This window comes from Schistocerca serialis, chromosome 2, assembly GCF_023864345.2.
Source record: "Schistocerca serialis cubense isolate TAMUIC-IGC-003099 chromosome 2, iqSchSeri2.2, whole genome shotgun sequence".
NCBI classification, from domain to species: Eukaryota; Metazoa; Arthropoda; class Insecta; order Orthoptera; family Acrididae; genus Schistocerca; species Schistocerca serialis.
In genome coordinates, this window is record NC_064639.1 from 708,659,205 (window position 1) to 708,731,293 (window position 72,089).

At 37.5% G+C, this 72,089-nt stretch overlaps 1 protein-coding gene and 1 long non-coding RNA gene across 3 annotated transcripts; both read left to right on the forward strand.

Annotated features, from left to right (window-relative positions):
• The first annotated feature begins 1,275 nt into the window (after positions 1-1,275).
• Positions 1,276-43,525, forward strand: LOC126457878 (uncharacterized). Of its 2 annotated transcripts, XM_050094548.1 has the most exons (3): positions 1,276-1,412; positions 42,405-43,165; positions 43,255-43,525. In XM_050094548.1, the coding sequence occupies exons 2-3, from the start codon at positions 42,702-42,704 to the stop codon at positions 43,523-43,525; spliced, it is 735 nt and encodes a 244-aa protein (XP_049950505.1). In that variant the 5' UTR covers positions 1,276-1,412; positions 42,405-42,701. The 2 variants fall into 2 exon arrangements, with proteins under 2 accessions (XP_049950505.1, XP_049950504.1); XM_050094547.1 differs by lacking the exon at positions 1,276-1,412 and having other exon boundaries at positions 42,145-43,165.
• Positions 43,526-44,787: 1,262 nt separating this feature from the next.
• Positions 44,788-46,721, forward strand: LOC126457879 (uncharacterized). The gene is made up of 2 exons (XR_007585541.1): positions 44,788-44,880; positions 46,163-46,721. It is a non-coding gene; the product is annotated as an uncharacterized LOC126457879 (long non-coding RNA).
• The last annotated feature ends 25,368 nt before the right edge of the window (positions 46,722-72,089 follow it).

Consider the following 72,089-nt stretch of genomic DNA (forward strand, 5'->3'; position numbering starts at 1 on the left):
CTTATCTTTGATGTCATAAAGAAGTGATTTATCTTTAACAATATGCACAGATGCACCTGAGTCTAAAATCCATTCCATATCACGATTACTCATCCCACCAAAAGAATAAAAACATGAGAGTGCCTTATCTTTGTTATTGGTCCTTCTCTCTGGGCTATCAGTAACATACCTCTTTTGCTGAGTGTCTGATCTTGCGCTTACTTTTTCTTTGCACTGAGACGCAATATGTCCCATCTTCTGACATTTATAGCACCTCACCGATTTCTCCTTTTTGTTTTTTGAGTAGAGAGCAGATGCACCTTCCTTCTCCAGTGTACAACAGCTTGGAGCACTCTTTACGTCCTGCAGGATTTTCACCTTGACACTGTCGCCTGTGATTGGTATACCCGAGCTTTCAAGTCCCATAATCATGGGTGCATACCTTTCGGGCAGTCCTGCCAACAGCAATGTTACTATCCATTCGTCAGCGATCTCGAATCTGATGTTTCTCAGTCGGTTCGACGTGGTTATTATTTTGTTAACGTATTCGTCTACACTCTTACATTTGTCCAGACGAGTGGTAATTAACTCGCGTAATAATCCTACTTTTCTCGTAAGACCACCATCCTCGAATGCACTTCGTAAATTGTCCCAGACTTCTTTCGCTGTAGCAGCTTTTTCAACGTGAACATAATTCACCGAATCAATCAGTAATATCAATTTTGATTTTGCTTTCCTATCCTTACTTGAATAATTCTGATCCGTGGATTTCATTGTCCCATCTACCACTTCCCATAGGTCGTCTAAACGTAAATACGCTTCTACTGCGAACTTCCAGGTTGCATAGTTTTCGCGACCTATAAGTCTTTCAATCTGTGGAATTTGTGCCGCACTCATTCTTAACGGTAACTTGCTTTTTATTGCCGTAAAGAACACCGAAAAATAATGCGGAAAAAAATTGCGATCGTTTTGTAAGGATAACTCGCACTTCACGTAAATTGGAACTTTTCCAACACTTTCTCCCTACTATTTTATTGATATACTTATTCCAAATGCAGCCTGAGCCCATAACCTATTGGAATTTGCGCAGCTGAATAAGTATTAAGGAGAAAAAAAGGACATTTTACTAATAACTATATTTGCACATTCAAGAACAAAAAAAAAAAAAAAAAATTTACAGCGAACACAACAGAACAATTAGCACGCACAAAGTGTTAGATAATGCCAAAGAGGTCTATTTTACACAGTGCACTTTTCGCCATCACACACGAAATATATTGTTCACACAATTCCAACAGGGAGATTACATATATTTAACAAATACATTTTGGTGACGTAATTACACTACACATACTAATAATAATACAAGCCACGTAAAATATACAATAGAAAATAATATATAGAAGTATCAAATAAACTACTGGTGTGCTAAGGTAAATACAAAATGGTTTACAGTTAGAAGTAATTTAGTATCTCAGGTCATCCTTATAACAGTTTTTAAATTCTGAAATACTGTAGAAAGTCTTGTTTTCAACCATTTTTCAGTTTTTGTTTTAAAGACATTAAGTTAGACAAGATGCGACAGAAGAGATAAAGTATTAACTAATTTTATACCTAGGTATTTATAGGCGTGGGCATATCTGTGTTTCATTTGCCTAGTTTTGTATTGGTGTATGGCTTCCCTTAAGATGTAGTTATTTAAGTTTCCTTTAATCTTTAGTAGACAAATTTATATAAAAAGTGATGGGACTGTCAATACTCTTAACTCTTTAAAAAGTGGTCTGCAGGAGTTTTAGAGTTCATAACTCCAGAAATAGATCTGATAGCCTTTTGTTGCCAATGAGGGTTTTTTTCCCCCTGCAGACTTAATCAATAAAAGGTTACCATATTGCACATGGCAATGAAAGAAGGCCTAGTTGGAGTTAGGTAACAGAGGTTTTATTACACATGTCTGTAGTTTAGTCAATAAAAGGGTAACACATGAGAGCTTTCAGCATAAGTGGTTTTTTTGTTTGTCCCAAGTTAATTTCGAGTAAAGGTGTATACCAAGTAGCTTAACATTTGAGCTCCCAGTTTCGTTGTTTGATAAACTGAAAATGATGTTCATTGTCTTTTCATAGTTGATGGATAGCTCAGTGGCTTTGAACCATGCATTAGGCAGATAAGGTACTGTTTGTTTTCCATTTTCATCCCAGAGCTAATTAATGTTGTGTCATCAGGACAAAGTACAGATTTACAGGGCATGGTTGGTTCAAATGGCTCTGAGCACTATGGGACTTAACACCTATGGTCATCAGTCCCCTAGAACTTAGAACTACTTAAACCTAACTAACCTAAGGACAGCACACAACACCCAGCCATCACGAGGCAGAGAAAATCCCTGACCCCGCCGGGAATCGAACCCGGGAACCAGGGCATGTTACTGGGAAGATCATCACAAATATTATAAACAGAATAGGGGCCAAGCACGGAACCTTGAAGAATTCCTCGAGTTGCATATAAGTATTGGGACTTAAAGTTATTGTAAACTACAATTCGGTTCCTGTCACTTAGATAGGAGCTTATGGGGAGAGTTCTAAGTCCACAACACCAAAGCTTCTCCAGTACCTAGTATTGTAAGGTTCATTGAATCAAATGCCATGCTTAGATTGACAAGAATGACTTCAACAGATAACTTTGATTCAAATGAGGTTTGTATGAAAGAAACGATGTCTCTGCTTCCACCTTTGATAAATTGGACTGAAAACGATACTGAGAGTGAATCAGAATACTGTTTACAGGTAAATGTCTATAAATATCCTGTTGTACACAGTATTTTATTATTTTGGGGAGAATAACTACTAGTGAAATTGGACAATACTTATTTGTGCATAACTTGTTATTCCTTTTTTGAAGAGGGACAATAAATGTTCTTTTTAGACACTCTGGAAAATGAACACTAGCATGTATCTAGTTTAATTGTGTACAGAGATTGTTCGATATGATATCCACTATTTTTTTTAATCACAAAATTTTATAAACCATAAATGTCCTTAGATTTTGAATTTCCTAGTGTTGTTATTAATTTAACCATGTCACATACTTTTATTTGTGTTCACCCAAAAGCGGGCACAATGTTTGCACAATTTTGAAGAAACTGACTGCCAGAAATGGGGTCTAGATTAGGAGCATATATTGAATTGTAAATATGCCCACCAGAAGTTGAGGTGGTAGTGGGATTTGCTGCCTTGACAGAAAATTGATTAAATTTATCTGCTGTGATACAGACAGCACTTGTGGTTTCTTTACAATTTGTACTTGTACACAACTCTGCTTTTCTAATGCCACTAGCTGCCTTACATCTACTGTTTGGGTTTTCAATGTAATGTTCATTTGTGCTATCCTGGTTTGTGATGTATAATGTCGTTTGAGATTGTTATAAGTGGCTTTGTCCACAACACTGCTTTTTACTTTTTCATAGCAAATAATTACCAAGAGCCTTAAATCCTAGTTCAATTCACTTTTATGTATATTTATTATAAAGTTACCAAGGCAGGATTGAAGCCCAGTAGAACTTTCACTTGTAAAGAAAGATTTATATAATCGTAACATCTTGCTAAGTTAATATTTTTAACTGTATTTTTTTTCTAACATCAGTGTTTAAGTCTGCAAAAATTAGCATGTTGTAGTTGGTATATTTCTGTACACACATAATAAGCTTTTCTAAGCATTCAGTAAATTTCTCTCCACCACTTCGGGGGAATGATACACACAAACAGTTACAAGCTGTATTGTTTGTAGAAGCATAATAGGCTGCTTCAAAAACATTTTTAATACTTAAGTCGTTAATGTCCAAAACAGTACATTTCAGGTCTAAATCGTTACTTACATGCCATATAGCAGAGATACTGAGTCACAGATAGACACAACAAAAAGACGCTCACAAGCAAAGCTTTCAGTCATGGGCCTTTGTCAACAATAGATAAACATACGCACAAACACATTCATACAAACGCAACTCACACACATGACTGCCGTGTATTACACTCCATCCTGGATTTTCCATTGTTTGATCACTACTTGTATGTATAGAGAAACCCCCATAACCTTCATTGGGTCTACAGTAACTTGTAATTGGCTGAAAATCTGGTGGAACATTTTTGTGTCTTCTTCTTTCATCCAACGTTAATTTAAGCGTACTATCATTCTTCTATTATCTTTCACAAGAATACCAAGTTCATCAGTTATATATTTTAGGGACCTGATATTTAAGTGTAAAAATAAAATAGAGCAGTTATTACAATGAGTAAGATTTAGTGTGTTATGAGGCAATTTGGAGGAATGCAGAATTATTTGTAAGTTAGTATGTGATTGGGCTACCTTGAAGCATCCCATAAAAAATCTACACTTCTCTGTGACATTTTTTGGGTCTGCCTGAGACAGTGGTGGATACAGAAAAACATCAAGGAGGGGGCCCTACAGCTACCTTTACTTTTACCACAAGTTTAACATCGTTTTATTTAAACTAATTATACACATATACAAGACAATGCCATCTTATGATATGAAAAAGTTACAATTGTTGTTCTCTTCCTTATATGATGAACTCAGTGCGCTTATTCTTCCTGGCAAACCGGTTAATTACATCGTCAAAAGGACAATCAAAAAACAGTCTAACATAACAGTCGCGACACTTCGCCTCGATTTTGTTGCCTACTGCGCCAGCAGCTCTCCACGCGGCCAATAACTTAAACTGTGAGTTCGACGCGATCATGAAATCGAATAGTGGTTGTTTATTTTTATTTCTACAGTGGTTTTTACAAGCGGGAGAGTTTGTAGCGGAAGAAGACACCACAGCTGTCCTTTTTTAGGTTTCCTAAGGATCATGTTACTAAACTGTATCATCAGGATTCACTTGCAAACTACATGTGTATTAATGATTAATGTTTCGTTTTAGGAGCATAAAATGGCTAGTTAATAGCAGACGAGAAGACCTTATGAAAAAAGACCCACTTTACTTGTATAATAATCTTAGGTTTTGTTCGCTACATTTCGAACAAAACCAGTTCATGAACGCAGACAATAATACACTCGTGTAGAGCGCAGTACCCACATCCCAAAATTGGACAATCCATCTAAAGCTGGAAAACAGTCCTATGACACAGAAGCAGCCAGTTCAACTCTCTATGTATCAGTGCCAGATTCGTGTGAATCGTCAACACAGACCTGCTTTCACGATGAAGTGCTTCGATTTAGTGCAGTTATTCGTGTCTTACAAAAGCGTAATGTTTGGTATGTATTTCATCCATTTCTGTTGTTAGTCACTTTATTTTCCTTGCTTCCTTCGTGTGATGACATTATTTTTTTAGCGCCTTGTTCATTGACAGTTTGAAAATTATTCAAATATTTGGTTGTGCGTGAAATGTAATGTAATCAGCTCATTATAATGTTTTCAACATATTTCTCCCAGTATTTGGCAGTTTCATGTCCAACTTGTCCTTTGCTTGTATTGAAGAATCTCTACCATTAAAATACGATGACGCGAGTGTTACATAGGAAAGTACAACTACTCGATTCAGCCGAGTCGATTGATGAAGAAACGAACGAATAGCGTGCGAGCTCACTTGCAGACGTGCGTCTCGCGGGCCCCGAGGAATCGCTTCATGACGTCATCAGTAAGGCTGAAAGCGTGACAGCGCTGCCTGGTGACTAGACCTGTAAACAACTCTGTTGACGTATGTGACGTCACACGTTGGCCACAGCGTTTGTACAGACTTGCCATCAGCTATTGTTTTGGAACGTCAAATCAATCCAGATTGTTTGAATGAAGCTTCCATTAACAGAATTAAATGTAGAAAGAAGGTTTGAATGCGAATAATCTGGATTATGGTGACATAATAATCCGCAGCGTAGTCAAAGTTACACATTAGAGTCTTACGTGATTGATTGAAGCCAATTGATAACAAATTATTGGTCAAGAGGCAGAGTGATTTATAGCATAACACATATTACGCATTGAGGACAATGTGTATAAATGTTTTTAACGCATTAACTGCAGCTTACCAATGTAGGCTAACTACCACTGAGACGTTTGCAGCACGAATTTGTCTTTGAACCCATACCAGCAGTAGCAAATGCGGAAAAACAAATCAAATATGGTAAAGGATACGTAGTGGAACACCCATTGCATTTTTTCCAGTTTGTGTACGATATCTGTAAATAATATGCATCAAAACACATCGGATGATTGTTCATTTTCTAATATATGTTTTTTGGGGATGACCCAGTAGTTTTATTTTTTTATTGTGAGAAATGCATTAAATGTGGGAAAGTGCATTTAAATAAGCTGCAAACAAATATTAGGCAAAGCCACACGTCTGTCTGTTATCACAACCGTTATTTCTCATTCGCTGTGTTCCACAACTGTCGACGAAATTATCGCTTTTCAACCTAATGTAGACCTCAGACTATGCTACAAATAGTTATTACTCCAGCCAAGGTTTCTAGGGAAAGGGGGGGAAGGGGGCGAAATCCAGTATAGTGCTCTAGCCCAGATATGTGCTCTTGCCCAGTGTGTGTTACCGATATGCTTAAATTTTGATCGCTGTTTTTCTGTAAACAAACAGCTATATGCCAATCACATCTCCCTGTATGTAGTTTCTCAAAAATCCAGTTTATGTGATCTTAAGATAAAAAGAGCTCAATGAGGGAATATTAATAGATCCAAGCAGTAAGCCTACTGACATCTCCAAATTGTAAGACTGCTATAGATGCAAGTGTGTATCAGTGGGACAAAACATTTGAAGTAAATCACAAAGCTTAGGTTAGTTCAACTATTACTTCTTAATGTAGTAGGCAGTCACAATTTTCTTCCGTATTTTGATGTACATACATACTACACAAGCAACCAAATGGTACCTGGTGGAGAGTACCTTGTACCACTACAAATCATTTTCTTTCCTGTTCCACTCGCAAACAGAGAGAGGGAAGAAAGGCTATCTACCATCCGAACCCAGATTTCTCATGCCTTCTAAATTTTCTCAATAGTGTTGTACAAAAAGAACATTATTTTCCCTCCAGGGATTCTCATTATACTCACACACAGTTTGAAACTACTGGTAACCCATATAGCATCCAGACTCTGAGTTGCTTCAATGTGTTGCTTAAATCTGACCTGGATCTCAAACATTGGAGCAGTACTCATGAATGTGTCACATAATTGTTCTATACGGGTGGTGTAAGTGATCTTCCCCTCATTTCCAGTCACAAACTATATTCATCTTCCCAGAGGAAAGAAGTAACAACCCTGAAAGCTAGAAAGGTTTTTTTTTTTTTTTTTTCTTTTAAGTGCTGTTTTTCTCTCATACTTTGTACAAGTCATTTCATAATTTTACAATGAGTACTGTCAGCTGTTCATATAATGGTAACATTAAAATCCTGTTAATTTGAACCTTAGTGTTAACATTAACTAGCAATTGCATTCGTGAGTCGAAACATTATGTTTAATTATAGTTATAGAAGGAGAAGCTAATAAAATATTTTTTTTACTTTGTATTTTTTTATTACCTTAGGATTTTCAGTTTTCTGCCTGATGTCTAGCAGCAACCTGTTAAAGACTTTCAATCAGAATGTGATATTCCATTCTGAATCGTAGGCAGGGATGTATAGCCTACATGGACATAGTTTTTACTTCCAGTATTTTGCAAGTTCATTTCACTGAACAGAGTAAAATTACCCCTATTATGAACAACAAATACTATTAGGGAGTAAATATGTTGACATGTAAGTGAAAGACTCCGAAGGGCTCTGAAAAGACTTCTGTAAGAAGCTGCGCTATCAATTCTACACAATAATTTTACTCACATGGATATAAAGTTTTGTTAACTTGCCACATCAGATTTGAATAAAATCGCAAGCTTTTCATAGCAGCCTCCATCACCGTCACCAGTAATGGTACTGGTGTGCTGTACTGTAGCAGCAAATTAAAAGTGAAACTTCCTGGCAGATTAAAACTGTGTGCCCGACCGAGACTCGAACTCGGGACCTTTGCCTTTCGCGAGCAAGTGCTCTACCATCTGAGCTACCGAAGAACGACTCACGCTCGGTACTCTCAGCTTTACTTCTGCCAGTATCTCGTCTCCTACCTTCCAAACTTTACAGAAGCTCTCCTGCGAACCTTGCAGAACTAGCACTCCTGAAAGAAAGGATATAGCGGAGACATGGCTTAGCCACTGCCTGGGGGATGTTTCTCATTCTGGAAACATTAAAAGTGTTTCAATTGAATTGATTCTGCATTATTTCTCTTGCTCATGTCCTTGACATTAATGCTACCAAGTTGTGTTCTTGTACAGTAATTAGTTTCCATGTTATAACATGTTAAATATAGAAAGTTTAACTGTAACCAAGCAGTAGTTTTCTTTGATGACAATATCAGTTCCAGTGCACAACTGAATTTCAAAATCTGTCTTGTGGGGTGAAAATCCATTACTGCTGCTATCTTGTGCTGACAATGAGATGACTTTCATAGAAATACTGAATTTTTTCATTTGTAATACAGTTTCATAGTTTTTGTAGTTGCTCATGACCTTTACACTTGCATGCAATAGATGTAGCATCAGCATACAGAACTATCCTTGAATTTGAGGAGCAGTATTTTGTCATTTACATAAATCGACAAAAGAAAGTATCCCAGTACAAAGTCCTGGGTACCCTGTATTACATATCAGTAATTTTAGATCAGTGTATGCCACTCGCCATTCTTAAGAGTGAAAACTGATTTGTGTTAGATAAGGTTTTATTAAACTGTGAACAATTATCAGCATTATTACCTAGCCGTTTTCCCAAAGTATTTACTATCTCTCTCTACAAGCAATTGATAGAGATTAGCTTTCCCATCTATAACTTATCGCAGAAAGTTCAATAACACCTTCAACATGTAAGGAATTGAGCACCAACTATTGGCACTTTTGCAATATCACCATAAGGTTTGATATCCCTACTGAAAGACGAGCAGAAATTTTTTGTTAATTGGTGCATAATAAGGTTCTTTTTTGGTATACCAGTGCTCAGTAATAACTGAAACATGTGGTTTATTAAAACATGCTATTATGTCCAAATCATTGTGCTTACTTCCTAGGCACGTAAAGCTTTGGAAGATGATCTTTGTTCACAGGTTGCATTGTCACCACATGTTTTTTCTTTTTTTTGTTTGTAACCATAAATATCCTCATTAAGTAAATCAGATGTACTTGTCAAACTGGGAAGAGGACACAAAAAGGTCACACATGTACAAAATAATAATAAAAGGAAAGATTCAAAACGAGTTTCTTACAGCAAAATGTAAAACTTAATTGTTTTTGGATATATTACTTACTTATATCCTTCATTCAAAAACTTAAGAAGGCTGTTAGTTTAGTGTCTTCAAGGCATAATGCTGTTTCACTGAGCATCGCAACAATCAAGCCTGAGATAGTAGTGTACTATGATACTACCTATGAAGAAATTGATGCACTGGATGTGAAGTGCACTGTTTAGTCTAACCAGCAGGTGTTCCAGAAGATGGCCCTGCACTATTCTATAGCATCATGAATATTTGTGTGGTATATACATTAGTGATACATTCATCACTGACAGAAAATTTAATAATCACATTTTTCCTTCAAGTTTCTGAAGTGGCAGTTGATGAGATCATATCTGAAGAGACAGCTATCAACCCACACTTTCAGCATGAAGTAGGACTACAATTACCAGAACTCTGAAATGTGGATCTAGTAAACCTAGAGTTGCTCTAGGAAAATAAGTAAAATGTGACATGTGTCCCAGATCAAAGATGAGAAAATGAAAGGTTGCTGTATTAGTTATAGCACACAAATATGCAGTTACTAAGAAGTGTGAAATGACTGTGTTCAAAGCTATGTAGACTTGTTTAATTCCTGGTTTAAGTCATTCACATTATTTCATTGCTGTGTTTCCTGCTGCCATCCATTAATATCAGAATGTCAACAACTACTTTGTTACTTTAAAATCTTCAACATGTTCACTGTGGCTGACACAAAGATCAATAAGAGCTACTAGCCATGAGCTTTTAAGTGTCAGCTGCAGTGAATGTGCAAAACAAGAAAATTTTTGCAATTTAATTTAACTCCTATTCGGATTCCTTTTTCAGGCATGTTTATTTTTAAATATTAAAACTGATGAGAGTTTCATTACAAGACCCCTAATTTTGAAATCTGGATGACATCATCCTAGCACTGCAGCAACATATGCACCATACACAACAGGTTCAATGCAATCTCTCCTCTCCACAAATTTGCACCTCAGATGTGTTATATGTCATATATATGTTATACATCATATAATACTACAATTAATTTTCCATATATCTGAGCAAAACGAGTTATTGTGTGTCCATGTTTATCTCATCTAGGCATTGCATCTTTCCCTAACTTCAGTGTGCTTTACAATAAAATTTGTATGAAAAGTTTTCTGTATAAATTACCTATTCTACAGCTAATGCTTGTGTAACCCAGTGTGCCATTCAGGTGGGTTTACTGGTGTGTCAATATAATTGTCAGGTTTGGTTTGAGAGGGGTTCTTGAAATATATTCCCACAAATTTTTATCTATTCTCGGTTCCAAAATATATTACACACTGTCAGTGCCATTTCAATGCAAAGATTTTAAATCATGCTGGGGAATATACCAATAACACAGTTGCAGCATACCTCAGAAATTTAATTTTAGTTGCTTCAACCAATGACAATTACGGACCAAGTCTTGCACTGCCCTGTTTTGTGTATTAACCCGTTGGCTGGCATGAAGGTGCCGGTGGTCACAGCAGGATTGCTCTGCTGGGGCCAGCACTGATGTGGTAACAACCAGGTATCAGCAATTTTACACTTTAATCTTACCGAGGACAAATATTTACTTATATTTGATATCCCTTACCATTTCAAGACAATTTTTCGGTTTGCAGCATTTTTATTTAAATGACTACAGAGTTATTCATGAATTCAGTCTTAGATACATATTTAACATAATATATTTAACTGTGTAAAGGATAATTCCTGAAACAGTAATTAGCATTCTAGCTGTATCTTTTTAGCCAAGGCTGTACAGATGCATATACTTCACACTAGTTCCTAAACGACTGCTTAACACATTGACTACCATGCTGCTGACAGCAGAGCAGCACACTTACTGCTGTATTCCAGACCTAATCAGGTCAGGGCCAAGAAATGCAGAAGATAATCTCTCAGGGAGTAATAGAATCTAATAATGTAAACTTATAACTAAAAAGGCCATTTCCAATTATGTCTACCAAGCAAATTATGCTTTGAGTCAGTGATTTCTTTTGCCATAACTGACCAGTGAACACGCATGCCATAGGATGGTGAATATTTATACTTTGCCTGTGAGAAGCAGCTATGCACATAGTCCAATTTATGTTGAAATTATCACCTGGGTATTTTAATTAAATTTGGTCTACTATAAGCAACATGATAAAGGAATCAAAAGAAAGACACACACAGAATTAATTTCTTTATTAACAATGCTCGGATTTCCACATCACCATAGAGGTACCAAGCTGGATGCGTTACTCGTTTTTTTACATGGCGAGTTTCCCCAGTAGCCCTATAAACCATGAAACAGACAAAAAAGCTATTTCTCGTTGTCTTCTCTTCCTTGGACTTTCACTTCAGAAACTCTGAAACATCCATTACAAAAACACATTACACCACTCACAAACCTGGATTCAGTCACTGCAATTCATATCTATTTTACTGTCAAAAATACTGACTATGATCAATGATTAATTGTGAACATTCAAAAGTTTTCAAATGTGCAGGTTACTGTTAGAATACAGTTACTACACAATTTTTGATCAGGAAAAAGTTACGGTGATTGCAACTTAAATACCGAAGCCATTTGCTATGAGAATACGCCGTTACCACAAATAATCCACATAGATGCATTGAAAGAAACTTTACTGAGTAACAATGCATCAGAACACTATAGGCACAAAGAATGAAATTTCTGTAGATTTACCATACATTTTACTTTTCTTGTGCATGATAACATTACTAACGGAAGTTACGTACCGTCCATTGTCTGGAATATAAACTATCCTTTCTCGTCTGCAAACACGTGCTTTTGCAGCAAGTATTATCAATTTTTTTCCGTGATTGAAAAGCTTTAACGCACACAAATCCCGCCATCATAGACAAATCCACAAGGCATCAGCATGCCATGTTCAAAGAATATCCGTGTTTCGAAAACTACCAGCGATATTGGCTTGCATGAGAGACGACGTCATGCCATGATATGACGTCATGATTCCTCGGGGCCCGCGAGATGCTTCTGGCAGACGTGCGTCTCGCAGACATGCGTCTCGCGGGCCCCGAGGAATCGCTTCATGACGTCATCAGTAAGGCTGAAAGCGTGACAGCGCTGCCTGCTGACTAGACCTGTAAACAACTCTGTTGACGTAAGTGACGTCACACGTTGGCCACAGCGTTTGTGCTGACTTGTCATCAGCCATTGTTTTGGAACGTCAAATCAATCCAGATTATTTGAATGAAGCTTCCATTAACAGAATTAAATGTAGAAAGAAGGTTTGAATGCAAATAATCTGGATTATGGTGACATAATAATCCGCAGCGTAGTCAAAGTTACACATTAGAGTCTTACGTGATTGATTGAAGCCAATTGATAACAAATTATTGGTCAAAAGGCAGAGTGATTTATAGCATAACACATATTACGCATTGAGGACAATGTGTATAAATGTTTTTAACGCATTAACTGCAGCTTACCAATGTAGGCTAACTACCACTGAGACGTTTGCAGCACGAATTTGTCTTTGAACCCATACCAGCAGTAGCAAATGCGGAAAAACAAATCAAATATGGTAAAGGATACGTAGTGGAACACCCATTGCATTTTTTCCAGTTTGTGTACGATATCTGTAAATAATATGCATCAAAACACATCGGATGATTGTTCATTTTCTAATATATGTTTTTTGGGGATGACCCAGTAGTTTTATTTTTTTATTGTGAGAAATGCATTAAATGTGGGAAAGTGCATTTAAATAAGCTGCAAACAAATATTAGGCAAAGCCACACGTCTGTCTGTTATCACAACCGTTATTTCTCATTCGCTGTGTTCCACAACTGTCGACGAAATTATCGCTTTTCAACCTAATGTAGACCTCAGACTATGCTACAAATAGTTATTACTCCAGCCAAGGTTTCTAGGGAAAGGGGGGGAAGGGGGCGAAATCCAGTATAGTGCTCTAGCCCAGATATGTGCTCTTGCCCAGTGTGTGTTACCGATATGCTTAAATTTTGATCGCTGTTTTTCTGTAAACAAACAGCTATATGCCAATCACATCTCCCTGTATGTAGTTTCTCAAAAATCCAGTTTATGTGATCTTAAGATAAAAAGAGCTCAATGAGGGAATATTAATAGATCCAAGCAGTAAGCCTACTGACATCTCCAAATTGTAAGACTGCTATAGATGCAAGTGTGTATCAGTGGGACAAAACATTTGAAGTAAATCACAAAGCTTAGGTTAGTTCAACTATTACTTCTTAATGTAGTAGGCAGTCACAATTTTCTTCCGTATTTTGATGTACATACATACTACACAAGCAACCAAATGGTACCTGGTGGAGAGTACCTTGTACCACTACAAATCATTTTCTTTCCTGTTCCACTCGCAAACAGAGAGAGGGAAGAAAGGCTATTTACCATCCGAACCCAGATTTCTCATGCCTTCTAAATTTTCTCAATAGTGTTGTACAAAAAGAACATTATTTTCCCTCCAGGGATTCTCATTATACTCACACACAGTTTGAAACTACTGGTAACCCATATAGCATCCAGACTCTGAGTTGCTTCAATGTGTTGCTTAAATCTGACCTGGATCTCAAACATTGGAGCAGTACTCATGAATGTGTCACATAATTGTTCTATACGGGTGGTGTAAGTGATCTTCCCCTCATTTCCAGTCACAAACTATATTCATCTTCCCAGAGGAAAGAAGTAACAACCCTGAAAGCTAAAAAGGTTTTTTTTTTTTTTTTTTTTTCTTTTAAGTGCTGTTTTTCTCTCATACTTTGTACAAGTCATTTCATAATTTTACAATGAGTACTGTCAGCTGTTCATATAATGGTAACATTAAAATCCTGTTAATTTGAACCTTAGTGTTAACATTAACTAGCAATTGCATTCGTGAGTCGAAACATTATGTTTAATTATAGTTATAGAAGGAGAAGCTAATAAAATATTTTTTTTACTTTGTATTTTTTTATTACCTTAGGATTTTCAGTTTTCTGCCTGATGTCTAGCAGCAACCTGTTAAAGACTTTCAATCAGAATGTGATATTCCATTCTGAATCGTAGGCAGGGATGTATAGCCTACATGGACATAGTTTTTACTTCCAGTATTTTGCAAGTTCATTTCACTGAACAGAGTAAAATTACCCCTATTATGAACAACAAATACTATTAGGGAGTAAATATGTTGACATGTAAGTGAAAGACTCCGAAGGGCTCTGAAAAGACTTCTGTAAGAAGCTGCGCTATCAATTCTACACAATAATTTTACTCACATGGATATAAAGTTTTGTTAACTTGCCACATCAGATTTGAATAAAATCGCAAGCTTTTCATAGCAGCCTCCATCACCGTCACCAGTAATGGTACTGGTGTGCTGTACTGTAGCAGCAAATTAAAAGTGAAACTTCCTGGCAGATTAAAACTGTGTGCCCGACCGAGACTCGAACTCGGGACCTTTGCCTTTCGCGAGCAAGTGCTCTACCATCTGAGCTACCGAAGAACGACTCACGCTCGGTACTCTCAGCTTTACTTCTGCCAGTATCTCGTCTCCTACCTTCCAAACTTTACAGAAGCTCTCCTGCAAACCTTGCAGAACTAGCACTCCTGAAAGAAAGGATATAGCGGAGACATGGCTTAGCCACTGCCTGGGGGATGTTTCTCATTCTGGAAACATTAAAAGTGTTTCAATTGAATTGATTCTGCATTATTTCTCTTGCTCATGTCCTTGACATTAATGCTACCAAGTTGTGTTCTTGTACAGTAATTAGTTTCCATGTTATAACATGTTAAATATAGAAAGTTTAACTGTAACCAAGCAGTAGTTTTCTTTGATGACAATATCAGTTCCAGTGCACAACTGAATTTCAAAATCTGTCTTGTGGGGTGAAAATCCATTACTGCTGCTATCTTGTGCTGACAATGAGATGACTTTCATAGAAATACTGAATTTTTTCATTTGTAATACAGTTTCATAGTTTTTGTAGTTGCTCATGACCTTTACACTTGCATGCAATAGATGTAGCATCAGCATACAGAACTATCCTTGAATTTGAGGAGCAGTATTTTGTCATTTACATAAATCGACAAAAGAAAGTATCCCAATACAAAGTACTGGGTACCCTGTATTACATATCAGTAATTTTAGATCAGTGTATGCCACTCGCCATTCTTAAGAGTGAAAACTGATTTGTGTTAGATAAGGTTTTATTAAACTGTGAACAATTATCAGCATTATTACCTAGCCGTTTTCCCAAAGTATTTACTATCTCTCTCTACAAGCAATTGATAGAGATTAGCTTTCCCATCTATAACTTATCGCAGAAAGTTCAATAACACCTTCAACATGTAAGGAATTGAGCACCAACTATTGGCACTTTTGCAATATCACCATAAGGTTTGATATCCCTACTGAAAGACGAGCAGAAATTTTTTGTTAATTGGTGCATAATAAGGTTCTTTTTTGGTATACCAGTGCTCAGTAATAACTGAAACATGTGGTTTATTAAAACATGCTATTATGTCCAAATCATTGTGCTTACTTCCTAGGCACGTAAAGCTTTGGAAGATGATCTTTGTTCACAGGTTGCATTGTCACCACATGTTTTTTCTTTTTTTTGTTTGTAACCATAAATATCCTCATTAAGTAAATCAGATGTACTTGTCAAACTGGGAAGAGGACACAAAAAGGTCACACATGTACAAAATAATAATAAAAGGAAAGATTCAAAACGAGTTTCTTACAGCAAAATGTAAAACTTAATTGTTTTTGGATATATTACTTACTTATATCCTTCATTCAAAAACTTAAGAAGGCTGTTAGTTTAGTGTCTTCAAGGCATAATGCTGTTTCACTGAGCATCGCAACAATCAAGCCTGAGATAGTAGTGTACTATGATACTACCTATGAAGAAATTGATGCACTGGATGTGAAGTGCACTGTTTAGTCTAACCAGCAGGTGTTCCAGAAGATGGCCCTGCACTATTCTATAGCATCATGAATATTTGTGTGGTATATACATTAGTGATACATTCATCACTGACAGAAAATTTAATAATCACATTTTTCCTTCAAGTTTCTGAAGTGGCAGTTGATGAGATAATATCTGAAGAGACAGCTATCAACCCACACTTTCAGCATGAAGTAGGACTACAATTACCAGAACTCTGAAATGTGGATCTAGTAAACCTAGAGTTGCTCTAGGAAAATAAGTAAAATGTGACATGTGTCCCAGATCAAAGATGAGAAAATGAAAGGTTGCTGTATTAGTTATAGCACACAAATATGCAGTTACTAAGAAGTGTGAAATGACTGTGTTCAAAGCTATGTAGACTTGTTTAATTCCTGGTTTAAGTCATTCACATTATTTCATTGCTGTGTTTCCTGCTGCCATCCATTAATATCAGAATGTCAACAACTACTTTGTTACTTTAAAATCTTCAACATGTTCACTGTGGCTGACACAAAGATCAATAAGAGCTACTAGCCATGAGCTTTTAAGTGTCAGCTGCAGTGAATGTGCAAAACAAGAAAATTTTTGCAATTTAATTTAACTCCTATTCGGATTCCTTTTTCAGGCATGTTTATTTTTAAATATTAAAACTGATGAGAGTTTCATTACAAGACCCCTAATTTTGAAATCTGGATGACATCATCCTAGCACTGCAGCAACATATGCACCATACACAACAGGTTCAATGCAATCTCTCCTCTCCACAAATTTGCACCTCAGATGTGTTATATGTCATATATATGTTATACATCATATAATACTACAATTAATTTTCCATATATCTGAGCAAAACGAGTTATTGTGTGTCCATGTTTATCTCATCTAGGCATTGCATCTTTCCCTAACTTCAGTGTGCTTTACAATAAAATTTGTATGAAAAGTTTTCTGTATAAATTACCTATTCTACAGCTAATGCTTGTGTAACCCAGTGTGCCATTCAGGTGGGTTTACTGGTGTGTCAATATAATTGTCAGGTTTGGTTTGAGAGGGGTTCTTGAAATATATTCCCACAAATTTTTATCTATTCTCGGTTCCAAAATATATTACACACTGTCAGTGCCATTTCAATGCAAAGATTTTAAATCATGCTGGGGAATATACCAATAACACAGTTGCAGCATACCTCAGAAATTTAATTTTAGTTGCTTCAACCAATGACAATTACGGACCAAGTCTTGCACTGCCCTGTTTTGTGTATTAACCCGTTGGCTGGCATGAAGGTGCCGGTGGTCACAGCAGGATTGCTCTGCTGGGGCCAGCACTGATGTGGTAACAACCAGGTATCAGCAATTTTACACTTTAATCTTACCGAGGACAAATATTTACTTATATTTGATATCCCTTACCATTTCAAGACAATTTTTCGGTTTGCAGCATTTTTATTTAAATGACTACAGAGTTATTCATGAATTCAGTCTTAGATACATATTTAACATAATATATTTAACTGTGTAAAGGATAATTCCTGAAACAGTAATTAGCATTCTAGCTGTATCTTTTTAGCCAAGGCTGTACAGATGCATATACTTCACACTAGTTCCTAAACGACTGCTTAACACATTGACTACCATGCTGCTGACAGCAGAGCAGCACACTTACTGCTGTATTCCAGACCTAATCAGGTCAGGGCCAAGAAATGCAGAAGATAATCTCTCAGGGAGTAATAGAATCTAATAATGTAAACTTATAACTAAAAAGGCCATTTCCAATTATGTCTACCAAGCAAATTATGCTTTGAGTCAGTGATTTCTTTTGCCATAACTGACCAGTGAACACGCATGCCATAGGATGGTGAATATTTATACTTTGCCTGTGAGAAGCAGCTATGCACATAGTCCAATTTATGTTGAAATTATCACCTGGGTATTTTAATTAAATTTGGTCTACTATAAGCAACATGATAAAGGAATCAAAAGAAAGACACACACAGAATTAATTTCTTTATTAACAATGCTCGGATTTCCACATCACCATAGAGGTACCAAGCTGGATGCGTTACTCGTTTTTTTACATGGCGAGTTTCCCCAGTAGCCCTATAAACCATGAAACAGACAAAAAAGCTATTTCTCGTTGTCTTCTCTTCCTTGGACTTTCACTTCAGAAACTCTGAAACATCCATTACAAAAACACATTACACCACTCACAAACCTGGATTCAGTCACTGCAATTCATATCTATTTTACTGTCAAAAATACTGACTATGATCAATGATTAATTGTGAACATTCAAAAGTTTTCAAATGTGCAGGTTACTGTTAGAATACAGTTACTACACAATTTTTGATCAGGAAAAAGTTACGGTGATTGCAACTTAAATACCGAAGCCATTTGCTATGAGAATACGCCGTTACCACAAATAATCCACATAGATGCATTGAAAGAAACTTTACTGAGTAACAATGCATCAGAACACTATAGGCACAAAGAATGAAATTTCTGTAGATTTACCATACATTTTACTTTTCTTGTGCATGATAACATTACTAACGGAAGTTACGTACCGTCCATTGTCTGGAATATAAACTATCCTTTCTCGTCTGCAAACACGTGCTTTTGCAGCAAGTATTATCAATTTTTTTCCGTGATTGAAAAGCTTTAACGCACACAAATCCCGCCATCATAGACAAATCCACAAGGCATCAGCATGCCATGTTCAAAGAATATCCGCGTTTCGAAAACTACCAGCGATATTGGCTTGCAAGAGAGACGACGTCATGCCATGATATGACGTCATGATTCCTCGGGGCCCGCGAGATGCTTCTGGCAGACGTGCGTCTCGCAGACATGCGTCTCGCGGGCCCCGAGGAATCGCTTCATGACGTCATCAGTAAGGCTGAAAGCGTGACAGCGCTGCCTGCTGACTAGACCTGTAAACAACTCTGTTGACGTAAGTGACGTCACACGTTGGCCACAGCGTTTGTGCTGACTTGTCATCAGCCATTGTTTTGGAACGTCAAATCAATCCAGATTATTTGAATGAAGCTTCCATTAACAGAATTAAATGTAGAAAGAAGGTTTGAATGCAAATAATCTGGATTATGGTGACATAATAATCCGCAGCGTAGTCAAAGTTACACATTAGAGTCTTACGTGATTGATTGAAGCCAATTGATAACAAATTATTGGTCAAAAGGCAGAGTGATTTATAGCATAACACATATTACGCATTGAGGACAATGTGTATAAATGTTTTTAACGCATTAACTGCAGCTTACCAATGTAGGCTAACTACCACTGAGACGTTTGCAGCACGAATTTGTCTTTGAACCCATACCAGCAGTAGCAAATGCGGAAAAACAAATCAAATATGGTAAAGGATACGTAGTGGAACGGCCATTGCATTTTTCCAGTTTGTGTACGATATCTGTAAATAATATGCATCAAAACACATCGGATGATTGTTCATTTTCTAATATATGTTTTTTGGGGATGACCCAGTAGTTTTATTTTTTTATTGTGAGAAATGCATTAAATGTGGGAAAGTGCATTTAAATAAGCTGCAAACAAATATTAGGCAAAGCCACACGTCTGTCTGTTATCACAACCGTTATTTCTCATTCGCTGTGTTCCACAACTGTCGACAAAATTATTGCTTTTCAACCTAATGTAGACCTCAGACTATGCTACAAATAGTTATTACTCCAGCCAAGGTTTCTAGGGAAAGGGGGGGAAGGGGGCGAAATCCAGTATAGTGCTCTAGCCCAGATATGTGCTCTTGCCCAGTGTGTGTTACCGATATGCTTAAATTTTGATCGCTGTTTTTCTGTAAACAAACAGCTATATGCCAATCACATCTCCCTGTATGTAGTTTCTCAAAAATCCAGTTTATGTGATCTTAAGATAAAAAGAGCTCAATGAGGGAATATTAATAGATCCAAGCAGTAAGCCTACTGACATCTCCAAATTGTAAGACTGCTATAGATGCAAGTGTGTATCAGTGGGACAAAACATTTGAAGTAAATCACAAAGCTTAGGTTAGTTCAACTATTACTTCTTAATGTAGTAGGCAGTCACAATTTTCTTCCGTATTTTGATGTACATACATACTACACAAGCAACCAAATGGTACCTGGTGGAGAGTACCTTGTACCACTACAAATCATTTTCTTTCCTTTTCCACTCACAAACAGAGAGAGGGAAGAAAGGCTATCTACCATCCGAAACCAGATTTCTCATGCCTTCTAAATATTCTCAATAGTGTTGTACAAAAAGAACATTATTTTCCCTCCAGGGATTCTCATTATACTCACACATAGTTTGAAACTACTGGTAACATATATAGCATCCAGACACTGAGTTGCTTCAATGTGTTGCTTAAATCTGACCTGGATCTCAAACATTGGAGCAGTACTCATGAATGTGTCACATAATTGTTCTATACGGGTGGTGTAAGTGATCTTCCCCTCATTTCCAGTCACAAACTATATTCATCTTCCCAGAGGAAAGAAGTAACAACCCTGAAAGCTAGAAAGGTTTTTTTTTTTTTTTTTTCTTTTAAGTGCTGTTTTTCTCTCATACTTTGTACAAGTCATTTCATAATTTTACAATGAGTACTGTCAGCTGTTCATATAATAGTAACATTAAAATCCTGTTAATTTGAACCTTAGTGTTAACATTAACTAGCAATTGCATTCGTGAGTCGAAACATTATGTTTAATTATAGTTATAGAAGGAGAAGCTAATAAAATATTTTTTTTACTTTGTATTTTTTTATTACCTTAGGATTTTCAGTTTTCTGCCTGATGTCTAGCAGCAACCTGTTAAAGACTTTCAATCAGAATGTGATATTCCATTCTGAATCGTAGGCAGGGATGTATAGCCTACATGGACATAGTTTTTACTTCCAGTATTTTGCAAGTTCATTTCACTGAACAGAGTAAAATTACCCCTATTATGAACAACAAATACTATTAGGGAGTAAATATGTTGACATGTAAGTGAAAGACTCCGAAGGGCTCTGAAAAGACTTCTGTAAGAAGCTGCGCTATCAATTCTACACAATAATTTTACTCACATGGATATAAAGTTTTGTTAACTTGCCACATCAGATTTGAATAAAATCGCAAGCTTTTCATAGCAGCCTCCATCACCGTCACCAGTAATGGTACTGGTGTGCTGTACTGTAGCAGCAAATTAAAAGTGAAACTTCCTGGCAGATTAAAACTGTGTGCCCGACCGAGACTCGAACTCGGGACCTTTGCCTTTCGCGAGCAAGTGCTCTACCATCTGAGCTACCGAAGAACGACTCACGCTCGGTACTCTCAGCTTTACTTCTGCCAGTATCTCGTCTCCTACCTTCCAAACTTTACAGAAGCTCTCCTGCGAACCTTGCAGAACTAGCACTCCTGAAAGAAAGGATATAGTGGAGAAATGGCTTAGCCACTGCCTGGGGGATGTTTCTCATTCTGGAAACATTAAAAGTGTTTCAATTGAATTGATTCTGCATTATTTCTCTTGCTCATGTCCTTGACATTAATGCTACCAAGTTGTGTTCTTGTACAGTAATTAGTTTCCATGTTATAACATGTTAAATATAGAAAGTTTAACTGTAACCAAGCAGTAGTTTTCTTTGATGACAATATCAGTTCAGTGCACAACTGAATTTCAAAATCTGTCTTGTGGGGTGAAAATCCATTACTGCTGCTATCTTGTGCTGACAATGAGATGACTTTCATAGAAATACTGAATTATTTCATTTGTAATACAGTTTCATAGTTTTTGTAGTTGCTCATGACCTTTACACTTGCATGCAATGGATGTAGAATCAGCATACAGAACTATCCTTGAATTTGGGGAGTAGTATTTTGTCATTTACATAAATCGACAAAAGAAAGTATCCCAGTACTAAGTCCTGGGTACCCTGTATTACGTATCAGTAATTTTAGATCAGTGTATGCCACTCGCCATTCTTAAGAGTGAAAACTGATTTGTGTTAGATAAGGTTTCATTAAACTGTGAACAATTATCAGCATTATTACCCAGCCGTTTTCCCAGAGTATTTACTATCTCTCTCTACAAGCAATTGATAGAGATTAGCTTTCCCATCTATAGCTTATCGCAGAAAGTTCAGTAACACCTTCAACATGTAAGGAATTGAGCACCAACTATTGGCACTTTTGCAACATCACCATAAGGTTTGATATCCCTACTGAAAGACGAGCAGAAATTTTTTGTTAATTGGTGCATAATAAGGTTCTTTTTTGGTATACCAGTGCTCAGTAATAACTGAAACATGTGGTTTATTAAAACATGCTATTATGTCCAAATCATTGTGCTTACTTCCTAGGCACGTAAAGCTTTGGAAGATGATCTTTGTTCACAGGTTGCATTGTCACCACATGTTTTTTCTTTTTTTTGTTTGTAACCATAAATATCCTCATTAAGTAAATCAGATGTACTTGTCAAACTGGGAAGAGGACACAAAAAGGTCACACATGTACAAAATAATAATAAAAGGAAAGATTCAAAACGAGTTTCTTACAGCAAAATGTAAAACTTAATTGTTTTTGGATATATTACTTACTTATATCCTTCATTCAAAAACTTAAGAAGGCTGTTAGTTTAGTGTCTTCAAGGCATAATGCTGTTTCACTGAGCATCGCAACAATCAAGCCTGAGATAGTAGTGTACTATGATACTACCTATGAAGAAATTGATGCACTGGATGTGAAGTGCACTGTTTAGTCTAACCAGCAGGTGTTCCAGAAGATGGCCCTGCACTATTCTATAGCATCATGAATATTTGTGTGGTATATACATTAGTGATACATTCATCACTGACAGAAAATTTAATAATCACATTTTTCCTTCAAGTTTCTGAAGTGGCAGTTGATGAGATCATATCTGAAGAGACAGCTATCAACCCACACTTTCAGCATGAAGTAGGACTACAATTACCAGAACTCTGAAGTGTGGATCTAGTAAACCTAGAGTTGCTCTAGGAAAATAAGTAAAATGTGACATGTGTCCCAGATCAAAGATGAGAAAATGAAAGGTTGCTGTATTAGTTATAGCACACAAATATGCAGTTACTAAGAAGTGTGAAATGACTGTGTTCAAAGCTATGTAGACTTGTTTAATTCCTGGTTTAAGTCATTCACATTATTTCATTGCTGTGTTTCCTGCTGCCATCCATTAATATCAGAATGTCAACAACTACTTTGTTACTTTAAAATCTTCAACATGTTCACTGTGGCTGACACAAAGATCAATAAGAGCTACTAGCCATGAGCTTTTAAGTGTCAGCTGCAGTGAATGTGCAAAACAAGAAAATTTTTGCAATTTAATTTAACTCCTATTCGGATTCCTTTTTCAGGCATGTTTATTTTTAAATATTAAAACTGATGAGAGTTTCATTACAAGACCCCTAATTTTGAAATCTGGATGACATCATCCTAGCACTGCAGCAACATATGCACCATACACAACAGGTTCAATGCAATCTCTCCTCTCCACAAATTTGCACCTCAGATGTGTTATATGTCATATATATGTTATACATCATATAATACTACAATTAATTTTCCATATATCTGAGCAAAACGAGTTATTGTGTGTCCATGTTTATCTCATCTAGGCATTGCATCTTTCCCTAACTTCAGTGTGCTTTACAATAAAATTTGTATGAAAAGTTTTCTGTATAAATTACCTATTCTACAGCTAATGCTTGTGTAACCCAGTGTGCCATTCAGGTGGGTTTACTGGTGTGTCAATATAATTGTCAGGTTTGGTTTGAGAGGGGTTCTTGAAATATATTCCCACAAATTTTTATCTATTCTCGGTTCCAAAATATATTACACACTGTCAGTGCCATTTCAATGCAAAGATTTTAAATCATGCTGGGGAATATACCAATAACACAGTTGCAGCATACCTCAGAAATTTAATTTTAGTTGCTTCAACCAATGACAATTACGGACCAAGTCTTGCACTGCCCTGTTTTGTGTATTAACCCGTTGGCTGGCATGAAGGTGCCGGTGGTCACAGCAGGATTGCTCTGCTGGGGCCAGCACTGATGTGGTAACAACCAGGTATCAGCAATTTTACACTTTAATCTTACCGAGGACAAATATTTACTTATATTTGATATCCCTTACCATTTCAAGACAATTTTTCGGTTTGCAGCATTTTTATTTAAATGACTACAGAGTTATTCATGAATTCAGTCTTAGATACATATTTAACATAATATATTTAACTGTGTAAAGGATAATTCCTGAAACAGTAATTAGCATTCTAGCTGTATCTTTTTAGCCAAGGCTGTACAGATGCATATACTTCACACTAGTTCCTAAACGACTGCTTAACACATTGACTACCATGCTGCTGACAGCAGAGCAGCACACTTACTGCTGTATTCCAGACCTAATCAGGTCAGGGCCAAGAAATGCAGAAGATAATCTCTCAGGGAGTAATAGAATCTAATAATGTAAACTTATAACTAAAAAGGCCATTTCCAATTATGTCTACCAAGCAAATTATGCTTTGAGTCAGTGATTTCTTTTGCCATAACTGACCAGTGAACACGCATGCCATAGGATGGTGAATATTTATACTTTGCCTGTGAGAAGCAGCTATGCACATAGTCCAATTTATGTTGAAATTATCACCTGGGTATTTTAATTAAATTTGGTCTACTATAAGCAACATGATAAAGGAATCAAAAGAAAGACACACACAGAATTAATTTCTTTATTAACAATGCTCGGATTTCCACATCACCATAGAGGTACCAAGCTGGATGCGTTACTCGTTTTTTTACATGGCGAGTTTCCCCAGTAGCCCTATAAACCATGAAACAGACAAAAAAGCTATTTCTCGTTGTCTTCTCTTCCTTGGACTTTCACTTCAGAAACTCTGAAACATCCATTACAAAAACACATTACACCACTCACAAACCTGGATTCAGTCACTGCAATTCATATCTATTTTACTGTCAAAAATACTGACTATGATCAATGATTAATTGTGAACATTCAAAAGTTTTCAAATGTGCAGGTTACTGTTAGAATACAGTTACTACACAATTTTTGATCAGGAAAAAGTTACGGTGATTGCAACTTAAATACCGAAGCCATTTGCTATGAGAATACGCCGTTACCACAAATAATCCACATAGATGCATTGAAAGAAACTTTACTGAGTAACAATGCATCAGAACACTATAGGCACAAAGAATGAAATTTCTGTAGATTTACCATACATTTTACTTTTCTTGTGCATGATAACATTACTAACGGAAGTTACGTACCGTCCATTGTCTGGAATATAAACTATCCTTTCTCGTCTGCAAACACGTGCTTTTGCAGCAAGTATTATCAATTTTTTTCCGTGATTGAAAAGCTTTAACGCACACAAATCCCGCCATCATAGACAAATCCACAAGGCATCAGCATGCCATGTTCAAAGAATATCCGTGTTTCGAAAACTACCAGCGATATTGGCTTGCATGAGAGACGACGTCATGCCATGATATGACGTCATGATTCCTCGGGGCCCGCGAGATGCTTCTGGCAGACGTGCGTCTCGCAGACATGCGTCTCGCGGGCCCCGAGGAATCGCTTCATGACATCATCAGTAAGGCTGAAAGCGTGACAGCGCTGCCTGCTGACTAGACCTGTAAACAACTCTGTTGACGTAAGTGACGTCACACGTTGGCCACAGCGTTTGTGCTGACTTGTCATCAGCCATTGTTTTGGAACGTCAAATCAATCCAGATTATTTGAATGAAGCTTCCATTAACAGAATTAAATGTAGAAAGAAGGTTTGAATGCAAATAATCTGGATTATGGTGACATAATAATCCGCAGCGTAGTCAAAGTTACACATTAGAGTCTTACGTGATTGATTGAAGCCAATTGATAACAAATTATTGGTCAAAAGGCAGAGTGATTTATAGCATAACACATATTACGCATTGAGGACAATGTGTATAAATGTTTTTAACGCATTAACTGCAGCTTACCAATGTAGGCTAACTACCACTGAGACGTTTGCAGCACGAATTTGTCTTTGAACCCATACCAGCAGTAGCAAATGCGGAAAAACAAATCAAATATGGTAAAGGATACGTAGTGGAACGGCCATTGCATTTTTCCAGTTTGTGTACGATATCTGTAAATAATATGCATCAAAACACGTCGGATGATTGTTCATTTTCTAATATATGTTTTTTGGGGATGACCCAGTAGTTTTATTTTTTTATTGTGAGAAATGCATTAAATGTGGGAAAGTGCATTTAAATAAGCTGCAAACAAATATTAGGCAAAGCCACACGTCTGTCTGTTATCACAACCGTTATTTCTCATTCGCTGTGTTCCACAACTGTCGACAAAATTATTGCTTTTCAACCTAATGTAGACCTCAGACTATGCTACAAATAGTTATTACTCCAGCCAAGGTTTCTAGGGAAAGGGGGGGAAGGGGGCGAAATCCAGTATAGTGCTCTAGCCCAGATATGTGCTCTTGCCCAGTGTGTGTTACCGATATGCTTAAATTTTGATCGCTGTTTTTCTGTAAACAAACAGCTATATGCCAATCACATCTCCCTGTATGTAGTTTCTCAAAAATCCAGTTTATGTGATCTTAAGATAAAAAGAGCTCAATGAGGGAATATTAATAGATCCAAGCAGTAAGCCTACTGACATCTCCAAATTGTAAGACTGCTATAGATGCAAGTGTGTATCAGTGGGACAAAACATTTGAAGTAAATCACAAAGCTTAGGTTAGTTCAACTATTACTTCTTAATGTAGTAGGCAGTCACAATTTTCTTCCGTATTTTGATGTACATACATACTACACAAGCAACCAAATGGTACCTGGTGGAGAGTACCTTGTACCACTACAAATCATTTTCTTTCCTGTTCCACTCGCAAACAGAGAGAGGGAAGAAAGGCTATTTACCATCCGAACCCAGATTTCTCATGCCTTCTAAATTTTCTCAATAGTGTTGTACAAAAAGAACATTATTTTCCCTCCAGGGATTCTCATTATACTCACACACAGTTTGAAACTACTGGTAACCCATATAACATCCAGACTCTGAGTTGCTTCAATGTGTTGCTTAAATCTGACCTGGATCTCAAACATTGGAGCAGTACTCATGAATGTGTCACATAATTGTTCTATACGGGTGGTGTAAGTGATCTTCCCCTCATTTCCAGTCACAAACTATATTCATCTTCCCAGAGGAAAGAAGTAACAACCCTGAAAGCTAAAAAGGTTTTTTTTTTTTTTTTTTTCTTTTAAGTGCTGTTTTTCTCTCATACTTTGTACAAGTCATTTCATAATTTTACAATGAGTACTGTCAGCTGTTCATATAATGGTAACATTAAAATCCTGTTAATTTGAACCTTAGTGTTAACATTAACTAGCAATTGCATTCGTGAGTCGAAACATTATGTTTAATTATAGTTATAGAAGGAGAAGCTAATAAAATATTTTTTTTACTTTGTATTTTTTTATTACCTTAGGATTTTCAGTTTTCTGCCTGATGTCTAGCAGCAACCTGTTAAAGACTTTCAATCAGAATGTGATATTCCATTCTGAATCGTAGGCAGGGATGTATAGCCTACATGGACATAGTTTTTACTTCCAGTATTTTGCAAGTTCATTTCACTGAACAGAGTAAAATTACCCCTATTATGAACAACAAATACTATTAGGGAGTAAATATGTTGACATGTAAGTGAAAGACTCCGAAGGGCTCTGAAAAGACTTCTGTAAGAAGCTGCGCTATCAATTCTACACAATAATTTTACTCACATGGATATAAAGTTTTGTTAACTTGCCACATCAGATTTGAATAAAATCGCAAGCTTTTCATAGCAGCCTCCATCACCGTCACCAGTAATGGTACTGGTGTGCTGTACTGTAGCAGCAAATTAAAAGTGAAACTTCCTGGCAGATTAAAACTGTGTGCCCGACCGAGACTCGAACTCGGGACCTTTGCCTTTCGCGAGCAAGTGCTCTACCATCTGAGCTACCGAAGAACGACTCACGCTCGGTACTCTCAGCTTTACTTCTGCCAGTATCTCGTCTCCTACCTTCCAAACTTTACAGAAGCTCTCCTGCGAACCTTGCAGAACTAGCACTCCTGAAAGAAAGGATATAGCGGAGACATGGCTTAGCCACTGCCTGGGGGATGTTTCTCATTCTGGAAACATTAAAAGTGTTTCAATTGAATTGATTCTGCATTATTTCTCTTGCTCATGTCCTTGACATTAATGCTACCAAGTTGTGTTCTTGTACAGTAATTAGTTTCCATGTTATAACATGTTAAATATAGAAAGTTTAACTGTAACCAAGCAGTAGTTTTCTTTGATGACAATATCAGTTCCAGTGCACAACTGAATTTCAAAATCTGTCTTGTGGGGTGAAAATCCATTACTGCTGCTATCTTGTGCTGACAATGAGATGACTTTCATAGAAATACTGAATTTTTTCATTTGTAATACAGTTTCATAGTTTTTGTAGTTGCTCATGACCTTTACACTTGCATGCAATAGATGTAGCATCAGCATACAGAACTATCCTTGAATTTGAGGAGCAGTATTTTGTCATTTACATAAATCGACAAAAGAAAGTATCCCAGTACAAAGTCCTGGGTACCCTGTATTACATATCAGTAATTTTAGATCAGTGTATGCCACTCGCCATTCTTAAGAGTGAAAACTGATTTGTGTTAGATAAGGTTTTATTAAACTGTGAACAATTATCAGCATTATTACCTAGCCGTTTTCCCAAAGTATTTACTATCTCTCTCTACAAGCAATTGATAGAGATTAGCTTTCCCATCTATAACTTATCGCAGAAAGTTCAATAACACCTTCAACATGTAAGGAATTGAGCACCAACTATTGGCACTTTTGCAATATCACCATAAGGTTTGATATCCCTACTGAAAGACGAGCAGAAATTTTTTGTTAATTGGTGCATAATAAGGTTCTTTTTTGGTATACCAGTGCTCAGTAATAACTGAAACATGTGGTTTATTAAAACATGCTATTATGTCCAAATCATTGTGCTTACTTCCTAGGCACGTAAAGCTTTGGAAGATGATCTTTGTTCACAGGTTGCATTGTCACCACATGTTTTTTCTTTTTTTTGTTTGTAACCATAAATATCCTCATTAAGTAAATCAGATGTACTTGTCAAACTGGGAAGAGGACACAAAAAGGTCACACATGTACAAAATAATAATAAAAGGAAAGATTCAAAACGAGTTTCTTACAGCAAAATGTAAAACTTAATTGTTTTTGGATATATTACTTACTTATATCCTTCATTCAAAAACTTAAGAAGGCTGTTAGTTTAGTGTCTTCAAGGCATAATGCTGTTTCACTGAGCATCGCAACAATCAAGCCTGAGATAGTAGTGTACTATGATACTACCTATGAAGAAATTGATGCACTGGATGTGAAGTGCACTGTTTAGTCTAACCAGCAGGTGTTCCAGAAGATGGCCCTGCACTATTCTATAGCATCATGAATATTTGTGTGGTATATACATTAGTGATACATTCATCACTGACAGAAAATTTAATAATCACATTTTTCCTTCAAGTTTCTGAAGTGGCAGTTGATGAGATAATATCTGAAGAGACAGCTATCAACCCACACTTTCAGCATAAAGTAGGACTACAATTACCAGAACTCTGAAATGTGGATCTAGTAAACCTAGAGTTGCTCTAGGAAAATAAGTAAAATGTGACATGTGTCCCAGATCAAAGATGAGAAAATGAAAGGTTGCTGTATTAGTTATAGCACACAAATATGCAGTTACTAAGAAGTGTGAAATGACTGTGTTCAAAGCTATGTAGACTTGTTTAATTCCTGGTTTAAGTCATTCACATTATTTCATTGCTGTGTTTCCTGCTGCCATCCATTAATATCAGAATGTCAACAACTACTTTGTTACTTTAAAATCTTCAACATGTTCACTGTGGCTGACACAAAGATCAATAAGAGCTACTAGCCATGAGCTTTTAAGTGTCAGCTGCAGTGAATGTGCAAAACAAGAAAATTTTTGCAATTTAATTTAACTCCTATTCGGATTCCTTTTTCAGGCATGTTTATTTTTAAATATTAAAACTGATGAGAGTTTCATTACAAGACCCCTAATTTTGAAATCTGGATGACATCATCCTAGCACTGCAGCAACATATGCACCATACACAACAGGTTCAATGCAATCTCTCCTCTCCACAAATTTGCACCTCAGATGTGTTATATGTCATATATATGTTATACATCATATAATACTACAATTAATTTTCCATATATCTGAGCAAAACGAGTTATTGTGTGTCCATGTTTATCTCATCTAGGCATTGCATCTTTCCCTAACTTCAGTGTGCTTTACAATAAAATTTGTATGAAAAGTTTTCTGTATAAATTACCTATTCTACAGCTAATGCTTGTGTAACCCAGTGTGCCATTCAGGTGGGTTTACTGGTGTGTCAATATAATTGTCAGGTTTGGTTTGAGAGGGGTTCTTGAAATATATTCCCACAAATTTTTATCTATTCTCGGTTCCAAAATATATTACACACTGTCAGTGCCATTTCAATGCAAAGATTTTAAATCATGCTGGGGAATATACCAATAACACAGTTGCAGCATACCTCAGAAATTTAATTTTAGTTGCTTCAACCAATGACAATTACGGACCAAGTCTTGCACTGCCCTGTTTTGTGTATTAACCCGTTGGCTGGCATGAAGGTGCCGGTGGTCACAGCAGGATTGCTCTGCTGGGGCCAGCACTGATGTGGTAACAACCAGGTATCAGCAATTTTACACTTTAATCTTACCGAGGACAAATATTTACTTATATTTGATATCCCTTACCATTTCAAGACAATTTTTCGGTTTGCAGCATTTTTATTTAAATGACTACAGAGTTATTCATGAATTCAGTCTTAGATACATATTTAACATAATATATTTAACTGTGTAAAGGATAATTCCTGAAACAGTAATTAGCATTCTAGCTGTATCTTTTTAGCCAAGGCTGTACAGATGCATATACTTCACACTAGTTCCTAAACGACTGCTTAACACATTGACTACCATGCTGCTGACAGCAGAGCAGCACACTTACTGCTGTATTCCAGACCTAATCAGGTCAGGGCCAAGAAATGCAGAAGATAATCTCTCAGGGAGTAATAGAATCTAATAATGTAAACTTATAACTAAAAAGGCCATTTCCAATTATGTCTACCAAGCAAATTATGCTTTGAGTCAGTGATTTCTTTTGCCATAACTGACCAGTGAACACGCATGCCATAGGATGGTGAATATTTATACTTTGCCTGTGAGAAGCAGCTATGCACATAGTCCAATTTATGTTGAAATTATCACCTGGGTATTTTAATTAAATTTGGTCTACTATAAGCAACATGATAAAGGAATCAAAAGAAAGACACACACAGAATTAATTTCTTTATTAACAATGCTCGGATTTCCACATCACCATAGAGGTACCAAGCTGGATGCGTTACTCGTTTTTTTACATGGCGAGTTTCCCCAGTAGCCCTATAAACCATGAAACAGACAAAAAAGCTATTTCTCGTTGTCTTCTCTTCCTTGGACTTTCACTTCAGAAACTCTGAAACATCCATTACAAAAACACATTACACCACTCACAAACCTGGATTCAGTCACTGCAATTCATATCTATTTTACTGTCAAAAATACTGACTATGATCAATGATTAATTGTGAACATTCAAAAGTTTTCAAATGTGCAGGTTACTGTTAGAATACAGTTACTACACAATTTTTGATCAGGAAAAAGTTACGGTGATTGCAACTTAAATACCGAAGCCATTTGCTATGAGAATACGCCGTTACCACAAATAATCCACATAGATGCATTGAAAGAAACTTTACTGAGTAACAATGCATCAGAACACTATAGGCACAAAGAATGAAATTTCTGTAGATTTACCATACATTTTACTTTTCTTGTGCATGATAACATTACTAACGGAAGTTACGTACCGTCCATTGTCTGGAATATAAACTATCCTTTCTCGTCTGCAAACACGTGCTTTTGCAGCAAGTATTATCAATTTTTTTCCGTGATTGAAAAGCTTTAACGCACACAAATCCCGCCATCATAGACAAATCCACAAGGCATCAGCATGCCATGTTCAAAGAATATCCGTGTTTCGAAAACTACCAGCGATATTGGCTTGCATGAGAGACGACGTCATGCCATGATATGACGTCATGATTCCTCGGGGCCCGCGAGATGCTTCTGGCAGACGTGCGTCTCGCAGACATGCGTCTCGCGGGCCCCGAGGAATCGCTTCATGACGTCATCAGTAAGGCTGAAAGCGTGACAGCGCTGCCTGCTGACTAGACCTGTAAACAACTCTGTTGACGTAAGTGACGTCACACGTTGGCCACAGCGTTTGTGCTGACTTGTCATCAGCCATTGTTTTGGAACGTCAAATCAATCCAGATTATTTGAATGAAGCTTCCATTAACAGAATTAAATGTAGAAAGAAGGTTTGAATGCAAATAATCTGGATTATGGTGACATAATAATCCGCAGCGTAGTCAAAGTTACACATTAGAGTCTTACGTGATTGATTGAAGCCAATTGATAACAAATTATTGGTCAAAAGGCAGAGTGATTTATAGCATAACACATATTACGCATTGAGGACAATGTGTATAAATGTTTTTAACGCATTAACTGCAGCTTACCAATGTAGGCTAACTACCACTGAGACGTTTGCAGCACGAATTTGTCTTTGAACCCATACCAGCAGTAGCAAATGCGGAAAAACAAATCAAATATGGTAAAGGATACGTAGTGGAACGGCCATTGCATTTTTCCAGTTTGTGTACGATATCTGTAAATAATATGCATCAAAACACGTCGGATGATTGTTCATTTTCTAATATATGTTTTTTGGGGATGACCCAGTAGTTTTATTTTTTTATTGTGAGAAATGCATTAAATGTGGGAAAGTGCATTTAAATAAGCTGCAAACAAATATTAGGCAAAGCCACACGTCTGTCTGTTATCACAACCGTTATTTCTCATTCGCTGTGTTCCACAACTGTCGACAAAATTATTGCTTTTCAACCTAATGTAGACCTCAGACTATGCTACAAATAGTTATTACTCCAGCCAAGGTTTCTAGGGAAAGGGGGGGAAGGGGGCGAAATCCAGTATAGTGCTCTAGCCCAGATATGTGCTCTTGCCCAGTGTGTGTTACCGATATGCTTAAATTTTGATCGCTGTTTTTCTGTAAACAAACAGCTATATGCCAATCACATCTCCCTGTATGTAGTTTCTCAAAAATCCAGTTTATGTGATCTTAAGATAAAAAGAGCTCAATGAGGGAATATTAATAGATCCAAGCAGTAAGCCTACTGACATCTCCAAATTGTAAGACTGCTATAGATGCAAGTGTGTATCAGTGGGACAAAACATTTGAAGTAAATCACAAAGCTTAGGTTAGTTCAACTATTACTTCTTAATGTAGTAGGCAGTCACAATTTTCTTCCGTATTTTGATGTACATACATACTACACAAGCAACCAAATGGTACCTGGTGGAGAGTACCTTGTACCACTACAAATCATTTTCTTTCCTGTTCCACTCGCAAACAGAGAGAGGGAAGAAAGGCTATTTACCATCCGAACCCAGATTTCTCATGCCTTCTAAATTTTCTCAATAGTGTTGTACAAAAAGAACATTATTTTCCCTCCAGGGATTCTCATTATACTCACACACAGTTTGAAACTACTGGTAACCCATATAGCATCCAGACTCTGAGTTGCTTCAATGTGTTGCTTAAATCTGACCTGGATCTCAAACATTGGAGCAGTACTCATGAATGTGTCACATAATTGTTCTATACGGGTGGTGTAAGTGATCTTCCCCTCATTTCCAGTCACAAACTATATTCATCTTCCCAGAGGAAAGAAGTAACAACCCTGAAAGCTAGAAAGGTTTTTTTTTTTTTTTTTTCTTTTAAGTGCTGTTTTTCTCTCATACTTTGTACAAGTCATTTCATAATTTTACAATGAGTACTGTCAGCTGTTCATATAATGGTAACATTAAAATCCTGTTAATTTGAACCTTAGTGTTAACATTAACTAGCAATTGCATTCGTGAGTCGAAACATTATGTTTAATTATAGTTATAGAAGGAGAAGCTAATAAAATATTTTTTTTATTTTGTATTTTTTTATTACCTTAGGATTTTCAGTTTTCTGCCTGATGTCTAGCAGCAACCTGTTAAAGACTTTCAATCAGAATGTGATATTCCATTCTGAATCGTAGGCAGGGATGTATAGCCTACATGGACATAGTTTTTACTTCCAGTATTTTGCAAGTTCATTTCACTGAACAGAGTAAAATTACCCCTATTATGAACAACAAATACTATTAGGGAGTAAATATGTTGACATGTAAGTGAAAGACTCCGAAGGGCTCTGAAAAGACTTCTGTAAGAAGCTGCGCTATCAATTCTACACAATAATTTTACTCACATGGATATAAAGTTTTGTTAACTTGCCACATCAGATTTGAATAAAATCGCAAGCTTTTCATAGCAGCCTCCATCACCGTCACCAGTAATGGTACTGGTGTGGTGTACTGTAGCAGCACATTAAAAGTGAAACTTCCTGGCCGATTAAAACTGTGTGCCCGACCGAGACTCGAACTCAGGACCTTTGCCTTTCACGAGCAAGTGCTCTACTATCTGAGCTACCGAAGAACGACTCATGCTCGGTACTCACAGCTTTACTTCTGCCAGTATCTCGTCTCCTACCTTCCAAACTTTACAGAAGCTCTCCTGCGAACCTTGCAGAACTAGCACTCCTGAAAGAAAGAATATAGTGGAGAAATGGCTTAGCCACTGCCTGGGGGATGTTTCTCATTCTGGAAACATTAAAAGTGTTTCAATTGAATTGATTCTGCATTATTTCTCTTGCTCATGTCCTTGACATTAATGCTACCAAGTTGTGTTCTTGTACAGTAATTAGTTTCCATGTTATAACATGTTAAATATAGAAAGTTTAACTGTAACCAAGCAGTAGTTTTCTTTGATGACAATATCAGTTCAGTGCACAACTGAATTTCAAAATCTGTCTTGTGGGGTGAAAATCCATTACTGCTGCTATCTTGTGCTGACAATGAGATGACTTTCATAGAAATACTGAATTATTTCATTTGTAATACAGTTTCATAGTTTTTGTAGTTGCTTATGACCTTTACACTTGCATGCAATGGATGTAGCATCAGCATACAGAACTATCCTTGAATTTGGGGAGCAGTATTTTGTCATTTACATAAATCGACAAAAGAAAGTATCCCAGTACTAAGTCCTGGGTACCCTGTATTACGTATCAGTAATTTTAGATCAGTGTATGCCACTCGCCATTCTTAAGAGTGAAAACTGATTTGTGTTAGATAAGGTTTCATTAAACTGTGAACAATTATCAGCATTATTACCCAGCCGTTTTCCCAGAGTATTTACTATCTCTCTCTACAAGCAATTGATAGAGATTAGCTTTCCCATCTATAGCTTATCGCAGAAAGTTCAGTAACACCTTCAACATGTAAGGAATTGAGCACCAACTATTGGCACTTTTGCAACATCACCATAAGGTTTGATATCCCTACTGAAAGACGAGCAGAAATTTTTTGTTAATTGGTGCATAATAAGGTTCTTTTTTGGTATACCAGTGCTCAGTAATAACTGAAACATGTGGTTTATTAAAACATGCTATTATGTCCAAATCATTGTGCTTACTTCCTAGGCTCGTAAAGTTTTGGAAGATGATCTTTGTTTGCAGGTTGCATTGTCACCACATGGATTTTTTTTTTTTTTTTTGTAACCATAAATATCCTCATTAAGTTAATCAGATGTACTTGTCAAACTGGGAAGAGGACACAAAAAGGTCACACATGTACAAAATAATAATAAAAGGAAAGATTCAAAACGAGTTTCTTACAGCAAAATGTAAAACTTAATTGTTTTTGGATATATTACTTACTTATATCCTTCATTCAAAAACTTAAGAAGACTGTTAGTTTAGTGTCTTCAAGGCATAATGCTGTTTCATTGAGCATCGCAACAATCAAGCCTGAGATAGTAGTGTACTATGATACTACCTATGAAGAAATTGATGCACTGGATGCGAAGTGCACTGTTTAGTCTACCCAGCAGGTGTTCCAGAAGATGGCCCTGTACTATTCTGTAGCATCATGAATATTTGTGATGTATATACGTTAGTGATATATTCATCACTGACAGAAAATTTAATAATCACATTTTTCCTTCAAGTTTCTGAAATGGCAGTTGATGAGATCATATCTGAAGAGACAGCTATCAACCCACACTTTCAGCATGAAGTAGGACTACAATTACCAGAACTCTGAAATGTGGATCTAGTAAACCTAGAGTTGCTCTAGGAAAATAAGTAAGATGTGACATGTGTCCCAGATCAAAGATGAGAAAATGAAAGGTTGCTGTATTAGTTATAGCACACAAATATGCAGTGACTGAGAAGTGTGAAATGACTGTGTTCAAAGCTATGTAGACTTGCTTAATTCCTGGTTTAAGTCATTCACATTATTTCAGTGCTGTGTTTCCTGCTGCCGTCCATTAATACCAGAATGTCAACAACTACTTTGTTACTTTAAAATCTTCAACATGTTCACTGTGGCTGACACAAAGGTCAATAAGAGCTACTAGCCACGAGCTTGTAAGTGTCAGCTGCAGTGAATGTGCAAAACAAGAAAATTTTTGCAATTGAATTTAAAGTCCTATTCAGCTTCCTTTTTCAGGCGTGTTTATTTTTAAATATTAAAACTGATGAGAGTTTCATTACAAGACCCCTAATTTTGAAATCTGGATGACATCATCCCAGTACTGCAACAGAATATGCACCATACACAACAGGTTCAATGCAATCTCTCCTCTCCACAAATTTGCACCTCAGATGTGTTATATGTCATATATATGTTATACATCATATAATACTACAGTTAATTTTCCATATACCTGAGCAAAACGAGTTATTGTGTGTCCATGTTTATCTCATCTAGGCATTGCATCTTTCCCTTAACTTCAGTGTGCTTTACAATAAAATTTGTATTAAAAGTTTTCTGTGTAAATTACCTATTCTACAGTTAATGCTTGTGTAACCCAGTGTGCCATTCAGGTGGGTTTACTGGTGTGTCAATATAATTGTCAGGTTTGGTTTGAGAGGGGTTCTTGAAATATATTCCCACAGAAATTTTTATCTATTCTCAGTTGCAAAATATATTACACACTGTCAGTGCCATTTCAATGCAAAGATTTTAAATCATGCTGGGGAATATACCAATAACACAGTTGCAGCATACCTCAGAAATTTAATTTTAGTTGCTTCAACCAATGACAATTACGGACCAAGTCTTGCACTGCCCTGTTTTGTGTATTAACCCATTGGCTGGCATGAAGGTGCCGGTGGTCACAGCAGATTGCTCTGCTGGGGCCAGCACTGATCTCATGGTAACAACCAGGTATCAGCAATTTTACACTTTAATCTTACCGAAGAAAAATATTTACTTATATTTGATATCCCTTACCATTTCAAGACAATTTTTCGGTTTGCGGTATTTTTATTTAAATGGCTACAAAGTTATTCATGAATTCAGTTTTAGATACATATTTAACATAATATATTTAACTGTGTAAAGGATAATTCCTGAAACAGTAATTAGCATTCTAGCTGTATCTTTTTAGCCAAGGCTGTACAGATGTATATACTTCACACTAGTTCCTAAAAGACTGCTTAACACATTGACTACCATGCTGCTGACAGCAGAGCAGCACACTTACTGCTGTATTCCAGACCTAATCATGTCAGGGCCAAGAAATGCAGAAGATAATCTCTCAGGGAGTACTATAATCTAATAATGTAAACTTATAACTAAAAAGGCCATTTCCAATTATGTCTACCAAGCAAATTATGCTTTGAGTCAGTGATTTCTTTTGCCATAACTGACTAGTGAACACGCATGCCATAGGATGGTGAATATTTATACTTTGCCTGTGAGAAGCAGCTATGCACATAGTCCAATTTATGTTGAAATTATCACCTGGGTATTTTAATTAAATTTGGTCTACTATAAGCAACATGATAAAGGAATCAAAAGAAAGACACACACAGATTTAATTTCTTTATTAACAATGCTCGGATTTCCACATCACCATGGAGGTACCAAGCTGGATGCGTTACTCATTTTTTTACGTGGCAAGTTTCCCCAGTAGGCCTATAAACCATGAAACAGACAAAAAAGCTACTTCTCGTTGTCTTCTCTTCCTTGGACTTTCACTTCAGAAACTCTGAAACATCCATTACAAAAACACATTACACCACTCACAAACCTGGATTCAGTCACTGCAATTCATATCTATTTTACTGTCAAAAATACTGACTATGATCAATGATTAATTGTGAACATTCAAAAGTTTTCAAATGTGCAGGTTACTGTTAGAATACAGTTACTACACAATTTTTGATCAGGAAAAAGTTACGATGATTGCAACTTAAATACCGAAGCCATTTGTTATGAGAATACGCCGTTACCACAAATAATCCTCATAGATGCATTGAAAGAAACTTTACTGAGTAACATAATACATCAGAATACTACAGGCACAAAGAATGAAATTTCTGTAGATTTACCATACATTTTACTTTTCTTGTGCATGATAACATTACTAACGGAAGTTACTTACCGTCCATTGTCTGGAATATAAACTATCCTTTCTCGTCTGCAAACACGTGCTTTTGCAGCAAGTATTATCAATTTTTTTCCGTGATTGAAAAGCTTTAACGCACACAAATCCCGCCATCATACACAAATCCACAAGGCATCAGCATGCCATGTTCAAAGAATATCCGCGTTTCGAAAACTACCAGCGATATTGGCTTGCATGAGAGACGACGTCATGCCATGATATGACGTCATGATTCCTCGGGGCCCGCGAGACGCTTCTGTCTCGCGGACCCCGAGGAATCACTTTATGACGTCATCAGATAGGCTGAAAGCGTGCCAGCGCTGCCTGGTGACTAGACCTGTAAACAACTCTGTTGACGTAAGTGACGTCACACGTTGGCTACAGTGTTTATACAGACTTGGGGTCTAGTGTAGCAGGGGATACAACCTGTCGGCTTTGAACAATGACGTCATTCCTTAGTCGTAGATAGTAATGTCTTCACTGCGAGCACTGACTTGACCCGGGGTCTAGCCATCTCCCCTCCACACTGTCTGAGCACTGTAGCTAGTGACCAATAAGGAGCCACCAGATGACAACCAATGAAAATGTGCTGTGCATCAGGCGCGCGCGAAATTTTGTGTTAGTCACTACTCACTATTGTGCTTGTATGTGGGAAATACGGAAGCGTCCGATCCCGCCCGTCTACTTTGACCCATGACGTCACAAATATGGCGGAAACAAAAACAAACACACACACTTTCCACAAGAAGCCTAATGACACTAACGGGACAAGCGCGGAAAATGGGGTGTTTTGGGTGGGGGGGTAAACTAAAGATAAACAAATTTATACGCCTTGCGTAGCTACAACGTGTAAGTGAAGACAGCCATGCATGAATACCCACCACCTCCCCAGGGGTCGTAATCCATGCAACCCATAGAAGATAAAGATGCTTCAGTAGCTGATTAGTGTTTTTTGTCATTTAAAAAAAAAATCTCACGGGATAGAACGAACAGATCAGAAAGATAAATATAATAAACTAAAACAGAAATTGGAGGAAACAGATAATTAAAATAAGTAATAAGTGTTTTTAAATTTAAAAAAAAATCTCACGAGATAGAACGAACAGATCAGAAAAGTAAATAAAATAAGATAAAACAGAACTGGAGACAGCCACACTCAAACCAAACTCCGCGCCGTCATGACGTCACACACGACAACACCCTTACGTCACGGGTCAAAGCCGACGCGTGGGATCGGACGCTTCTGTCGACCCTGTATGTGTATGCGTGTCCTGCGTCAACGTGTCCTCGTACTGTATTTTCGAAATGATTTCGTTTGAAGATAGTGTTGTGGACGAGCCAAAGGCTGAAGTATTTGTAAGTACCATATTTAGTATGAATTTTCTACATTTAATGTTTTTTTTAAGCTTTGAAATTCATTGCTTTCAATGATAATGTTGTCGGCGAACGAAAGGAAGATTGAAATAGTTAATACTATTTCTCAAGTGGGTGTATTCTCTGCTTGCTTTTTGAAGCTATTAATTCAGACTGCTCACTTGACAGTTGTTATTGGCAACTTGGTAATGTTGGCTACTTAAGATTATAGAGTTACGGGGATCAAATAAAACATGAAAGATAGGGTATTGGTAGGGTAAAAATAAAATAAGCAGGATCGGGTAAAAATAGCCACTATTAGAGTAAGTTATGGAAGGAAATAAGGTGAAGGTACAGCCAACTTGTTTACCTGATCAGAAATCCTCATTTAAAAATCTTGCTGTGGACTCCAGTAATTTAAATGGTGTGATAGTAAGCAGGAGATTTAATAACTGTATGAAACAGCGCGCGCAAATCGTAATATAAAACAGCGGTATACCTATTTTGACAGATTTTCATTTCTCGGTACTGGAAAATTACCATTTAATACATGTTTCTGTACGAATTTGGTTTTTATGTTTCTTGTTACCCACATAGACTTTTAAAAGAAGGCTTCTTTCGTAGGCCATTTTTTCCTTATGTTTCACATATATGTGAAACATGTATATGTATAAGAAGTTTCAGAATCAGCTAAAACTTATTAACATTGTGTACTGGAATTATAAAACACATATGTATAGTAAACTGTGAGTTGTTTTTTCCATTTTTTGGAAAGGTGGAGGAAAAGTGGAGCAAACAGAAGGCAATCATATCTTGAGCAGCTGACTGCGTCCTAAGTTCAGATTAATCACAAATAGTGTTTGCTTTTTTTAAAAAAAATTAGTAACTTTTTTGTTTACTCTCTGTATTTCAATTTGGAAATCGTTAGACTGTCAGTAGTGTTGAATGCCTAGAAATTACATTAAACTGCAACCTTTAAGAGAAAGACACAGAGTATGCTGTGGTAGTTTAAAAATTAATGCCAGGTGTTAATAAAAGCTGTTACTCAACTGTAATTTAAACATACCACTGGTATCTGAGAGTAATACTAAAAAGTTCTGAAAACACAAAGATCTGTTCTCAGTAAAGATGAGTATACTTGCTTGGCTACATGGGCCTTCCTGTAACTTCATTCAAGGTAAAACAGTTTGTTGCTGAGTTTGTTCAGATACTACAGAAAGCATATTTACCAGTGAAAAGAAGTTTTGCCAGTAAGGATTGGTTTTCAGATTTTACCAAACACCCAGCTCTAATCACCCAGAAACTTCAGAAATATTAAATAATCTATAGGAGCACACCAACATGTCCATTTGTCTTTCCCTTAAAAACATTTCCCTTAAGATTTGGAATTGGAACTATCAGACTGAAGTGTCTAGAAAAATTTGTTTAGGCCAAAACTATTAGTTTAAATACTGTTTGTAACATTAATGGACGTAGTTAATATTTCCTCTGTATAAAAATCTACCCTTTTCCTCAAAACTTATACTACATTAATTTGTTTGACATAGATATGTCTAATAGACCATTATATGAATTCTTTTTATCTTGCCTCATCCTTTTATTGTCCTGTCACCTGTGTAGGTACTTTCTTCAATTTAGTCACTAGGTCTTTTTTTGTGCCCCCAAGTATTTTTTCTTTTTTCAGTGAAATGTTTGTGTGAATATGAAACATTTTTAACCATATTCTGACGAGTACAAAAGCTTTTCACCCAAAATTTCGAAAGTTTAAATATTGTTTTGTTTTTACCCCTCCCTGCCCAAGGTAAAATGTGTACTTATTGGTGGTTTTTATGAAATTGTGGTCTGGTCTACCATGTGTCTACATACCTGCTGCACTTCTTATATCAAATATATGTTACTGTAGGGAGGAAAACTCTGAAATAATTTAAATGAAGCCAAGTACAGAAGTGATAGTAATACATGCTCTTCTCTCTTAACAGGAAATTCTCCCGCAGTGGAAAACACATGTGTTGGAGCTGCACAGAAATGATTGTAATGTGCAAGAAATTAAATCTTTAAACATCCTTGTTGCTGTTAAAACAAGGGAGGAGTTTGGACAGTGGTAGGCACAGTTTGAAAACATAACAAAAACAACTTATACAATAAGGTGCACTGAACCTGCATGAGGAAAGTATGTTGTTTTCAAACAAAGGCTGGTCTGTCACCACAATACTCGCAGTATAAAAGTTCATGGTTCAGTGCAAAGGGCAACAAAAAACACTAACTGTCCATCAAAAATGACAGTGACAATTCACGCTGTGCATGATAGATACAGAGGTAAGTCTGTAGAGAAAGCAATGCTCTACAAGGAAATGCCGTGTGAGGTTAACTTGGTGTTGGGTCATAACCACAGTGTTGAGAGTGCTGCTGCTTTAAGATTTAGGCAACCATCAAGTGATGTCAAAGAAAAATTAATATCCCTGTTTGAAAGAGGTCATTCACCAGCCACTGCTCTTGAGTCAATAAAGGTTGAAATTCAGCTGAATTGTTCAGATTACCCTTTAGTCCTTGCAGACAGAAGCAGGTGTCGTGATTACAACTTTTACCACTATTTGTTCAATAAAGTTTTTAAAAGAAAGTATGGGCCAACAGACTTCAACAAAGAAGGAAAGCAGCTGTTGCAACAGAGGTTAGAGGAATACAACAGCGTAGTTGGAGCTGTGTGTGCCAAGATGATTCAGAAAGATGATTATATAGTATGGTAAGAGTATATTTACAAATTTGTAGTCTGATGAAAACTTTATGCATATACAGTTAGCTACTATTAATATTTGTATAATTGTTTTTCAGCATTTGCTCACCACTGATGCAAAAAGTCCATACTCATGTAAAAGCTGCTTCCAAACTTGTATTTATGGATTCCACTGGTTCTCTGGATCATGATAGCAGCAGAGTGTTCGTTTTACTTACTCACAGTGAGTGTGGAGGTTTACCACTAGGAGTTCTGATTATGTCTTCAGAAAGCTGCGGAGTTATAGAAATGGGACTAGAGTTGCTGAAAGAGATAGTGGGGGGGAAAATATTTTTGGGGGAAACATCAATGGCCCAAGTGTGTTTCTGACTGACGACAGCCAGTCAGAACAAAATGCGATTAGAAGGTGCTTCCCAAACAAAAAAAACTTTGTTGTGTATATTCCATGTCCTGCAGGCAGTGTGGTTCTGGCTTCTCAAAGCAAAAAATGCTATACCACAGCAAAAACAGTGCGAGTTCTTCCAGAATTTCAAAAAAATAATGTTTGCGCAAACAAAAAAATGAAGCAGTGGTAAACTATAATGTAACAAGAGTGGACATTGGTGAAAATCATCAAAATTTATTGAAATACTTGGAAGGGTATTGGGATAGGAGAGAACTGTGGACCCTTTCACATCGGCGAGGTATGCTTATAGAAGGGCACAACACAAATAATATAAGTGAGGCCTTAATGAGAATTTTAAAGGACAGGATTTTTGAGAGGGTGCGTGCCTTCAATGTGGTTCAGATGGTGGACTTTTTTCTCAAAAAGGTGAATTTGTATTTTCAGAGGAGACTTCTTGATGCTGCTAAGGGAGCAAGTCCTAAGTCTTTCTGTAAGCCTATAAAGGCTCCTTCACAGGAGATTCTAGCAAAAATCAGGCAAGTCAATGAGGATGTTCTGCTCATTCCCAGTGAAGAAAGGGAGAATCATTATTACATTGTTAATATCGCTGTTCTTGTTTGCACTTGTTGCCAAGGCAATACAGGGAAGATCTGCAAACATATAGACTGGGGCAGTACTGTTTTACCATCAGGAAACTACAGGGCAGTGACGGATAGTGACAGTATACGTAGACTGTATTATTTTATTGCTACAAAAATGAGGAGCCTCCTGAAGGGTGGCTAGAGCCTCTGTATTGCTCTCAGAATGCAGGGGCTTCAAGTTCTTCGGAACGTTTGGAGCAAATGGACACAGGTTTGCTCTGTGAAAGCCAAGAAGAGATGCCAGAGACGCTTCACATGGAGACAGTTCCAGACAAAAGAAATAATGATTTAATCGATGAGATAAAAGCTCGTCTCATAGATTTTTCAAATAAATCCCCTGAGGAAATGAGGAAAGGCCTTGAAGTCATGTGCGAAAAATTGAGAAAGCTTAAAACGCCATCTGCATGTGCATCTTATTTGGCAAATTTTGGTGAAGGCAAGTAAAACATACTTTTATATAAATGTTATGGAAAGTAATTCAATATTGTATGAATTCTAATTTTTGTTACAGGAAAATCTAGAAAAAATCGGGGTAACTATATTCCCATTCAGCCCACTGCAATAAGCAGAAGAAAAAACAAGTTGGCAGGTCGCAGATGTCATCCGGGGGAGGGGGGGGGGGGGGGGGGGGGGGAAGACAAAGACCACACTCTAAGCAAAGCAAGGAATTTGTAAAGACAGTGGAAATTTCTGAAATGGTAAGTATTACATTTCTAAAGTCAAGTATGGCATTTTGAAATTTATCTAGCAACTTTCCTTTCCCCAAAGGGCATATTAAGGAATAAAGTAATTATTATTTATTTAACATTTTTAAGTTTGAGGGAGCACTGCTGGACATACAGTGCTATTGGCTAACTTGCATAAATTTAATACTGTGTGGTAATGGTGGTCTAAAGACCGAAACAATCCACAAAAGAAATTGCAACTGAAAACTGCCTCCAGACTGACCTCACATCCAGTATTGATAAAGGCTATGGCATGCAAGTTTCTGGCACCATTTTTAAAATAATTCTTATTTTATGTGAAGGCAGCTCTATTAGTATAATTAAAGAAAAAGAAAATACTTAATTATGATTTGATGTTACTGTCACGTGGAATAATTTGTAGACATTGCAATTGAAAAAACTGAAGTCACTCCACACCTTGAACTTGGTGTGGATAATTCCATTACACAGCAAGCCAGCTGAATGATACACTGCAAATCAGTCATAAAGTGTTCACACATTCTGTTTCATTCGGAAAAAAAATTGATGTGTGTACAGGATGTTCCCTTCTGTGCAAGCAGCATTGCATATTTCCATTGGCTTGTGACTTTCTCATGGAAATGTGAATGTTCAAACATAGTTCACAACACGTCTTGTTCCAAAGCAGTGGCATTAGTACATTACAGAATAATTGCTGATGGGTAAAAGTGCTCATATCTTGTGTTAACACAACTTCCTGATTGGCAGTTGCCTCAAGTTCCCCATTAGCTTAAAATCTCCGTCCTGACTATAACACCATCTAGGCAGAAAAACTACATCTGGTATTATCACCCATGTTAATATACTCACGTTCAAACTGTTTGCTAATCTTGTTTAGATGTTAGGTTATTAACATCACAGCATTTCGTTTCTTTGGTCCAGTATGTCTTGCATGTACAGTAAAATTCTCATTACATGACATGTAAATTGTAACAATTAACTAGGCCTATATTTTTTATTATTAGTTACCTAAGTGTTTTTTCAAGGTGTGGCATATGCATATTATGACTTTAAGTAGCTAATTACAATATAAAGATGTAAATATACACAAATGTGGAGCCACTTTGAGTTTCGTTCCGTCATTGAATATTTCGATACAGAAATGGATAAGAAAAGACATGTTACATAAACATTTTTCCCCAACATTAACCCAGTATTAGTGCAACAAACTTAGTAATCCATAATTTAGAAATAAAGGTTTTCATTAATGTTAATGTGGATTTTAATTTCTTTTCAGGCTACCTTTCCATCACCAGCTACGCAATCATCCCAGTCAGCTTCAGACTTTTCAAGGTGCACGACTGTTTACTGCAGCATAGTGTGTAGGATTTTCTTAATCTGAGATCCAACCTAATGGAACTATTAAGGGAATGATTGTAGTAATTAAGTTTTTTCTTAAAGCTCAGGCCTAGCCTGACTGCTGAAATATATTAAGTTTTTTTGTTGTAGCTCGGATCTGGCCCGATTATTCCCGGCGGAGTCAGGGATTTTCCCTGCCTCGTGATGACTGGGTGTTGTGTGATGTCCTTAGGTTAGTTAGGTTTAATTAGTTCTAAGTTCTAGGGGACTGATGACCATAGATGTTAAGTCCCATAGTGCTCAGAGCCATTTTCTAACCCAATTATTGAAATAAGTTTTTTCTTAAAGCTCAGACCAAACTTACTATTGAAATATAAAAGTTCTTCTTTAAATTGGGCTATCCCAACAATGTGGATACTTATTGTGTATGTTGCACAAGTTTCTGGGAAATGTGAATTATCTTTTCTTAAAATGTAAACTACATTTTATATTCTGCATATGACTTTTTTTATTTACATCTGTTCCTTCAGGTTACATGTAGCTTATTTAATTTGTCATATTATGTCTGCTTTCTGAAGCAGTTCTGTCAGCTGCTAATGAAAAATGTTTCCTGCATTTTAATATATATTGGCAATAATAAACTGTAATATTGGCAGGAACGAACTGTTATTATTTTATTAATTGGTATTAAAACTTTATTTTAGAAGATTAAGTGAAGATATTTTGCAGTGTTAATATAAGCATCACATTTAAATAGGAATTATGAACAGATTGCCCCCATTTACACCAAGGTTGGCATAAAGGAATTGCTTATGATGGTAGCTTCGTCTGGCATGTAGAGTCTAAACAAAACTTTTCCATCTCAAATTAACTAAAAGGGAAGTAAATGATATTTTTGCTGGGAGAACACACTTTTAGGCAACCATCCTAAACTAAATGAAAAATGCATTAATGTTGTAAAAAACTCAATTTTTTCATTAAATGCCAAGCCAACTAGTCAGACTGCATGTCTTCATATCACAGTTTGTGACTTTAACATTCTGAAAATGAAAGGACAATGAATCTCTTTAAACTTTTATTTGAATAGCAGATAGAAAGCTGAACTAGGTAAGTGTACTCGCCATGAATGTTTATGTCCAGCTTTTGGTGACGCAATGTTCTGCTTCTGGTAAGTGAAGAAAAAGGGGAAAAGCAAAGGAGTGTGGAAAAATTGTGAAATATGTGAGAAAGTAATAAGACAGAATCAGGGTCCAAAGAGACCTATGCTTGTGTGGTAAACAACCTGCAGATGGGGGTTGGCATGAGTAGGTGGATGAAAGCCAGATTCTTGTAATTTAACTGTGCATTTCAAATCACTGCCTAGTCTACAGAGAGCTATTAACTGGACAGGAAAGAGTAATGATTTGTTTAATTTTGTATGTGTATTAATGTCCAACTCCATGCATTGATGACAAAGAATAAGAATATAAATATAGCACTGGCACACATTTTATAAATTCAAGAAACCAATTTAAGAAATGTATTGACTATAATGATTACAATTTGTACACAACTGCCACAAAAAACACTGACAGCAAAACACAATTTGGGGTTATTCACATTACAGCATTTTTAAAAAATGATACTGTATTGCTATACAGACTGTTGTGTTATTTAAACTAATTGGGATTTCATATAATGTACTGTAGTGTTTCTGTCCTAACCCATATCAAGCTCACTTAGACCTAGATGTCTGGTGCTCTTAAAACCCCACTCAGTGCTGCCTTCAAATTGCCAGCAAGCTTATACATACATCTCTCACTGCCATTTGACTAGTGGAGTTATGTTCAACTTTAGTGATATTACCATCAACAAAAATGCAAAATTAAAAATGTTCAGAATGCAATCATATGTCCAAATTAATTTGTGATGTGTTGCACATCACTACAATCTATAATGCAAAGTAATCCCTGGAACACATTACTAACGAACTGACAGGCTATTCAGTTCACAAGATAGTCCTTTAGGACTTCAGCATAGTAAAATTTTGTTTTAATTGCTCTTTTCATAAAGAATGCCTATTAATGACTAAAAACTGAACCATGTAATGTCTACATTAAGGTGCACAGGAAACAACAGTATGTATCAGGAAAGAAACTGGAATGAGTTACAACAGGACAGGTATACCAGCTTGCCCAGGAAAATGCATCAAACATAACTAATATTATATCAGCTTCACTTTTAAGACTTATGCCTTACAACATTAAGTCTCGGTCATTGTCTTCCTATTGAAACTCCTCCATCACACTTGTCAAACAGGGTGCTTCAAGTTGTTGAGATATCTCACTTCAAAAAAACTTAGTAAAACATTTATCATAACCTAAATAGGTGTGTGTCACTCAGGGGACCATATTATACAAAGTCTTTTTCTTCATGAATGTTTCCCACAAACTATCATGCATGGAGGATAAATTCCATTCACTAACGATGGTACTAAGTAATCCCAAATAAAAATCCAAGCCAGCTGACAGAGAAATCAAATAAATGTCTCAAAGATGGTTAAAATTCATCACATAAAGAAAATTCTATGAACTTCCATTCAAATAAAAACCATAGTGAGGTTTGACAAGTAGTTAACAAAGATCGATTAAAACATGTGACAGAGTAAATTTGTGCGCATTAATGTGTTGCCAGTTGGAACAAGGAGAACATGTGAACATTTTAGCAGAGCACATGTTACACTACTCTGAGAATTCTCGAAGTGATCTACTTTGTAAATAAACATTCAAACATCAATTATGTGATAATATTTTAGGATACCAATGCTTGGAATGTGTAGATTGTCTTCAAGGCATACACAAACAGAAAAAAGCACTATTGCTCACAGAAAAATCTTTAACTGTATGGAGTAATACTAGACAAATTTTTCCAGATAGATGTAATTTTTAAATCTGAGACAATATGTGGAACAAGCAACTGAAAGTATATTTCCATATTTTCTGTTGTTCTTAAAATTATATGTAGTATAATGCAGTTAAAACAAATATTAGGGCCCATTTTTAGATTCAAAGTTGAGGTAAAAATAGAAAGTGGAAGACAAAAGATGGACAGATGTAAAACCTCCATATCATTTAACAGCAATGGGGGTATAAAAAAAGCTGACAGCCAACACCTTAATCTGTACTGCACACTCAGTCTGGCATATTTATTTTTAAATCTGAAAGTTGTTACCATTTGAAAAGTCTTAGCCTATTTTGTTTTGCTAAGATCCGAGGTAACTGGTGTTATCATAACACGTTTCTTTACACTTAAACTAATTTAGTAAAATTCTTTAATTTGTATAAAAATAACACAAGTAAGACTTTTGGGTCTGTATGAATGTAGTTTTATGAGCTTAGCTAGAACTATTACATGAGCACATGTTATTTTCTGATTCGACTAAAAAAATGTATTGAAGGTAAGTACATTCTATGCTTCTTTATAATGATTCCATCACGCCTATAGTAAGCATATTCTACTGTGCCTTAAAAGCCTTTGAGGTCTGGTACTGGCAATTTACCTAATGTATCATGGCTGACTGTGCTACATTCAACTTCTATTGGGGCAAACATAGATATATTAACAAACTGGAAGATTAATACATTTGTTAATGTGTCCATGTTTCATCCTACGTGCATGAAAATGATGTACAGTCCTAGAAACAATTAAAGAGGAAAGAGTCAGTTAAATAGTAACATTTAATACTGTAAAAAGGTCATGAAAGAGCAATACACTAATTAGATTGGTTTGGCTTTCTTTATCTACAGAAACTTAAGGCTGCTGCCATGGAATCATTTTTTTAGCAAAATTGGGACAAAATGTATTGTATTATATTCTACTCGTTTTTCTCCAGGATAATGCCCCAAAAATCCCCATAGGTACTGTTGCATACTTACATATGTTGACCTCTCATACATATGTTGTGTGTGCTTTGGAAAAAAAAATTTTTTTGTGTAATTGAGTTTTTACTCAAGTTTGAGAAAAAAAATCAAGTTCATAAATGTATGAGTAATACACCAAAATACTGGTCAGCAGCTGTGAAACTCTATGTATGGTTTTATTGAGCCTTGGTCAGTCTTTTCTGAAGAGATTACTTTTGCACAGTAAAAAGTTGAGTCATAAGATCAAAACATCTGCAATACAAACGCAACTTCGAAAAATACTATTTTAAATAGGCACCTAAAAAAAAGAAAGTAAATTTAAGAAAACTTTGACCATATTTCATAAATGTTTGACAATAGAATGATGTTCTTATAGACCCAAATGTCTTAGTTTTCTCATAATAAACCAGCTCATAACTCTGTGCCATAATGACGTGTCACACCACAACACCCTTATGTTGTGAATCAAGGCGCACAGGTGGGATCGGACGCTTCCATTGACCTCTAGTTTCTTACAGTTTTCGATTTTCTGTAATTCGGCTGACATTCCTGATTATGGCACATGTTGTTACATAGTACTGATGAATATGTGGTTGTCCACAGGTATTTCAAATACTCATTTACAGTGCAGTAGCCCAAATGTTACTTAATAAATTTGTTGTATATCTTTGACCAAATGTGTGGGAATCACTTACACCAATAATGTTCTGTGGCATCCTTTGCACTCTTATAGACCCTAAACTAGTGGGTCTAGTGTAGCAGGGGATACAACCCGTCGGCTTTGGACAATGACGTCACAAGTCGCCAGAGAGCAGTTTACCATTTTCGCTTTTGCTGTTATGTTTCAGTTTCGTTTTTCTATTGATTGCTTAATAAAGTGGATCTTCTTATTCTATCTCGTGAGATTTTTTTAAAAAAAAGCCAAAAAACGCTTATCAGCTACTGAAGGAAGCTACAACACTAACAAGGGAACCTCCCCATCGCACCCCCCTCAGATTTAGTAATAAGTTGGCACAGTGGATAGGCCTTGAAAAACTGAGTCCAGATCAATTGAGAAAACAGGAAGAAGTTGTGTGGAACTGTGAAAAAATAAGCAAAATATACAAACTGAGTAGTCCATGAGCCACATAAGCAACATCATAGACGAAGTGTGCTTAGAAGCGCTGTGGTCCCGTGGTAGCGTGAGCAGCTGCTGAACGAGAGATCCTTGGTGCAATCCTTCCCTCGACTGAAAATTTTACTTTCTTTATTTTTGCATAGTTATTATCTGTCCGTTCGTTCATTGACATCTCTGTTCACTGTAATAAGTTTAGTGTCTGTGTTTTGCGACCGCACTGCAAAACCGTGCGATTAGTAGACGAAAGGACGTGCCTCTCCAATGGGAACAGAAAACATTTGATCGTAAGGTCATAGGTCAACCGATTCCTCCACAGGAAAACACATCTGATATATTCTATACGACACTGGTGACGGCATGTGCGTCACATGACAGGAATATGTTGTCGACCCACCTAACTTGTACACTTGGCGAATGGGTAAAAAGATTCTTCTACCTTGCCCAATTTAGGTTTTCTTGTGGATGTGATAATCACTCCCAAAAAAGTGATAAAACATGAGAGTTTGTCACATAAACTGAAAATAAAAAATTAAAACTTACACTTGAGGGAAGATTTGAACCAAGGTCCTTCCGTTCCGCAGCTGCTCACGTTACCACGAGACCACAGCGCCCCGGCGTTCCTATCGTCCTTATTGTTGCTTATCTTCCCTTGAACTACTCAGTTTGTATATTTTGCTTATTTTTTCACAGTTCTACACAACTTCTTCCTCTTTTCTCAATTTATCTGTGTTCAGTTTTTCAAGGCCTATCCACTGTGCCAACTTATAACTAAATCTGAGGGGGGTGCGATGGGGAGGTTCCCTTGTAAGAAGAATCGCTTCTCGTTTGGCGACTTGTGACGTCATTGTCCAAAGCCGACGGGTTGTATCCCCTGCTACACTAGTCCCAACTATCCTTTCTCCTCTGCAAACATCTGCTTTTGCAGCATGTATTATCACCCCCTGCTTCAGTAGACCCAATTTTTTTTCCGTGATTGAAAAGCTTTAACGCACACAAATCACAAAACCTGCCATTAATCATTATACACAGCCACCCACAAGGCATTAGCATGTCATGTTCAAAGAATATCCGCGTTTCAAAAACTACCAGCGATATTGGCTAGCGTAAGAGACGACGTCATGTCATGATGTGGCGTCATGATTCCTCGGGGCCCGCGAGACGCTTCTCACTGGCAGGGGCGGCACGGATGGCAATGCGGGTGGACCCGCAAGGGGAGGTGAAGCGAAACAAGCGCTGTATTGAATCTTCCTTGACAGATTAAAACTGTGTGCCCGACCGAGACTCGAACTCGGGACCTTTGCCTTTCGAAAGGCAAAGGTCCCGAGTTCGAGTCTCGGTCAGGCACAGAGTTTTAATCTGCCAGGAAGTTTCATATCAGTGCTCACTCCGCTGCAGAGTGAAAATCTCATTCTGGAAGGGCTGTATTGTTTGACAGATATAGAGGCGAGCGAGTGTGCCGGGACTTACCCCCGTTCACTGCTAGTAGCACCACGTCACCGTACCGCGTCTGTGCACAGCGCAGAAGTTTTGCACCCTAGTTAAGAATAAAATTAAATGTTAAAATTGCTTTTTCAAACTTTGTCAACATATACTTTTATGTAGTAATGTTTTAAATGTCAGGTCTCAGATTGATTAGGTCAATATTTTATTTAAATACCTCATTTTAAGAAAAAAATAAGTGGCGCTAAATAATAAAGTTAGGAAACAAGAAATTGGTAGTAATGTGCAGATGTAGGTCAAAATTAACTAGTGCAAGTCTCAACGTGATTAAACAAAAATTGTGGTCAGAATCTGCATTTTTAAGAAAAATTGAAGGCGCTAAATATTAGACTCAGGAATGTGAAAATGTGTATGATGCTTCAGTTCAACCTAAAAATAATAACTGCATGACCCAATTAAGCTACCTCTAATAGTTTTCGAGTAATTTAATGAAAACTAAATTTGGAACTAAACATCCTTAAGTATAGTAGATTTAGTATCTGTTATATCAATGCTAGAAAGTTTTGGTTACAGCACATGATAAAACCTATTAAATAATGGAGCTTGGTTCAAATGGCTCTAAGCACTATGGGACTTAACATCAGTCCCCTAGACTTAGAACTACTTAAACCAACTAACCTAAGGACATCACACACATCCATGCCCTGCGACCATAGCAGCCGTGCGGTTCCGGACTAAAGCGCCGAGAACCGCTCGGCCGCAGCGGCCGGCACAATGAAGCTATACCAAGTTTTAGGACCTTGCTGTAAATGATAACCAATACAATGTCTCTTAAAGTTGTATTTCAGAGGTAATGATCTACTGTCAGTTCCGTTCTAAAAATTCTAGAAGGCAAAGTTTTTATGCAAGCGAGCTACAACTCTTTCTGCGATTTTAACCAACTTAACTACATGCCTGCAAAAAATTAAGGAGATTCTAAATTAATTCATAACATTTTTATTAAATATTATGTGTCCAAGAAAGCAGCCGTTTAGAGACTGCCGCCGTGTGCATAGGGCAGATGACAAGACGTGTTGCCTTGGCTGTCCGCTGCACCACATATATAAATACAGCCCGAGAGGCAAGACTAGTTCCCCCTCCCTCTCCTGTGCTCCCCTTCAGTGTCTCTGCACTCCCTCCTCCCTTGTCTTCCCTCTTCATCTCCCACCCCACCTGTCTCCTACCTGTTGGTGCACCCCTTCACGCCTCTACTCTTTTCATCCCGCCCCCTCCCCTGCTGCACCTTGCTCTCCACTCCTTTTCCATCCTCTAAGGCCTCCCCCTCGGCAGGTCCTTCCTGGCAGTCTTGAAAAGGTACAGTACCGCCCGACATTGAAAATAGGTACAACATACTTCATTATTTTTGTCAGAACAACACATTTTTTTTCTAATAATAACTCAATTTCAATTAATACAGCGAAGCCAGATACCAGTGTGGGAAAGAATGACAATTTATTTATTTAATTGATCACATGTGCACTCCCACAAAATAAATCCCTACATCCAGTTTGGTGAGATCTGTGAAATGAATGAATGTATGGTCGTCTGCTAACCGCAGATAGTGAATGTGGATATATGATCATCTTTGAGACAATCCTTTGGCCACGTTTGGTGGAACCAAATAGATGAAACTTACCGGAGCTTTGAGTGCCTGAAATGTGGCTGACCAATACGGTAGCAAGGTGCTCCCCCACTTCAGCAGAGGTGCGAAAGGACCTGAAGAACGGCCATGTTTCAGGACTCTGCCACTGGATCTTGTGCTGTTAAGACCTGTCTTAGTTGTGCTCCGTACAGACAAAAGAGTGGAGACATGGTATGCATGTGGAATATTTAAGAGTAGTTTGAAATAATAATTTCTCTATTTCAGGAACTTTTGTGGGGAGAGTTAAATGTCAGGCAGGTAATATTAATGGGATCGTAGTAATCTTCGGAAGTGACCAACGGTCACAATGAAACCACGTGTAGCAAAAAGTTGAAATACTTCTGTGCGCTTAAGTTAAGCTGAATTACTAGCGTGTGTACAATAAGTTGAAATATTTAAGAAATAGCGTGTGTACCATAAGTTGAAATATTTAAGAAATGGCGTGTGCAGGACTTGAAATTAGAGACGAGTACTTCCACGTGATGAGTACTGTGTGAGTCTCAATCTGTGTATGAGACAAAGGATAAAGAGAAGTACTCGTCCATGGTATCAGTTGAGGACTCGCGTGTGTGATGAATATATTCTTAATATTACTTTGCGTGATATGATTCCGTGTGATGCTAGATTCAAACTCTGAGAGAGAAGCAAGGTGAGTTGGCCATCTATCCAGCAACGCCACTTGGCTTGCATTGCACAGGAAGACGTGCATATATCTCCAGAGTTCATAGTAGGAAAGTAGAATTACAAAGTGGGGCAGTGTCGTGTGAAACTGGGATAAATACTAATTGAAGTGGGAAAGCTGAAAGTGATAGTGTTGTGACTATTTATTGTATTGTATTCCATGTTGTAGTGTGGTGTATGTCTTGTAATTTGGGTATGTCTGGTTTGCATGCGAGAGTAGCAAGGTAGTTTCAAAAGATTAGTGGGTTATGCTTGTTCCTTTGGTACCGCTCGGTCTGGAGGAAAGTTTCGTGATGATGATTGTGAGAGTCGAAGTGTGAGGTACAATAAAAGATCCACCATCCTATCCAGAAAGTGCACTGTAGCGTTAAATAATTACGAGACCATAAGGTAGAGAATCACCAATGTAAAGCCATGCCCACTGGGCGGAATTTCTCATGTGTTATTGTTGTAGGTTATAGAATTTGTGTGTTTAGGTTATAGAATTTATCGGAATAAATAAGATAGTGAAAAGAAAAAGATTGGTGAACTTTTCCTTCGAATTGTATGTTGTCATGATGTCCCGAATTTATAATGTGTGCGCCATTCATATTCAGTGCGGTGGCCACATGTTGATAAAAGCCTTTAAATAAAAGACAAAAAGAAAATGTGGTATTGCCAGTGCGTAGTGAACAGTCAGGGTTCTGTAAATTACTGATAGTCAGAAGTGCGTTTCCGTTGCGTATTATTCATACAGGAGGATAATTTGTAACTTAATTGAGAGTACAAGAGTTCATATTACTCGATAAATAAGAATGAATCCACTCGCTTGGCAGACCACTCATCTTGCAGGTCTGACTGCTTGATGCCACAGTATGAGCAAGGCATGTGGGTGCCTCTCAGACTTATTCTCCGTCGTGTGTGCTCCATCTCTTCAAGTGGATTTAAAGTGTCTTTTTCTGTAGTATCTTTAATACTGTGGTCAACTTTTAACCTGTGCGTGTGACTAAGTGCCCTTTTTGTGCTCTACGCATCACCAACTGCGTTTTTTTAACTTTATGTCAACTTTTTTAATTGTCCCCCCATGAACGTCTCCACACCAGTGTATTTTTAGCTCCATTATCTGCGCTTCGACTGTTTTTGTGTTCCCCTTTTTATCGCCTTTATATATATCATTTTCTTCTTTCATTTGCTGTCATGTCTCTCGGCTGAAGAGCGGCGGATTGTGCTGCTGACAGCCCCCCCCCCCCCCCCCCATATGGGACAGGGGAATGAAATGCCATATGGGACAGGGGAATGAAATGAAATCACAATAAAGAAAAAAATAAGACTTTCGCTTCGCACCCAGTCACTGTAAAATCGGCGTCAGTTAAACGCCGGAGCGTGTGCTGCCTCGGATGACGTCAAAACGCTTATTTTCAGTAATAATAGATAGTGAACTCGCGAGGACTGTACAATGTTCTGGATCGCTTATATTTCGCTAAAGTAACTATTAGTGTGACACCCATAATATTTACAAATCCGTGTGGCAAATGGTGACAACTATTTTCCACTTTTGTGGCGAACATTTATTTTGATTATAACGGCGAAAGACAATTTGGTGGGGACGTACAGTAGAGGTCGCCTCTGAGCTGCTCATAGTGCTGTTTAGGATAGAGAGATTTACTGTCAGTATGAACAGAATGAATATTACAAAATTGCGTGTGTGAAACTTTACTAAATATATGTATCAATTAGAAGTATAGATCTTCATTTATAATATTAACAGAATCTTCTGTCGGTTCTTGGTAGAACAACATTATAATAATAAATGAAAAGCACCAGTTTGCTTTTGTTCTACAATATTACTTTTATTGCCAACCGGTTTTCGGCTTACAAGGCCATCTTGTAAGCTGAAAACCGGTTAGCAATAAAAGTAATATTGTAGAACAAAAGCAAACTGGTGCTTTTCATTTATTATTCATTTATAATCAAAAGACCTGGTCCCACTAAGCAAATACAGAGTAGAAACATTTCTTGCAGTGGGCTCTCGTAAAAGACGGCGAACAATATTCGACAAATATTTACAACAATTCCCTCCAATAATTGACATCTACCTGCGGCCCCATTGGTGGCTGCCCCCCCCCCCCCCCTTTCCATATGTATCCGCCTCTGGCTTGAGACACAGATAGCAGTGTGCTTTACACGACCTTCTGCAGGATGATATGTGACTAAACTGTTTGGAAGCATGTGGTACCACTTCAGCAGCAGATGATGTACATTCTGTACTTATTGTGGCTACTTTCTTCTTTACTGCATGTGGTAGTGGTGTCTTCTTGCGGAGTGCGGCCTGTATTTCCCAGTCTGCAGCTTTTGTTGGTTTTGCAGCAACTGTTGAAGCTTCCATCTTGTTTTGCTTATGGTTCCACTTATCGGCACAAAGAGATAGAATATGTTGATGGGAAGGGGGTCAGGCATTTGGTAGTAGGCCTACTGTTTGTTAGCATTTTCAATAAATTTGCACAGATCTTAGCTTTTCCTAACCTTGCCATTTGAAATCCATGTCTTGAGAATGTCAACCACTTTAAAAAAGCGGACAAAGTATGTTGCAAATTTATTTGTCTAATTAGTGACCATCTTGATCGCAATACCATGACTGTACACTTTTCAACATCACCTCACAAGGCAAATTAAGAATATCATATGTAATGTTGCAATGGTCATTTACTTTAGCGATGGTGCAAGCAGGCAGTGCAAAAATAAGAAAAACTTCATTAATGTCTGCCAACAAGATAATGATTCTGATTTACTAGCACAGTTAAATTTCTTTTCCTTATCAAATGGAAAGAATTCTTGTGAAACAACAAAACGAGAAGCTACGCGAACTTCCCTTCAAAGACCTTACACAAAACAGACCCTGACCCCATAAGATCTGTTCAAATACTGTCAACAGAATATTACTGGAATTAAATGTATATTTGTGTCTTCAAATGAAATTGAACGTATTTAAACAAAACTGACTGAGAGACTTGAATGTTGTTTACCAGTGAAATGAAGAAGAAGCTATCACAGATATATGTCTATAAGTGACAATCAAATAAGATGTTTTGTTACTTCTAAAGGCTGAAAGTTTGGTGATCATCAGTCTTAAATGCTTTTTACAAATGTATCATCTTTTAGAAATAATGACGTTGCTGTTTGTATGTATGTTGAGAAGTAGTGGTTTGGAGAAGTTCAAGACGAAAGTGAAGATAATAGTGATGTTTTTGTTTATTTCTTTAACACTTCTGGGCCAAAAACTGCCTTTCAACTTTCCAAAAATGATATTGCTTGTTTGCCTGCAAAGAAAATACACACATCAAAAAAAGTTTTGCATCACCCTGGTTCCCATAACTCCTGAAGATAGACGTTGACTGTTCAGAGATGTCACTAAACCCGCCCAAAGATGTAAACAACCATGCGTGAGCAGCGCCTATTAGACAAAGGGGATCTGACAGCCAATCAGTACCAGACATTCCAACAGGAAGGAAGTACACGGCTCGTGTTGTCTGTAGTTCAACCATGCCTAGACGGTCAGTACCGCAGTTCGATCGCATCTGCATTGTTACTTTGTGCCAGGAAGGACTGTCAACAAGGGAAGGGGACAGGCGTTTCGGAGTGAGCCAAAGTGATGTTGTTCGGACATGGAGGAGATACAGAGAGACAGGAACTGTCGATGACATGCCTTGCTCAGGCCACTCAAGTATGCAGTGGATGACCTCTACCTATGGTTTATGGCTTGGAGGAACCCTGATAGCGACACCACCATGTTGAGAAACGCTTTTCATGCAGCTACAGGACGTGATGTTATCCTCCGACCGATAGTACAACCGTATCGGCTGCATATTGGCGAGGGATTCGTCTTCATGGACGACAATTCGTGCCCTCATAATGCACACCTTGTGAATGACTTCCTTCAGGATAATGACATCGCTTGACTAAAGTGGCCAGCATGTTCTCCAGACATGAACCCCATCGAACATGCTGGGATACATTGAAAAGGGCTTTTTATGTACGACGTCTCCTGGGGCCCTATTCTGAATCGTTCATACCGATCAATGTAGTAGGTTAGTCTCGGTAGTGACGTCATTTTCGGTTCTTTATCGAAATATCCTGTTCAGTAAGCTTCTCAGACTTGTTACCGAACGGTCCTCCCACCGATCTTACGACAATTGTACTGAGAGGTTTTGGATTTCGGTCTGGCCCTGTCGATCGGCGAGCTGTGGTTTAAGTACACATATAATTTGTTATTTTAAACATATTTAGCGGTTTTAGCTTTGTAGTTAGTGATTGTGTTACCAAAGAATCACCAGAGGATGCATCCAGTTGGAAAGGAGTTCATAATTGACTATTTTCCTTCGTTAGAAATATGGTTAGGTTAGGTTGTTACTGTGAATGATTACATAAAAAGAACGTTTTCGGTCAATATTCTCTCAAAATATTAGTTATTTTTATGCAAATAAGAGTTTAAAGATCATTAAATATCAAGACATCGGCTCTGGTAATGTATATTGCATGAGTGTGAACTGACGTTACTAGTGCTTTTTCACACAAATGGGTTAGTTAGTAACTATCGAAACATGTTTACAACTTTCAAGTAACAGTGGAAAGCAATTATTTGAAGCCTGATATTGGAAACCTTCCGAACTATCACGCGTTTATGACTTACGCAGCACCGTTTGACAACGAAGTCAGCCTACGTTCCTCTACACCATACTACAAGAATTGAGCGTTGCATATCTGTTGTGTGGCGCGGCCAAGTGGTTAGCGCGCGGGAATGAGATGCGAAAGGACACGGATTCGCGCATGGGTGGATGCAAATTATTTTTTTCCCCTCTTCATATATCCAACACGTTCTGAGACATTGTTATTCGTGTAAGTTAAGATTTTTCGGCAATATTCGTTATTACTTACACGTAAGAGCGCACTTCCTCAGTAATGATTTCGTGATTTCTGTGTGTTTAAAATACGAAATATTGTTGGAGGTGAAATTGCTGTTAGTGAAGCAACCGACAGTGACCTTTATATTTTTTCTTGTCAGAAATAATTCACCATTTTTCCGAATATGTAGCGATTTCCGAGTATGTGGTTAGACAGGAATCGAAGAGTACAACTTAAATTACTGGGAATGTAACTAGCAGGAGTCATCTTCATAATCTTGCTTGTCACAATTATTTATCTGCGATCGAATCCCCAACCACAGTAGACAGAGATGAAAGATCTCTGCCGTAATATTTTTAGACTGTAGCACCATATACGAAACATTTTCGTTCATGAGATGCATGTTATAAACTTCGACGAACTGCAGAAGCTCTCGGAAATGCGTTTTTTTTTCAATTTTGTTTTTAAGACTCAAATCGTTCACGTATCATATAGGGAAGTGGGCTACTTAATCATTTGGAACTCCAGGAGCGAGCTATAACCACATTCTGTTTACCTTCCTATTCTTTGAAACTCTCAGAATCAATTTTTCGGGTGTTTTTATATATGTTTTAGTACAATGTGGCACTACACACTATTCCTAGTTCATTTTCCGAGAATTTAAAATCTAATACACTATGTCAGTGTGAATGAGAATAAGACGACATAATGCGGCATTTACGACAATCTGCAGAATACAGTCAAATATGCTATCGTTATTATGCATGCATGGAAACATGCGGTCGGAGAAGCTGTAAAAATTCTTATGCATTTCAGCTGAGAACCATGGCAATGGATATACTGCACCTGATACTGTTAAGGAGGAGGCAAGGGTGATGAAGGAGGGCACGTCAGCTCGATGGAATGCGGCGACATGCGTTATGGCAATGTAAACGCAATTTTCGGTATTCGAAAGAATATCCCGCCTTTGTCGTCTGCTAGCCGCTTTGTGTTCGTGGTGCTGTGCGGGCTGCAGTGCGCATCGCATTGTTCGTGGTGCTGTGCGGGCTGCAGTGCGCATGCGCGGATCTGCGGCCGCTTGGTTTTGATTGGCTTGCGCGACACAAACCTAGAACAGCGCTTCGGTTCTCTAGACCCGAACGGTATCGCTACCGAAATGCGTACTGAATAATGCAGGGACTCTAATTCGAGTACTAGACCTTTCGGTGCTCTTGAGTACCGAAACGATCGGCACAATTGCGGAAAGATTCAGAATAGGCACGCTGGCAAGACATTCACAAAATCGTTGTACTAAATGAAAAAAAAGAAACATTTATCAGTATTATTATTATTATTATTTCATTTCTGTATGAACGGTTGTCGATTATTTAGACTCTGTAATACAAAAGAAATAATCTTTTTTCGTTTCTATGTTTGTGCAATAATTATGTATCTATATTTTCCAAGTAAAGTTTGTGGTTGGCGAGTGTAGAAATCAAATTAAACAATGATAATTAAAAAAGATAACAAAGATGCATATTAAATTGCCTATAAATAGTGGAGGTTAAAACATTACTCTGTTTTGCTTGTAGCCGTTAAAGTTGTAAGAGCCTGTAATGCTCGAGTGAATGCTTGGTTATTTTTCTTTTGTTCCTTCATCGAGAAACACGCCATTGGAGGCTGATGGATGAAAAAGGTGTGTACTTTAAATTTATGTTGATTTTTGAATATAGAAATTGTTAAAAATACTTGTAATAATTTATTTCTTACCTTCGCCAGTATTTCACTGCACATTTTTTAACCGTTTTCAGCATATTTAGAATTTGTCATGACGCAGAGCTGGGCAGTGATCATGGGAGCTGCTGCAGCGGCAAATCCAAATTAAACTGGATGAAAGCAGTTTTCCCGTGGGCAGGTAACGGTACATCAAAATTATGTCTTTCAGCTTCCCGGAGACCTCAGAGGTGAATGGTGGATTTTATTATATCATTTTCAGGTGGACACGGGCAACTGCTATTACGATATCAGTGATGTAAATAATTTATGTAAATAAGAGTAATAAAATTTTACTTGTGTGATATCAATGACTGCTGTGATGAAACTTGTTCTGGATAATAATCCAAAAACCAAATTTCATTTTTAGTTTCATGCTCTCGTGTTAGTTGTGGCAACAAATAGTGTTCATATATTAAAAAATCCATTGCAGCTTTTACGTTTAATGAACATAACGTACTGTAAATTCTGTACATATAATAAGAGAAATTTTCAGTGCATTTCAGAGGTGAAAGTAGCGAAGGACATGTTTAATTTCATAATTAGTTACAGTAATGATACCGTGTTACATTTATAACAAGCCAGATCAGCGTTAAACAAAAATAGTTTTCAAATTAAAGATCATACGTGCACAGCAGGAAATCTTTTAGTGTTGTGCGAATCCCCACATAATAGATCAAGGTGCACAAAGTTAAAATATTTTCAACTGCAGAAACTAATAGTGAGAATCGCATTTTCTCTGTTTTGCTCACAACAATAAGCAATATACAGTTGATTAAAATATTATGCCATATAAAATGCATAAAAAGTCAAAAACGCGGTGGGGATTAGGCGACAATTTGGTGCCCAGGAGCGCGGGGCCCGAATGAACAGTGGCCACCAAAATGTATTTGTAATTCTGTGCTTTTTTCATTCAGAATAGTTAGTGTATACAGGGTGTTACAAAAAGGTACGGCCAAACTTTCAGGAAACATTCTTCACACACAAATAAAGAAAAGATTAAGCGGAAACGCTTAATTTCCATGTTAGAGCTCATTTTAGTTTGTTCTTCCACCTATGCTCAATGGAGCACGTTATCATGATTTCATACGGGATACTCTACCTGTGCTGCTAGAACTTATGCCTTTATAAGTACGACACAGCATGTGGTTCATGCACGATGGAGCTCCTGCACATTTCAGTCAAAGTGTTCATACGCTTCTCGACAACAGACTCGGTGACCGATGGATTGGTAGAGGCGGACCAATTCCGTGGCCTCCACGCTCTCCTGACCTCAACCCTCATGACTTTCATTTATGGGGGCATTTGAAAGCTCTTGTCTACGCAAGCCCGGTACCAAATGTAGAGACTCTTCGTGCTCGTATTGTGGATGGCTGTGATACAATACGCCATTCTCCAGGGCTGCATCAGTGCACCAGGGATTCCATGCGACGGAGGGTAGATGCATGTATCCTCGCTAACGGAGGACATTTTGAACATTTCCTGTAACAAAGTGTTTGACGTCACGCTGGTACGTTCTGTTGCTGTGTGTTTCCATTCCATGATTAATGTGATTTGAAGAGAAGTAATAAAATGAGCTCTAACATGGAAAGTAAGCATTTCCGGACACATGTCCACATAACATACTTTCTTTCTTTGTGTGTGAGGAATGTTACCTGAAAGTTTGGCCGTACCTTTTTGTAGCACCCTGTATATGGTTACTGATAAATGTACATATGTGTTTTGTAACAAATGCTATGTATTAATTCATGTTCAATTCTTTCATGAAACCTACACTACTGCGTGCAAACCGAACGGGTAAAAGCCCATTCTACAGAGAAACTGTAACAACATAGTCCTGAGGCAGCCAAACTCAGAACCATACAAATTAAAGGTAAGACTACAGTGTAGTTGTCATGTCAGTAGAGTATGAATGTCAGTGGAGTCATCTCATGTCACTAGTGGTGTGTGTGTAGTTTAGGGATACTTGTTTGTGACAGGACAGAGTTAAGCATAGAAAGAATTTGTCATTGTGTTGTGTGTTGTGCACAAGTTTATATATTTTATGCGCATCGAGTAAGTCGATAGCTATTGTATCTAAGTTCGTAAACCATAAATATGGTCAAACTGCGTAGGCAATGCACAGGCAACATGGATACTGAGGAACATCAACCAACCAGTGTAGTAAATGTAGAAGCGAGTGCTTTAGACAGCACATTCAATCTGTTTGAGGAAATACCTGTGAAACTATGGCGGCGGGGGCACAGGAGGTGGTGCCACTGTCCACCAGTGCCCAAGCAGACGTAGAAAAAGAAGTAGTACAACCACCAGCAGAGCAGGAACCAGATATTGGTAATCTGCCTGGTGGATATTTGATTCAGCCTATGTTAGAGCGCATGCTAAATTATCAGGCCAAGTTAGCACAACAGCAAGCGTAAAAGAACAAGCAATAGGAAGCCTTTTTTCTGCCAGCAAGCTGAGCGGGACCGCCAGCATTCGGAAAAGGATGAAAAAATCGAAATTTTTCTTGCTCAGCAAGCAGAGCGTGACCAACAAGTAGTATAGTTCTTAGAATCTATGCAAAAGGAGATAATAAACATGAAACAAACCTATGAGTCAATATCAAAAGCTGTTCAGGAGTTGACTGTTCAAGTAAATAATCTTCAGGTAGCGAATGTCACCATTGTAGATGAAATGGGCATTTTATCTAAACCAATCGAAAAATTAGAATTAGATTCTACACAGCTTGTCGCACACCAACTAAACGAACAAGCTACTAAAATTGAGACTGAATTTAATTCTTGGTTAGAATTGAAAGAAAGTGAAATCGAGAAAAAGATTGATTCAGAGGTGAAAGCAGTTTTTCACGATAAGGACTCTGAATCTTTCAACGCTGTGATAATCAGCCAGGTACAGAGTGATGCTCAGACTATCAAACAAATACCAAGTGATGATATTCCGCATTGGCAGATGTATTATCAGACATGGAAAAAGGTTTAGCTGATAGCAGTAAACGTGCAGAAAATGAAAGTGTGCCGCCAGTAACCAATGGTTTTGGTAAGGCACAGACGTATGCGCGACGTAATAATGAGGAGTCTTCGTGCGATAATGTGAAAAGCTGTTCCCCAACTCAGAGCAGGCATCCTATGCACCAGGCGTGAATGCGTACAATGCAAAAATATTAGTCGAGGAAAGTTTAATTAAGAATAGACAATTCCAGACTTTCACTACCGAACGAAAGTCAGTACATCAGGAGGTGTTTATTAAAAGTTTCAGAAACATCTTGCCAAGCTCATGGAATGAAGCGCAAAAAATACAGTACGTATTGTTCCATATTCAGGGTGATGCAGCATTACGGGCTACTGAAGTCGCGGACAGCTGCATGACAAATGCGTAATTTGAGAAGGCATTTTTAGCAAAATATTGGTCGCCTTGCATCCAAGAGGGGCTTAGAAAATAGGTGTATAATCCTGAACCTTATTTAGCTCGTCTTGGAAACCAAAGACGATATTTTGCCGGCCGAGGTGGCCGAGCGGTTCTAGGCGCTACAGTCTGGAACCGCGCGACCGCTACGGTCGCAGGTTCGAATCCTGCCTCGGGCATGATGTGTGTGATGTCCTTAGGTTAGTTAGGTTTAAGTAGTTCTAAGTTCTAGGAGACTGATGACCTCAGAAGTTAAGTCCTATAGTGCTCAGAGCCATTTGAACCAAAGACGATATTTTGAAAAATACATTAACAAGACGCGCTATTGGGACGAGCCTATATCGTCGAGAGACATCATTAAGCTACTTAAATCTCATTTTCCTACCCACATTAAGGAAAAGCTGATATACGTTCCCGAAAATGACATGGAACATTTCCTGTCAGTACTAGATTCGTTTGACCTAATCCAGGAAGATGTAAAGTCAGCGTATGAACACGCAAGAAACAATGGCTCAGGACGCACAAACGGTAGTAATTGTAACGCATTTAATCAAAACCATGGAATGGTGGGAGCGGTGGTAAACGGCACGAATATCCGCCGAGTAGTAGCAACAACCGAAATCAAAATGGTTATGGTCATCTGTCAAATAATAAAAAACGTAGATTTGACGATCGATATGATACCGGTCTAGCCGGGGCCAATCGCTGGAAAAATGCGCGAGGTCAATGGCACGATAATTACAATGAAAACAACCATAACTGGAATCATAATCACCGACCGAATGAAGACCGGCAAATTAATGAGAGGTTTGATAACAGCAGACCACCGCAGCCAAATGCGCCTATCGCGCAGCCGTGGCGGCATGCAAATCAAAATGTGCATATTATAGAGGTCACGGATAACACTCGCACAAAAATACTTCGACAAACTAGAATCGGCCACGATATGCTCTCCGTCGATGACTGTGGTGTGTAGTGAGAGCACCACAAGAGATAGTTCACCTGGAAGCAACATGCCGCGTTACAATGACGGAATCAGTATGGAGCATGACCTCCTAACAGAACCGCACGAATACGCAAAGAATAATAATGAAGGCATACAACCAATTCTGGAAGCTAAAACCTATGATATTACTGTAAACAAAATCATTGACACAGGTGCGTCGGTCAGTGTGATGTGTGCAGAACTGTTTAAACCACTTGGGAAGAGAGAAAGTATACCGACCTTCCCAGTGAACAACTGCAAGGTTTCTGGAGCCATAAGCGCACAGACCCAGTTAATTAAGCACCACGTATAGGTAGAAGTTTGTAAAGAGGGCGAAGCCATAGTGAGTTCGTTCCTCGTCGTTAAGGGGTTGAGGGTAGCCTGCTTTCAGGGAGTAGCTTTTCTCCGGGAGAGGGACGCAGTGATCGACCGCTCCGCAGGAAAACTAAGCATAATTAATAAAGGCAGAAGAGTTGAACTGTCAATGATGTGATCGAAAGAGGTACTTGTGTTATGTTGTAATAGGATAAACATCAGGTGTAGGAACCGGTGTGTACTACTCTTAGATAATAATTCACCAACATCGGATCTTTACTATCCAAACAAGGAAAGTAATGATTTTGAAGTAAATGTAGATGCGTTCCAGAATGAAGTTCAGGAATCTAAAAGTTTAAGTCCTATATAAAAACAACAGCTAACGCAGCTGCTGTCAGAATATACACTGGTATTTTCTGAACTACCAGCAGTAATTATGGGTTACAAATATCATATAGCGGTGACGGCCCACAAAACTTATTGTCGAGCGTCTTACTCCATTCCATGGTCGAGAAGGGAGGCGGTGGCGAAAGAACGTGGAACTACATGTACAATACTTAGTAAATAGTAGCCGTAAGGAAATTTCATATTTGTACCTTAGAATGTAAGTGTATTTAGTTTTAAGTATGAATTTGTGTATATTCAGTTTTGAAAGTCAAGATAGTTAAGGAATGTTTACAGTGTGAGCAAAGGCTCAATAGAAAATAATGTGCTAGACAAAGACTTGCTTACAGACAGATTAGTGTCAGTAAAAAATATTTCATGCTCATCAAGCAGTGAATAATTTCCTGAGTAATTTTTCATTACTTTGTGTTCTAGCGTTAGGAACTTGCTTATTTTGTATAAGAAATAGTAATAAATAATAATAGTGATGCTGTCACTGTTGGCTGGTAATATTTACTGGCAAAATGCAACCTAACACTAAATTGCGTACTTACGGTTATCCTGTGTGGCCGTTTTTCAGTACGACTTGAAAAGAGAGAGAGATTATTAATTGATCACCGGTGCGTCGGCTCTCGATTGTTTCAGGAGACGTACGGGTTGACTACGTGAAGGGGTTTTCTTAATTGACCGTTTGACCATGATTGCCTTCACGCAATCGGAATCTGCGATGAAAATACCTATTCTGGAGGTAAAATAGTCCCCCATTCGGATCTCCGGACGGGGACTACTCAAGAGGACGTCGTTATCAGGAGAAAGAAAACTGGTGTTCTACGGATCGGAGCGTGGAATGTCAGATCCCTTGATCGGGCAGGTAGGTTAGAAAATTTAAAAAGGGAAATGGATAGATTAAAGTTAGACACAGTGGGAATTAGTGAAGTTCGGTGGCAGGAGGAACAAGACTTTTGGTCAGGTGAATACAGGGTTATAAATACAAAATCAAATAGGGGTAATGCAGGAGTAGGATTAATAATGAATACAAAAATAGGAGAGCAGGTAAGCTACTACAAACAGCATAGTGAACACGTTATTGTGTCCAAGACAGACACAAAGCCCACGCCTACAACAGTAGTACAAGTTTATATGCCAACTAGCTCTGCAGATGATGAAGAAATTGATGAAATGTATGATGAGATAAAAGAAATTATTCGCGTACTGAAGGGAGACGAAAATTTAATAGTCATGGGTGACTGGAATTCAACAGTAGGGAAAGGAAGAGAAAGAAACATAGTAGGTGAATATGGATTAGGGCTAAGAAATGAAAGAGGAAGCCGCCTGGTAGAATTTTGCACAGAGCATAACTTAATCATAGCTAAAACTTGGTTCAATAATAGTGAGAGTCGCATTTTATCTGTTTTGCTCCCAATAATAAGCAATATACAGTTAATTAAAATATTATGCCATATAAGCTACATATTAACTCAAAAGTGCGGTGAGGATTACGCGACACAGGGTGTATAAAAATCTGGAGCACCACCTCCAAAGGTGTCGCTGTATCGTGGTACAACATGCAATTTGTGGTTTTCGTGAGCAGTACAAAGCGCCGAAATGATGTTTACATTTATCTCTACTCCAATTTTCTGTACAGGTTCCGGAACTCTCGGAACCGAGGTGATGCAAAACTTTTTTTCATGTGTGTAGTAGGAAAAGTGACTCCATAGGAACTCATTACAGTGTCTGTTAGAACACACAACATAACTGATAACCTATGCAATGAAATATTGTGTTCATTTAACTCTCTAATGAAAATTCCAACTGGCAAGTAGTTACAACTGAAGTTTGGAGAACATTATTGTGTGTGTACTATACACAAGTTGAGCACAACAAATGTATCAGTAAATTAAGTTTAAGAATTGTAACTCTTAACTATTCTTATCACTGACTATTGTTATTTAAAAGTAGCAATATTTGATCATTTATTGTATGTAATGTTTTAAACATCATTCGACCAGTGTCAATTGTAATAATTTCTAGCCCTTGTTTGTTAACTTGGCACTGCACAAGCATGTAGAGAGGTTGCGTTTTTACTGAAGCTCACTGCTCTGTTACACTCAATGTAGTTGAGCCTCAGTCATAATTTTTATGACGTATTCCTATGACTATAAAGAACATTCTGTAAAATTTTCACATGTTTCATTTCAGTCTCTTTTCAGATATTGACCTGCGAACATTGATGTTAATTGGCATTTTGCTGTTTTAAAAAAGATCTAGAAGAAAAAAGAAGTGCATTCTCAGGACTAAACCTTATACTGCAGATTGTTATGTAAGTGTTCAGCACAGAAATAACATATTATTAGTGAGTCTCTCTTCCTTCATAAAACTTAGACTGACTCTGTTGCCTGACATAAAAATTTAAAAATGTATGCCTGAAGTTCATTTCATTCTGAACGCAACAGTTTTTTTAATTATTCTGATATCTTTGAAAATAACTTGGCAATTAAAGTTTCCACAAACCATGTTTTCCATTAAAATTTGCCCAACGACAATTTTAAAAATGGCTGCCAGAAAGACACTATGGCATATAAAATGTTTTAAACGACTTGGCACGAATCTCAAACACTCAAGCATTACTCAAAAATAGGTCATCCTAGCGTCCTACATGTGGCCTCCTTTACAGATTAACCACATTTTCCCAAAATTCTCCCAATAAACTGAAGTCGACCATTAGCCTTCCCCACCTCACTCCTCACTCACTCATTCCATTTCATATTGCATGGAACATTATGTTCAGATATTTAAATGACATGACTGTGTCCAGCAGGAAACTACTGATCCTGTATCTGAACGTTATGGGTTTGTTTTCCCTACACATCCATATTAACTTACAATTTTCTGCATTTAGTGCTAATTGCCATTCATTGCAACTATAAATGTTGTCAAAAATTTTGTCAAGTCATCCTGCATCCACCCACAGTCACTTAACTTCGACACCTTCTCGTACATCACAGCATCGTCAGTAAGCAACTACAGATTGCAACTGACCAGTTCAGCATTTAAGACTTCTCAAATACTCTTTTGTTTTTGGAGATAAGCACCAAATCTCCTATATTAAACTTCTGCTTGCGTGGATCTACCATCTTAATATGATTGTATACTGTACCAAGAACTCACTATCACATATATCTTTCAGTCTCATCTTAATTTATCGTGATTAGTTTGTCTGTACTCCTCAATAATTTGTGAGATAATGTCTACATATTGGTGTGCTCCTCAAGGATTAAATTGCACCCACGTCCAGTTTTTGATTATCCTGTTCAGACTTTCAACAACAGTAAGTTTCAAGTGCGAGAATGCTGAACAGTGATTTAATCTGTATTGTTCGATAACTTATTGTGAAATTCAACACTATGGTGGTCAGTTTGTACATCGTTAGGACACTGATTTGTCCCAGTCTGCAGCAATTGTTCAAAGACCTGCACAACTTCTTTCCCCATCTTTGTCTTCGCAGGCAGGAATAAAGAACATTTGGAATGTGTGTCTACGATCATCGAAATGGTTTTGAAGAATTTATTTGTTGTGAATATTCTCGCATATCTACGAGATCTGTCTGCTATAAATCATCCAGTCTTCATTTTATAACACGTCCATGCATGAATGTTTTGTGTGCAGTCTGAGGCGGTCATGGACCACTATTTCCATGATTATTATTCAACAATGTGTCTTTCTCAAAACTCTGAAATGACTAGTGTTATTTCATTTATGTAAGCTGTATTCCCTGTGGTGACTGATGCTGTTAGAAGTCATTCTACGATTTCGTTCATGTCATCACAGTTCATGTATTCCAGAGGTAAAGTGTTCAGCCTTTTATGTTCAATGTCTATGCCTTTGTCTGCACCACATACTCCAGCTACCATGAGTCTAATTATGTCCTTGTGTTTCCTACTGTTTGGGCTTTTTATTCGTCCACTTGCGTGTGACTTTGACTATATACCTTAGTCATATATAATATTTGAACAAACACTTTTATCTCTTTTGGAAAATACTTTGGAGGTTCAAAGTTTTTAAGAACATTAGTTCTACTAAATAGGGCGCCCATTAAAATGCTTTTACCTCCAATCTGAATCGAGTATGTGGAGAAGCAGACTCATATACGATGATTTCCCAACTTACATAACCGATTCTGGCTGACATCATACATCGCTTCAATTTTCCTAACAGTGTGATGATTTATGAAACTGGCCATAGTATATTTTTCTTTTCCTCTTTTTCTACCCTCATTGGCCACCATGTGTGAGAGCTGTTTAATATGTTCTGTAACAGGTCTAAATGCTACAGAGAGAGGCTGCTCCTGCTCCTGTTGCCCTAGTTTTAGGAGTCGTAGTTCGTGGCAAAAAGCTTTGTGCGCCGCAGTGACACTGCGTTTTGTTGAAATGCTGTTGCATACTGATTACACTTCAAGGCAGTACACGTCTTATAAAGTCTTACACACGGTTTTCTCAGTCTCGTCAACCTTTCCATTCAATACACTGACTAACCTCAGAAGAGTTTCACTTTATTCCCTTCCCAAGCTTTTCTTTCCACAATATTGACAGAGGGAGCCTCCTTTATCTCTTTTAATATATATATTCAATTCCGTGGACATTTACAGCTACTGCCTGCATTTCCGTAAGAGCCTCATTGATCTTTGCATTTATCACATCGATATATGACTGTATCCTATCATTCAACTGCTGCACCTGAGATTCACCTTTCGTAGCTGCTGGTTTGATAAGGCTGTCCAATTCTGTCAACTTTGTGTAGACTACCTGCTCACATCACTGGATTCTAACATTCATCCGCTGCACCTCAGCTTCACATTTCATAGCTGTGTTGACACTGCTATACGGTTCCATTAATCTTACACTGACTGCCTCGATTTTTCCATCAATGTACAAATGTTTGGTCTGTGCTCCACACCCTTTGAATGCATGCATTGAATGTCTGAAAATTAATCCACAGTGCACAGTGTACTGTCACAGTTACATACAGTTACTTTTTAAGCAACATATCCTCGAATTTTCATCTATATGGACCATCATTGACTTTCCTCATTTTATTGCATATGGTGACAAAGTCATTGAATGTCATGTCGGTTCCTACATGTGCTTGGTAAATATGTTTTAATTCGTATTGTCCTATTTGAAAGCAATGATAAGATTCACACTATTCCTTAACAGCGGCTTCAGAACCCTGGAGTGTGTCTGGCTCAAGCAGAACACATCTACTTTCACATGATGGTTAAAACAAAAATATTTGAGGCTCTGATCCTGGATCACCACTGTGACGCCGCGAAAT

Excerpts from the sequence above, each read along its gene's own strand:
- LOC126457878 (XM_050094548.1), top strand. The coding sequence starts at position 42,702 with ATGACAGTGACAATTCACGCTGTGCATGATAGATACAGAGGTAAGTCT. Across the intron at positions 43,166-43,254 it reads AAAGATGATTATATAGTATG|CATTTGCTCACCACTGATGC; the intron begins GTAAGAGTATAT and ends ATTGTTTTTCAG.